Source organism: Amblyomma mixtum, chromosome 9 (assembly GCF_055824585.1).
Source record: "Amblyomma mixtum isolate Tamu chromosome 9, ASM5582458v1, whole genome shotgun sequence".
Lineage (NCBI taxonomy): Eukaryota > Metazoa > Arthropoda > Arachnida > Ixodida > Ixodidae > Amblyomma > Amblyomma mixtum.
The window spans coordinates 92671563-92741167 of record NC_143020.1 but is presented as its reverse complement, the minus strand read 5'-3'; the positions used below and the strand labels follow the sequence as shown (position 1 = coordinate 92741167).

Below are 69605 nucleotides of genomic sequence, written 5' to 3'. Positions count from 1 at the left end.
TACGGTACAGGTGAGTGTACAGATAGGTACTAAGAGGCTTCTAGTTACGGAACCTACTTGAGGGTGAAAATCGGTGATACTTCTGGAGGGCCCAGGTGGGTGGTCTCCCCTTATGGGTTTCTGGTGGGTGTTGGGTGACGCTTCTATAGGCAGAAGTTGAAGGTGAAAGTGGGTGGAGGGTGGTGCTTCTCTCCTTTGCTCTCAAACCCTAGCGTAGGTTCCATCCGTTTGCTCTCACACGTTCATGCCGCCTGTTGTGCGGAATGGCCCTACTTCTGACCTCGGAGTAAAAATACCGCATTGGCTGTAACACGTGTTCTTTATTTGCCTCAAATAAAGAAATCTCATCTTGTTGCAGCATACTTCACAAAAGGAAAAACCACGAATTCGTAATGCACACAAATGGGTACTGAGCGTTTGAAAGCGCTGAGAGATCTATGCATAAATAGGCAAGAAAAAAACTTGCTTGATTGGCGCGTCATCCATCACATATTAGGAACTGCTAAAGGGCATCAGTGGTGTCCTTTCTTATTGCGAACTGCAGGCTTAACTGTGTTTCTGGAGAGACACTTAGCTGTGTAGAGGTACTCATTCAAGTTACAGCTGGTTGTGAATGTAGTGGACTGTATCAGAAAAGGCCCACGACAATTTGCTGTACCAAAATTAGCCGTGCGCTTAGATCACATTCAGTCGTACGCGTACCTATTTAGTCGTAGTGCCATCTGCATTAAGGAGAGAGTATTCAGTATTTTTAATATCATTTGGTTTATTAGCTGTGCGGTTTACATCACGAGACACAGTGTCGTGTGAGTTCACAAGAAGAACATCACTTGTAATGAGGCCACTCGCACAATTAGTATGGACGGCCACAGTCCTTGTTCCAGTGGTGCTGCTCAGCAGACCAGCGTTCGGGCGCGCAAACCCGAACTTCGTGAGCTTCGTCTTTCTTCTTCTTTCTCTCCATCGTCGGCGACAGCTGCTGGGGCATCAAACCCCAACTCTCTTTCATACAGTATCCCTGGGATGAAGAAGGCGCCATTCTGGCGGACTAAGGGCACGAGACGATAGCTGGGTCGTAATAGGGCTTCAGGCGGTCTAAGTGCACAATTTCACGGCCGCGGCGGCGATGATCAGACGAAGGCATGATGAACTCGGCGAGAAAATTAACTGGGGATATCTGCTGAACAACACGATAAGGACCCTGGTATTTGCTCAGCAGTTTTGTAGACTGTCCTGAGCTAGAGGAGGGCACCCTTAGCCAAACCAAGGATTGAGGAAGATAGGACGGCGACAGACCGGGAGAAGCGGCGCGGGCGCTTGTCTGACGATGCTGGTCGTGAGAAGGAAAGGAACGGGCGCGTTGACGGCATTCTTCGGCATGCGCAGCGGCCTGAGAGAAGGCTGTAAATTCGGACGAATAGAGACGGTAAGGGAGTATGGCATCCACGATGGAGGAAGGCTCGCGTCCGTAGAGAAGAAAATACGGGGAAAAACCAGTAGTGGCTTGCGTTGCAGAGTTGTAAGCGTATGTAACGAAAGGTAGAACGCGGTCCCAGTCAGAGTGATCGGCAGAAATGTACTTGGCCATCATGCCGCCGAGGGTCCGGTTAAAGCGCTCGGTCATGCCATTTGTCTGCGGATGGTACGAAGACGTCGTGCGATGAACGATATGAGACTTTCGAAGAAGGGCTTCCACGACGTCAGACAAGAAGACGCGACCCCGATCGCTGAGCAATTCCTGAGGCACACCGTGACGAAGAAAGATGTTCTGAAGTATAAAAACGACTTCGTCAGAGGCCGTCGCTGCTGGTAACGGGGCAGTTTCCCCATAGCGCGTGAGATGATCAATGGCGACGATGATCCAGCGGTGCCCTGCGGCAGTGCTGGGAAGATGGCCATAAAGGTCAATTCCAACACGGTCGAATGGGCGGGTTGGACACGGTAACGATTGCAGAGGAGCAGGTGAGTGCGGTCGTGGGTTCTTGCGATGCTGACATTCCAGGCAAGAGCGTATGTACAATGCAGACGGTAAAAATGCGACTTCGCGAAAAGAACAACTCCCAAGAATACGCAATGGCGAACTGATTTAGAGGGTTAGATTATTTTCCACGTGTACCTGGAGTGCATATCAGTTTATTGTCAATAAAAAGGCAAATAACCGTTCTTAGTATAGCGTGGGATGCACCTTACCTGGTATATATTTCATACTGACGCCATTGGCTAAACGCAGGGACAGAAGTGTTTCATATTAGTGAAAACACACATGCAAATTATAAAGAGTGATTTGATTTACATCGCTGCAAAATTCCTCGTGATCGTCTCATTCGAGGAACCAAAGGCGAGACTTCAAGAGGAGGCCAATGAGGCACTCTACCAGAAAGACCGCGGCTGCTCCAGCCTGCAGAAGCCAGTAATGCTTCGTGAAATCTATCAACTCGATGCTAAGCTCATTCGGCACTACGATTTCATCACTGCAATCTTCAAAAAATAAACTCCTTAAAGACGCTTCTCGCACGGCAAGGAAAACCTTCCTTAGGGCTGGTAGGTAAGGAAAACCATGCCTAGCTGGAATGCCGTCCAGCACCATCGTGAAGGGCTCACGGAACGGACGGATTCCTCGCGTCCTCTCCTGTATGACACATCTCGTTTGGAGCGGGCAGTAACAGACCCTGTCGGGCCTGCCGGCCATCCGCAAGCAGTCTCGTAGCGTCGTCGTGGTCAGCTCGTCCTTGGAGTGACTGCTGTAGACGGAGTTCAGCTTCCTCATTATGACGCTTGAGTGCGTTGAGCCCTCTTCCAGGAGGCTCGATGTTGCAGACCCTTTGGCAACGCAGGGTGCGACCTTCCCGGCGTCCAGAGCTATTTCAAGCTCGTCCAGAGTGTCCAGGTGATCAGCTGGTCGTGTTGCCGTCACCATGGCGGTCATCTCGCTTCGGATGTAGACAGAGAGGGACAAGATGCCAGCTATCCAGCAGGCATAGACAATTCGACGGTGTCCGATGCGCTGGCGGTGCTGCGACTCGGGTGCCGAAGTAGCGAGGATCGATGCCAGCAGGAACACCGCTTCCCGAGCCACGTCGTTGGCAAAGTGTGCCCAAGTATGAACAGAGTTGAGTGATGCGAGCACTACAGCGGTGGTGGCCATGGTGATGAAGGTGATGGCCACTCCCCAAGCAGAGTAGGAAAGCACTGCGAACACAGATACAGAACGGGTATCATTTGCTCGGGCGTAAAAGGTGTCGTAGTGGACGTCAACGTCGGCGAATGAAAAGAAATACGGTGCGTTGCCGTCAAGGCTTGTGTGACTCATCAAGAGGTCGGTTTTCCCGCCAGTTATGTACGACATTGAGTGATGGATGCTGAAATGAACGGTATAGGTCAGTGACACATTCTTGTGGCGCAAGATGTAACGCAGGAACCTGTAGCGCTCTTCAGCGCACAAGGATGGCTGCTCAGGCTGCGGACTACGCGCCTTCTTAACATTCTTGTACCGGGGTAGATACAAACAGCCGACTCTAATCTCAGTGGCGGAGAAACGGTCCTTTTCTGGAATCCAGGTGAAATGAGACAAAGCGCGCAAGCTCAGAAGCTGTCTTGCAGTGTAGAATACTGGCTTTCGCAGCTGGTCTGAGTAAATGAATGCGCTGCCCACACCGCGAGCACAGTGGCCGAGCACGGATAACTTTATTGGAGGCGAAAGTTTTTCGTATCTTGCTTTTTCGGTGAGAAGTACGGAGTTTTCTCGAATGAGGACCCAATGGACAGCGGCGTGAAAAGCGTATCTCGAGTTAACGAGCCGATAGAATAGTCCCAACTTTATCTTGAGGCTTGGTACAATGGCTAATGTCTTTCGTTTCTGTTGTGCATTTTCGTTCAAGAAATTCCTGAATCCGTCGTTGACGAACGTCCAAGCAGTCCTTGTTGGGAGCAGTTGCGACCAGAACACGTCGGCACGGTTCCAAGATGAAAAAATCGACACAACTACAACGTTCATTTCGCCTGGAGCCAATCTCTGAATGATGTCTTTGGACTCGATGTATGTGTCGCAGCATTCAACTTGACGAACTCTGATAGCATAGAGGGACAAAAACCAAAGTGCCCAAAGTGGGAGACGTCCGAGAAATGCATTGCGCTGTGTCATGTCTAACTTACTCTTGAATAGTTCCTCACTTCTGACGAGAACGGGAGTTATTCTCGGTCTTGCTGATCCTAATGCTGATCTACTTCTAAGCCCTAGCAAACGATCGCATCTGGACAGTGAATAAGTGAACAGAAGACATACAAAATTTGTATCTTTCTGAGGAGATGGCGCTATTTACTTACTCGATTGAAACATATTTCATGGAAGGAATGGGGACAATATCTTTAAATTGCGCTTTCCATCGATCTCTCTTGACGCAAAAACAGTAAACAATTCAGCAAATTCAGCAAATTCAATTTGAGTGAGAACGAGAGACAATAACGAAACAATCTCTTTGCCCTTTTCTTCGGATGATTGTCAATTTTCATGGACCTCTTGAACAAGGAGTACTGCTACTCATTTCAATCTCTGGCAAGCAAAAAGATAAGGTGGATAAAGTTTCAAGCTAAAATGTATATCGCATTTGAGTCATCATGACGCAATGAAATAAAAAAGAACAATATGGCTTCTTTCCTATTTATTCAAGACCCTTTCTGCCCTTTTACTTATTGCGGAGGTAGCAGTTATGCCATTTTGTGTCTGTACATATATTTCCACGTATATTGAACTTATATTGCACATATATTGCGTCTGGACTTATATTTCAGATTGAAAAAATAACATATAACGGGTTTATGATTACCCCCCAAACTTCAGCGACGTCGTATTGTTTGAAAGTGTGTATGCGATCTGAGCGCGAAGAATGGCAAAAAACTCTGCTTGTATAGTGAGCTGGCGAGAGGTCACGTTAATAAAGCTTTATTCTCCTATGTATGATTCTGGCAGGCTTTGTCTTCGCATATTGTTGGCCACTGTTTACGGGCGCCTCATGATTACTTAATCGCGTACTGCTGTGCAAATTATGTTTAATAACAACCACTCATAACGCTTTCTCGGGGTACTTCAAAGATTGAAAATAAAATTAGAAGCTGGAGAAAGTATGATAAACTGGACAGTAATAAAAAATAATATTAAGAACGAAATAAGAGTATGAGAAAGAAATACGAAGAAATAAATTCTATCGTCAGACTTAGAAAGCTTACGTGCGGGAATGCTAGATCATTACTGGTTTGTAGTTGCACTGACACGCACCCACCCACCTTGCCACCGACTCACCCACCCACCCACCCACCCACCCACCCAACCACACACACACACACACACACACACACACACACACACACACACACACACACACACACACACACACACACACACACACACACACACACACACACATACACACACACACACACACACACACACACACACACACACACACGCACGCACGCCCGCACACGCGCACACACACACACACACACACACACACAATACGCGCACACACGAACGCACAAACACCATGCACACGCCCCCACACACAATGCGCACACACACGCACGCACAAACACCATGCAAACGCACAAACACCATGCACACGCCCCCATACAATACGCACACACACGCACGCACAAACACCATGCACACGCACACGCCCCCCACACACAATACGCATGCACACACACAGGCACACACACATATATGCGTATGACACCACACGGAAGGATGTACGATGAAGGGTTGCACGAAAATTTCTAAAATTGGTTTTTGAAGAAAGGAAGTGGCGCGGTGAATGCCTCACATCTCGGTGGACACCTCCACATGGCCTTAAGGGAAAGGGCAATGGGTCTGGAAAGGCATACAATGAAGGTGCGTATGTCGCCGGTTCGAATCCCTGTTGCAGTCTAGCCTCTAAGTTGGCTAGAACATGTAAGCTATAAGCAACGAGAAATCGTATGAAACCACCAGGAACGTAGCTGGACAACCGGTCGCGTCACAGTTCTGGTACGAATGTTGTCGGGGAACCTGGCGCCGCATGAATGTTGGTCAGTTGCGACTATATACAGACTTGCGGCTTATATAGGATTGCCTGAGGTAGCGGTGCTCGGCTTGATGGGTGCGTCACACGACCACCTCCTGACGTCACCATGTTTTCTTGCCATCGCTTTTTTCTGTACACTCTGCGAGTACACACACTCACCGCACGCGGCCGGCTTTTCTCGTAATGGGACTAGTAGTGCTTTAGCATTATTACGAAAAAGGAATAAAAACACTGTCCATCATGAAACGCTTTGAGCTCATATTTCGGCTGACTCGCGCGCATATCGACCGAAGCGAGGATATCGTCCAAAGACGAACCAGAATAAGGACACGAACCCTAACCTGGAGGAGAAAAAGAACTCTAAGCTGGAGGAGTACACTGCGCCGAACATATCCGAAACACACCAAACTTTTACGTTGGAACGGAGTGAGGAAAAAAAAGCCCATTTAGAGCCAAAAGCGACATTCTAAACTGGAGAGTTTTCTTGCAAAGTGAGCAGCGATTACCTTTGCGAATGGGACTCGGATGAACACACCAGAGAAGTACCTGTGTGTCCACTTGCACTGTCGCCATAAAATTTATGATTTTTCTGGACATCAGGCGCAAGAAACAAGCAGAAAAGCTGAGAAGTGCAAGGTTGCTTGTCCTTCGCTTTTTTCCACAGGCTTCCATGCTATAATCTTTGATTTTGTTATTAATGCTGAATTCCAATGGCTGATCGAGACCGCTCCGTAGGATCGCGTACGGAGCGCGTCGGAGCGCGTAGCTTCGCCACCTCCCAAGCCCCGAATTCAATGCGAGCCGAGGAAGTAGCGATAGCGCTTGCTGCCGCCCACGCCAATTCGAGAATCATCATTACGGACTCCCGAAAAGCATGTGATCATTACTTGGCAGGGGAGATCTCCCCCTTAGCTGCTTGCATTCTAAGACGGACTGCCACTGATCCAACACCCAAAAGAATCATTTGGGCTCCTGGCCACCAGGGCTTACGAGGTAATGAGGCCGCTGACGCGGCTGCCCGAGCGCTTACTCACCGGGCTCCTCATCCCAGCTCTTCTGGCTCGGAGACTAACCAGCCGCTGCTGCGATTCAAGGAAATTATAACACATTATAGCGACATCCACCGCCTTTTCCCGGCCCCTGCAAAGGGGCTGAGTAAGACGGAGGAGCGAACTTTAAGGCGCCTGCAGACAGGTACTCTACTCTGTCCTGCAATCTTAAAGCATTACGATCCTAACACGGATGGGCGATGCCCACACTGTGGGGAGACCTGTGATATCTTCCACATGGTGTGGGCATGTACTCAAAATCCCCACCTCCCCCCTTCCCCTACCCCTTCCAGAGAGGCATGGGAGACTGCCCTTCTCAACTGCTCCTCGCTTGAGTCCCAAAGGGCTCTGGTGAAACGGGCTAGAGACGGGGCATTGTCATGCGGTGTCCCGGACTAGGGACGCCGACCATGTAGCGTGGCCACTCTGTGGCTCCCAAACTCTATTTCAGAAATTAAAAGTTTTCACCACCACCACCACCACCACCTCCCATTTTGCGATTGGAATGCGAGTGCTCTCTCGGGAGCGCGACGCCAGCGCTGCCAGCGCCGCAGCGGCGAGCCGCGAAACTAGGCGCGCCGCCGGAGCGGACGCCCTGCTAGCTTCGTGTTCGAGCCCGACAGGAGTTGCGCGAGGCGCGATCTCTGCGTTGACAGACGCCGTCTCGGCGAAACAAAAAGGAGGTAGTACGAAGGCCGGAATGTAAAGCCAAAACCAAAGCGTATGTACAGGATGGTCCACCCTCCGTGAACACGCGAGTATGCGGCCGCGGTCTTCGGAGAGCCAGTGAGCCTGTCCCTACCGTTCACGAAAGAAGTGGCGGACGACGCGCAGGCAAGTCGCTCGCTGCTCGATTTTCCAGCCTTGCGACTGCGAGACGCAAGCCGCTGAACCAATCAGCGAGACAGTCGAGCTTTCGGCAACGACGCCGCCCGCGGACACGCCGAGCGACGAACTGCGCTGCCCCCCGGACAACGTTTCTCCCTGGCTGCCGTAGTCGTCGCTAAGCCTAAATGTTTTTCATCGATGCCGCAGCTGAGGGCGCTTCGGAACTGGCCAGCGCTGTAGTAAAGGTGCTACTCGCGTCACCGTTTTACTGTGTTCCTCGTCTCATAATAAAATAAAGACATGATCGATTTCTGCGACGCCTCCAGCAGCGGAGCTAGCTGACAGCAGGCCAGCCGCACTGGGCGTCAGGAAGAAATTTGCTTGTATCGCAGTTATCACTTCTACCAGCAACTCGGTATTGGCCAACGATCCTCAAAAATGATTCATTTGTTACATTCCTCTACTCCAGGGCTTGTTACGAACGCGAACAAAGAATATTAGCGCATTTTTCTGACGCCGGCGGCAGGCATATACAGGCCGGCAGCTTCACACTCGCTGTCCGTTTCAGACGAATCTTCACTGCTGGACTCTGAGCTTTCAGTGCCCAAGTCGGAACTGTCACTTCCATGAAGCAAAATTAGTGCCGCACGGCTCGAAGCAAGATCATTGCCGTCCACTGTTGACTGGAAAGTGCCCCATAGAGTGCCCGGCTCGCCCGGCTCACCACGTAGCGACGACAGGAACGAAGCGTCTGCTGCCGGTCGCGACCGGAAGCAGACGCGGCGGAAAAAAAAACGTCACGCGAGGTTCCGGTCAAATCTGCCGATTTCGGCGGATCAAGTATTGCTGCTCCACGGAGCGATCCGGGATTTACGCCTGATCCCGATCTGCCATTGGAACATACAACTCGCGCTCCCATTTTACCATTGGAATACGACTGATCCAAACCGAGCAGAAAAACTTGATCCCGATCTGCCATTGGAATTCAACATAAGCTGTTGTATCTGATGCAAGTGCTACACTGTTAGCTGCTAATTGTGCGAGGACTGCATAGTGTTTGCCGTTTTGTATGCGCATTGCTGTGGGAAGGGGTTGTCGAACGAACTAGTTCAGGGGAGTGGATTATAGGGCTCTGTGGACTGAGCACCTGGGGATTGAGACCACTCGGATGTCGCCGTACAAAATTGCTGTCGTTTCAGCGACCCTTGAAATTGCAACCTCATCTGGGCTTCCGGCACCAGGGAGTCCATAGCAATGAGTTAGCCGATAACGCGGCCCGCGCGCTCTCTCCCCGGCCACTCAGACTTGCTGTGGAAGCCTACTCCAAGCCCACCCAATCCCTAATTACATTCAAAGAGATCCCTACATATTACAAGGACAGACATCGTGGCTTTCCGGAACCCTGTAAGGGTCTCCGTCGAACAGATCTTGACGAACTGCTCCCTCTCAAAATTTTACTAATACAGTGGTGTGCCCGGCAGTATTGAAACACTTCAACGCAGAATTTGATAGCTGCTGCAGCCTGTGTGAAGAGATCTTCTCGAACGTTTTCCGCATGGTATGGGCTTGCCCTGCCAAACCCCGCACATCCTAATCCGTCATCTCCCACCTCTCTAGGGAGGCCTGAGAGGCTGCACTGCTCCGCTTCCATGATCTTAAGTCCCATGGACTTTGGTCGCTAGGGTTCAAGCGGCGTTATAAGCGACACTGGGGCTCCGGAATACGAGTTCTACCTTGATTTGTGAGGACCTGGGCTAGTATAGGACCTGGGCCGAAACACGTCCTTAGTGTGAATAGACAATGTATGTTTGTTTGTTTTGTGGCGTGAATATTTGCGAAATTCACTGAAAGAAAAAAATGTAACGAGGAAAGGAAAAGACAAGTACCTCGGTCACTTCGCAGTGGACACCTGAGACGCCTAGGTTTTTGAGCGGCACGTACCAACATTAGGATTAAACACGAAGAGACGCGACGACGCACGAGCTCTGAAGTTCTAACTTTATAGAAAAAAAAGTTCGTCGCCAGGAACGTAAACACTCTCTATTAGATACATGATGTCATTTCTAAGTGAGAAGAACTGCAAACCCTAACTAATTTCTCAACATAAACTGTGTGCGAGAGCAACTTATGTTGTAGCTGATGCCGGTCGGTGCCCTGCAAGCCCAAATGTGGCTTTGGCGTGTTGGTGTCGTGTATCGTATCCTTGCTTTGAATCAACTATTAGTATTATTAAATAAATAAATATTATTATTATAGCATAATTGGTTAATTTCCTTACATGCAGGATTAGTCATTATTTAAGTTAACATATCCCTGGGGGTCCTCCTACTACTCCTGGCGCAGTGGTTCAGCGTTTAAGCGATGTGCCATTGCGCTGCGATTTCAGGTGCTCCTAGTGGTGGGTCTTGTGCGACCGATGTTGGTCTTCCTGAGCGGCCAGTAAATAAGTAAATAATTCAACTGCGACCTGCCGCAGTGATCAGTTTGCTCGCAATCCAGTGGGCAGGTTGGGGTGACGCGCAAGGTCACATGACCTAGATTGCCCGCTTGCCTCCTAAGTTGCTTCTTTGGGATTTTTCGTCGATTTTTCGCTCACGGGCAACCATGCCGGATATTCTGCGACACGAGCTCCTTAATGCTATCGTGTTCGATGTCATCACACAGAAGTAGTAATCCTACAAGGATCCTGTAAAGATAGATCCAGCCTGCGATGGCGCCAGCTCCCTTCTCGCTCTCGTCACGAGGAAGGCTCTGCTTACGCGTGTCGCTACAAAACCAATGGCGGCAAAGAAAGCGGAGTGCGTTGTCCACCTTAGCAGTGTGAGGGCATGCTGTCCATCTCAGGCCTACATGACCAAAGACAGCCCGTTCACGGAAAGGAGCTAAAAACTGAGGCCCTAGGAGCCCTTGACTAGGAGCCCCTCCGAGCTCGGGGGCGTGGTCTAAAGTTCTAACGCGACAGCGTCGTTGGTGTCTCTAACCGTGAGCCAAAAATCCGCCAAAAATCCGCACAGATGCAACCTGGGAGGCAGGTGGGCCGCCTAGGTCTCGTGACCTTGCGTGAGCTAGCATGTTTATGCCCTCGCACTTCATGCTAGTTGTCAAAACCTACATTCCTATCAATACGCACCGTTTGACGGGTTAAATGTAGTGATGCAAAACTATCGAAAAATTGGTTGTCGATAGTATCGATAGTTTCTTTGAAACCATTGATAGTGTAAAAAAACTATCGATGCTATCGATATTAATACTATCAGTTCTACTAATTTCCGGAGCCCTTCACTACGGCGTCTCTCGTAGCCTCAGTTGCTTTGGGACGTTAAACCCCAACAAACAAACAAACAAACAAACAAACAAACAAACAAACAAAAAAACAAACAAACAAACAAACAAACAAACAAACAAACAAACAAACAAACAAACAAACAAACAAACAAACAAACAATTCTATTGTCCGCAGTGTTGCTATGGATAGAGTTACTAGCGATAGTACCGCTATCGATAGCAAGACTATCGATAGTGAAGCTGTCAATGGTAAGACTATTGATAGTAACAATATAGATATTGTGCATTTGTTGGCCTGCAATATCCAAAACATTTGCGATAGCTGATTGGTTTCACAAACCCAAAGACACTAAAGCTATGAGGGGTGCTGTAGCGGAGGTTTCCGGTAAATTTCAACCAGCTGTTGTTTTTTAACGTGCACTGGAACAGTTCGGAAAAATACCTGGAACTGCATCCGATGAAAGAACAAACAGCACAAGTTGTGCTGGCTTACTCGTCACTATCGTGCCGGCAGACGTCGTCTTGCGGACGCAACCGCTGCAGAAATGCTTTTCGCACACATGCTTCGCAGCTAGGACATTCGCACGCTAACAATTTATCCAGCATCTTTACGCAGGGAACGTCTGCAGAGCTGGGTGACGCGTAGGCCGCGAAAACGGGCGAGTCCTGTCAGTTACTGATACCGTCACCTCCATACGACACACTCGGGAAACCAAGTTTAGGATGCAATGGGTACACGTGGTTGGTTTTATAGTATCGATAGTACTATATATGACAAGTAATATCGATACGGATATCGATAGCACTATCAAGAGGACTATCGAAAGTACTATCGATAGTACTATTGATACCACTATCGAAAGTACTAACTATCGGTAGTACTATCGATAGTGCCCTATCGATAGTACTATCGATAGTCTTTTTTGCCATCCATAGTGCGATAGTGACTCAACATCATAGTATCGATAGTACTATCGATAGTTTTCCATCACTAGTTAAATGATGAAAATGCTGGTATAAGCTAACTTAAAATATACTTTTTGCATTCTATGATTTCTGTTAATTATTTCAAACAATGATCAATATGACCAACAGTGATCAACGAAATGCAGAGCCCTCTGAAGAACGAAGAACACATCAGAACTTCTCTCCTGTTGCAAGGTGAGTTTAAATTATGCGAGCTCAATTTACATTAAGCGAAACTAAATACTGCGCCTGCTTTCCCGTTGCATTTTATTGCACACCGACAGAGCTCCTGATATCACGCATCAAGACTACTAACTTTTTCACGTTGCACACTTTCTCGTTGCACTTGCAGGTAAATATAAAACGTGTCTGTTGCGACCAACAGAATTTCGCCATGCACTTAGGATAATGTGAAGCCTAATGTGAGAGAAAGCCGGATTTACGGCCCACTGTTGCGGGAGGACGGGGGGCGAGCTCACTGTTTATTGAACAAATGGGACCGAAGGGGTCTGGCCATAAATCTTTCTCGCTTGGCGGGGAGAGCGGAGGGTGATCATCCGCATTCGATCTGAACTTAGTGGAACTTCGAGATATTAATAGAAAGAAAACATATCGTTTTTCCTTTTCACTTTCTTTTTATTTTTTTTTCACTAATCTTACTAAGCCTGACTCAAGTCTCGGGTAAGAAACAGCTCCCCTAAGAACATGAGCAGCACCGCTATGTTGTATAATTTAGAAGTCAAGCCTGCACTTTTCTAGATTAACTTGAAGCAAGCATGTTCAGAAATGCGTGCTGGAAATCCTCGACGCTGTGGAAATTCCCGGCGTAGGAGTCAGGAGGTGATATATTGTACAGTTGAGCCTCTAGAGTTTAGACACAGAGATAAGTTACAATGAAGAAAGTCTAGCCGATTTCCCCATTGAAAAGGGGTATGGGTCAGTAAAAGAGTTTTTAGTGCCTTATAACTTCGAGGTCTAACTTGTTTGCTCCTATTTTCTCAGAAGTGGATTGTTATTGGCGCCGGAGAAGTACATACTACTCACTATCGCACATGTAGTCCCTTGCAAGACTTTATTGCGTCATGCTTCGTATGGCGCGACGGCATTCGCGGCCGACACGAGGTGATAGTTTTCTTGCGCACTGAATCGTCTGGAACAGTGTATATTTATATCCGACCGACTTTAATATCCTGGCTACAAATAGTATAAGGCGGAAGCATCAACAAGTACTACTACACGGTCTCCTCATCCTCACCGCAGAAAAAAAATTGGCAGAGGCTCAGCTTGGTTAAGCCCAGAAATTGCGAAAGAAACTTCATCCGTTTCTTCAGTCCGCAGTCGTTTCCTAGCTTGAGCGAATCGTTGCACGTCTCTGTAGCTCGCTGTCCTTTCCTCCGTTCGTTACGACGAGCTGCCTTAGCGCTAGGCGGCATCGTCGCGAAGCAGATGTTAAGCCGCCGGTGATTGGCACCGCCACTGCACGCAGACGGCGCGAGTTGGGCCCTCAGCTCTTCGACGTGACGTCACAACACCTGTTGCGCTCCTAGCGGAGAGTGCTGGAGTTAGGCGCCGGTGGTGGCCACCGCCGTTTCTTTCGACGGCGCGAGATGGTCGCGCAGCTCTTCGGCGTTTCGTCACGCATGACGTCGCACAGGGTTCAGCTAAAGGTCAATGGTGGTCACCGCCGCGGCACGGCAAAGGCGTGAAAGTGCAAGTAGTATTGCTTTCGCAATAAAAAGGTGTCGCGGACGGCAACGCGATACATACTTGCGGACGCTGAGCCGGCTCGTCGCTCATCCAGGCTTATCCATATAGGGAGCCAGAATGAGAGCTCCAAGTTATTGGGTGGCCACGCTGAGGTCAGGGCCAGGGTGAGGGCGCTGACGTCTCGTCGACGCGACGCCAGCGCCCTCACCCTGAGGCGACACTACACGTGTAGTCGTCTACACGTGGGGTCGTCTGCACAGTGCAGCATCGAGTCCTTGCTACAAACAATATAGGCGCGAAACGCAGCTCGGCGCTGGCAGTAACTATGGGGTGTTGGGGGTCCTAACGGAAGAAAAAAAGCGCGATGCTCACATGAGCTTCGCAGATCGTAGAGCACGTTTTGTGAGCAGTCGCGGGGTAGGAGGTACTTATGGTGAGGAAAGGAATGCCGCACGGAAAGAAAAAAACCCAAAGTGAACACAAAGATAGTAGGGCTGATATATAACAGCAAGAAGTTGAGAACTTGGAACAAGAAATCAGCACTATTTGACGAACAGTTCCATTCATTGCGTCATGGGCTTCCATGTCGTCATTACTTGCAGCCACTCGGGAATATTTCCTAACTTCGCTTTCTGCAATGTTCGTTTCTGCTTTCTTTACACTGAGATTAGGCAGCTGCGGAACTCCTAAAACCCTCTTCAGGGCTACGCAAGTATATAGGTCGCGTTTCCGGTTAAGAAATTTGACCAGTTCTTTCTTGCACACAACTCTTATTTGCCTGGGACGTTACAGCCTAGTTTTAAACATAAATTTATATACAAAGAGAAGGAAAATTGTTTTGGGGGCTACGTATTGAGACGTTGAATATATTTCATTACCAGGGGTCTCCTTCCAGGGGTCTTCTCCTAGAAAAAGTAAAAGTTTATTCGCCCACATGGGGGTGTAAGGTGTCATACTGCGCCGGCATTTCCCTCGGCCAAGCTAAGGTATTGCGCTAAGGTCGAGCTATGTCGGGGACGTTTATTAGAAACAACCTTTATTTCAAAATCATAGATGATGGGGACACAGCCTAAGAACCATTTAGAAACTTGAAGAGGACTGCGGCCCGTGTACAAGCATAACATTCAAGAGGCTTGGAAGCGTGCTATAGATATCGACACCATGGGCTGCGGCATCTGTAAAAGCGAGGTTCTGTGAGAGTCTGTAATAAAAAGGAAGGAATCAGGAACATGGCTACATGGTTTTTATTGCAAGAAGTACTCGAAACAAAAGACGACGGACTTTAATAAGGAAGGGGTGCTAATATCATCATGACACCCTGCGGGCCTTGGCCACTTAAAAGGGCCTGTTTGGTTCCTGAGGAGAGCAGGCGAATCGTGCAAGTGATTCGGAGTTCGATTAGGAGAACGTTTGGTGAGAAGTACAAATATGTATCTGTCGAGGGGAAAATTTCTGTTGTGTAGAAAACACTGCATATTTATATATGTTATAATTGTGGACAAGTACCGTCACTTTGCTTTGTGCATTCATGTAAAGGTGGCCGTACAACCGAATAGGGTCTGTGATAATTTCTCAACTAGCGCACGCTGGAAACACGATTGCACCAATCTGTTCAATAGTGTACTGCTTGGTACATCACATATTGTTAATTGGGTAGTTCTAACGAGAGACTCGGTTCAAAGTAAGTCTTTGTGGTCGTTTTATGAAAATTCGGTTAAATGGTTCGGTTAACTCTGTATTGCACAACATAGACCCTGTTACGATGCCACGAAGAAGAGTGGGCGTCGCAAGTTTGTATTAACGCGTGTTGCAGAAAGTGGATTGCAAATCAGAAATAAAGGCGTTATGCCAGTCTCCAAGTTGCACAAGCGGATGCCGATGTATGCTTCGTACTAACTTGATGCGTAAAATTTGTGAGTAGGGTGAGTTGACGACAGGGTAAAAAGGATACCTTTGACAGTACAACCTCCAAACTAGTAGCACTAGTGGGATCTAGTAGACATGCATAAGCGCCAGTGTAGTGCCCTCTGTATCAAACTGCGCAATGTGCTTTTCTGCTAAAATGAAAGTGTGAAGCAAGAATATACCTGTTGTTTTACAGAACACAAAATGCTACTTCAGGCTAGGTACCTGCATTCTTATATATTGCCCGCTTAAAAGTTGTCTTATTATTTAAGTGAAAAATCTGAGGGCGACGGCCAGAACCACAGTCGTGAGAAATATGAAAGCGATCAAACTTCTTGCACAGTACTGAGATTTTTTTAGTTACTTTTTATTGTTATTATTGCACGAAGCCAGTTCATAGGAACTATCCTCACGACTCTTCGTCTAGGAACGTTTAATTTTCGTGTATTGCTAGCCATGAAAGGTTCATAATTACAGGACTGTCGGTATCTAGTGAAAATTGCCTTCCTCCAGAGAGAGTTTGATTTTTAAAAATTGGACTTCTGTTGGTGTTCTGGTGTAAACCATTACAGAACCACACGGTGTTGAAGATTCCGTTCTTTTGTGCCACACTGACGATATGTCGCTTTCTGTGTCAGCGCACTAAGGGCGATGGATGTCTTTCCTTTCGTGAGACAACGTATATGCCATAGTTCTTATTCATGACGAAATGAAGTAGTCGTCACGCTTTGGTGGTGTTATGCATAACGTTTCTGAACCATATTGCTCTTACTGGCTGTTTTCGGCTGTGCTTAACGCCTATATCTGCCAGAGGGTAAAAACTTAAGAAAAGTTAATGCTCTACTGACGCAAGAATGTGTGCCGCTTGTGATTATGAATTTCGACGGTAATAAAAAATACATTTGGTGTGTAAAAATCAAGCATTCGCACTCAGCAGTGGCTTATCATAGGTTTTTGCGGATGAGGTAAATTTTACGGAACCCTATTTACACAGACCGGCATCGCCTCTAACGCCAGCATGATACAGTATCACTACCTTTGCATTTGTTCTGCGCCCGTAGCACGATAGGTAAAAAGCGAACATGCGTGCTAACTTTTTCATAATCTCTCTTTTGTTGCTGCAGTAAACAAGTGAAATCTTTTTAAAAAGTTTAAAGGCGAGTGGGACTCGCTTTTAAGCCGCGGAGGGGGCGCTCTCGCAGTATTCGTGGAAGTGCTCACCCTCGGAGGTGAGAGTGCTAGAGTTCCTTTCACCTTTAAGAGATTTCGAACGATTGGGGTGAATAAAGAGCAACACGACGTAGCCCAGAAGGAAACAACTACGGTCTTTGAACTTTTGAAAAACGGTGTTACTATGAAGGACGTAAAGAAGGTTAAATGACTAATTGACGACAAAAATTTTAGACGTTCTTGCGTACTTTTTTTCGCTTCAGGCATACTTCGAAGTTTGCAGGCCATGTTTGGGGCCGAAAACCAACTTTTCACCCTTACTGTGCTAGAAGCGAAACATGTTCGGGACTCACTGCGGTTCACCACCACCTTCACTCTCACGTGAAACAAAGCACTGAGACTCTCACCTTTGCGCATATGGAAATCTCGCTCGAAACAAGGTTACCATGGCAACACTTTTATCTCCCACTGGACAGGCGCTACAACGTCGACTGAAAAGTTCAAACCGAGGCAGGACCCCTTTTCAGGAGAACCAATTCTAACGGACATTGTGCGAGACCTCTTCGCCGCCCTCCTGGACTGTTCGACGAGGAGGAAAGAGTTTGAACAGATGTGGTCGGTGCAATTGAAGTGGGAGGACGGACGGGAAATGATGACACCGGTGTGAATGCGGTTCGCTCTAGCCACTTCTCCAAAGTAAAGCGTTGCGCAGTCGGCCGAGACAGGTGGAATGCATAATCATGCGGACAAAATTGCGTGCACTTTTTGCTGACGCGGCAAAGTAATATAAATGCTCTCGCATTGATAAATGCAGGGTTTCATTTATTTGTTACTGTTCCTATGAGTGCGAGTGCGCTATGTCTAGTGCGCTGTGTCGCATAACAAAAGAGAGCAAGCTGGGCCCGTATTATATAAGGTCTATTCATTTCTACTTTAAAATTATATTCTATTCTGATCTTGTTTTATTCCATTTGTATTATATTTTAAATTGGCCATTTCGCATCCGTCTAGTCCTCTGTCATGGGTCACTCAGATATGACCCTGGCTTTCAAGTGTCCGTGGAAAGTGACCCAGCCATTAGGTAGAAGGCTACCGGACCTCACCGTTGGCTGCATATCGCAGTCATTGCGCGTTTCACGGGTCCAGTGAAACGGGGGAGCTAACTCTAACAGGCCACATCGAGCGCTCGTCGCTAGGAGTTGTAGCCAGGGGGAAGGCTACTGCCTGGGATGACATCCCGGAAAGATTGGTTGGGCGCTCGATCCGAAAGTGCGGCATTTGTAACGCATTTGATGGCAGAGAAGATTGTGCACTGTACGAAGACGACATTCAAAATAAGGAGGTCAGCGATGACGAGCACGTGTGAACGGATGCAGGTTCCTGGAAATAAAGTCTGTTTGCGTGCTGTCGTTGGTAAATTGGTAAATTAGTCTTTGAGGCAAGAAAATGGCGCAGTATCTGTCTCACATATCTCGGCGGACACCTGAACCGCGCCTTAAGGGAAAGGAGTAAGGTGGGAGTGAAAGAGGTGTCGTAGTGGAGGTCTCCGGAATAATTTCGACCACCTGGGGACCTTCAACGTGCATTGACATCGGACAGCACACGGGCGCCTCTTGCGTTTCGCCTCCATCGAAACGCGGCCGCCGCGGTCGGGTTCGAAACCCGGGTACTCCGGCTCGGTAGACGAGCGCCTTACCCTGAGCCACCGCGGCGGTTCTCAATTGTTTTTTCGGCCGGCTTACCTACCGAGGAGAGTTTTTCTTTATTTGGCCTTCAATTTCGGGTGTAGGCTTAGAATCGAGGCCGGCCAAGATTCGAGTAACTATGGCAATTTGAAAACGTAGTTTTTCATTCGTTGGACAGTTTGCACCTTGTGACAAACTAGGGGCAGCGTTCATTATGCGAGCGCGTTCAGTGCGCGAGTAAATACGATAACTGCGCACGCAGGCAACTCGGAAAGAGAAGGTTTGAGGTGTGGCTCGGAACTTGCAGTGTTGGGGCAAGGGACGCCAGTGGCACAAATAGCGATCTTCTAAAGTGCAGTGCGACGAGGCGTAGCTAAAATACAAAACCCAGTCTCACCTGCTTACTTAGAGGCTAACTCCAAACGCTCAAACTAGTCTCAAAAAGTGGCCCACTTTGCCTAGCTCGCCCCTAGTAACTACGAAAGCCAGTGAAAAAAAAGTAAGAGTTTGGACTTGTATCGCGAAGAGTGTTTCGTAAGCACCTGACTACCATCTGCTTTTATTAAAGTGTTGCTCTGACCCTCAACAAAAAAAGCAGCATCACATTGCGCATAAGCCCCTCTCACACTAAACTAATGGAGAAAAGCAGCGGCAGTATGTTCGTTGATTAGAGCTTGGCAGGGAGTAACAATTGCGTACGTAATCAATTTCACTCATATGGCGTCCCGGATTGCTGCAGTACATGGTCGTGTAAACAGCGTAGAAAAGCCGCGGACAAGGAAATTACGCACTAGCAGAGTTCGCAAACCCATCTCATTGTGTCGGGGCTACTACACGAAGCAAGAAAAACTGCTTGCTATTTCAGGTCCTGTGATATTCTAAAGGCCCGTCTACTGTGGAATGTCAGTGCATGTTAAAGAACACCAGGTGGTCTAAATTTCCGGAGCCCTTCACTACGGCGTCCCTTATAGCCTGTGTCGCATTGGGACGTTAAACACTCATAAACCCATAAGCCCATATCTATTAAGGCATTTCTACACCATCGTATCGTCAACGTGCATTGGTAACACGAAAAAGACAAGGCCTGTGGCAAGAGCAGCAACCATTTTAAGGTCTCAAAGCATGCTACACCACGGTCAGTACAGGCTTCTGATGAGCTAGAGTTCGCCAGCGCCTTTACGCGGTATACACTCAGGTGGCTTCATTAATAAGAGACGTACTTTCGTAACGGCTTAATACGGCCAGTCTTGATACAGAAGTGTATCTTGCCAACGGTCCCTATTTTTCTCGTGGGAGGATAGTAAATATAGTAAAGAAGATAGCGAAGGACAGTGAAGAGAGTGAAGAAAAAAAAAGAGGATATGAAAAGTTCTTTTAGAAGGGTAAGAAGAAAAGAGGAGAAAGTAAGTTAGACTCACCTTCGACCTCAAGTTTCCTGTTGGCATTGAAAGAGGTCCTGTTTCCCTGAAAGGCTATGTAAATGAAGATAAACGCTAATAGAAGCGACAACAAAAAAGGTCAGAAACGCGATGACCGCTCGCTGGGTCATTTATTATAATCAAGAGAAATTGTTGATCGGCTACTAGAAACACAAGCCGACAAATGGGATGCATACTGAGAACTGGAACCTGAGCGCTTACCTTTATTTGCGCCGCTTTTGCCCGATCTCGTTTGCGAATCTCCAGATGGCGCCAATGATTACACGTGCTTCTCCAACAAGATCATGTCTTTCACAGTGTCCCTGAAACTCAGCTGCTACTATTAGGTGAATTGCGACAAGTTTCAACTCACCTGCTCGCTTCCCTATGAGCTAGTTAATAAACTGCTCACAATTCGAAGGTGATGCGTGTAGAACAACTAGCGCTATAAAAGGACAGGACGAAGGAAGACAGGCATGGAAGACGTAGGCACTTAAAGGAACTTCTAGCAATTGTTTTATTGAGGCCAGCGAGAATGCGTACTTGTATACCAAAAAACCGCGCATGCGGAGAGAAGGTAAACAAAAGTGAAAGAAAATCTGTACACGTAATACGAAGCCGCATTACCAAAAAGAAGCTACAAAGAAGTCAAGCTCTGCAGAATGGAGATGTAAAAAGGGGTGGCTTACAGAGCGAGCATATAGCTTTTTTTATGCGACATGCTACACCAGTGCCATGAAATTATTGCAATAATAATAAATAAAAAGTACATTATCATCGAAAAAAAAAAACCATCATGCCGGGTTTTCTGAGCTGCTGCTCAACTTTCAAATGTCGAACTTCTCCAAATGGTTTAAGTAAGTCGTCAGGCGTGAATTTTCCTATGCCCTTCTTGGCCTTTTCTGAATTGGGAGATACGCTTTATATTCCACTTTACTCCTTTAGTTTCACTCTCAAGCGGTTTGCACAATGCAGGTAAATAACTCGACGAAAAATCATGAAAAGTCATCAAACGTGTCAGCTTTGATTGTTTCTAAGCGCAGATTTCATGCTCAGGAAAGGAGTGGCTCAGCATAGGGGGTATTGAAGTCACATCAACAGGCTTCCTAGTATGCCATATACTGGCGCAGGGAGTGGCTCAGTAGGTACCATGGCGATAGCAACCATTGGGGAATTTGCTTGGCTATGGGCTTACGCTTAGTGCCACGTGGACCGTTTTCATGAAGTGCATCGCTATTTGTAGACCCAAGAGCCTTTTTTTTTCTCGCACAGATAGATCGGCCTTAATCACTATTCATACCGAATAATGCTCGACTAAAGTGTTTTTTGTTTTCTAATAACGTTTTTGGTATCGTCAAAAGCTTTCGCGATTGGTTTTCTATGGCAGCCTTAACTGTTAAATGCGATCGCTGGAAACAACTAAAAAAAATGCTGAATATGAGAATAATGGACCGTTAACTTCAGTATTTACTGAACATTATCCAACATTTTTCCAATTTTTAAAATTTTTGTCTGGTAATGTTGGACATGTAAAAATCTCAGCTCCAATAATAGGAGCATAATTCTTAAAGAAATGGCGAAAAAGTTGCTGAAGGAAAACTCCTGGCATATCCGCTTACCAGGGTTTAATGTAATATAAGGAGATCTTTTACGGCTCTAGTTCAGTGCATTACTTTTTGCATAATCCTACAGAGAACATGGTCGGAGCCGGGCTGTTGTACGTCATCTAAATTTTAGGCTAGGAATTAGTTTTCTGCACATTTACCTGAATTGGAAAGGACAATTTAACGGTAATATGTACAGTCGTGGCCAGATTAATAGGAGAACACTTCGGCGAATGAACTATTATAACGCGTTTCGCCGAATGTTTCGGCAAGTGTATTCAGTTTATTCGCGAACGCACGAGCAGGATTCTCCAATATATGCATTAAGCGCCACCATAAATTCTGCCACAACAGGTGAGAGAGGAGTTTGTTCGCTTAAACATGGTCGTTGTTATTACAACCAGGGCTATATCGTTCTTTTCTTCCCAAGAGTTTACTTAGTTTTTTTCGCTCATCTCAGAAGAGGCCTTGAGCAAATAACTACGCGAGCAGGCTCATAAAATGCAAAAGGCAACGACCTCTTGTTTACTGCTGGGATTAATTAAGAGGGCTTGCTTTGGTTAGGAAAAAGTGTGTACTTGGGAATGTCCTGTAGTAATTGGATTTACCTGCGGAGGAAATGAAAGCGGCAGTAATAAGCTTGGAAATCGCAGGTTATGGAAGAGCACATCGATGTGAGGTTTTATGGTTTCTGGGTCCACAATCTTGAGCTTATAATTGTATATTCCAAAGTTAGCTCAACGTAAGTAAACTTTCGCGGCAAATTTCTATAAACACTTTCTTGGGCTTATGAAATGTGTCCTTGCCTCCTGCGCCTTGGAAAATAAATCAGAAGAAAAAACTATTAAGGGGAGGGGGCACCCAGTTATGCGTTCAAAGATTAAGACATCCCCCAAAAGTTTGACCTCCCCATACTCCAGCGCCGCCTGTGCAATAAAAATCATCCACTCGCACCACTGCCTAAGTTTGGTAAACAATATTCTTTAATTTTCCAAATCATTTGCTGCCTCTTCATGGCACGATGTTACGAAATATAATGTTTGTCGAGATTAGTAATGTTTACCTATAAGGCTGTTACATATAAGATTTGCGGGGTCGCCGCGGAGCACCAGAGCAAGATGACCAGCGTGGCAGGCTTCTAGTTCCGAACAGCCCGTGCCGGGCGTGCGCTCCGAGCACGCGCTGTCCATCTTTATTTTCCTCTATCGCGGGCTGGTAACGCCAATCTCAGCGCCGGCGCTTTATAGCGTCGCCGGGCGCTATAAGGGCTTTGTGTGTACATGGTCGAGAAGGCGAAAGAACTCAAAATTTATCTTCGTACATATAACCTCTGGTCTATTACCTCGTCAGGACTTGATGCATTGATGCAAGTGTTGTTGGAAATGTTTAAAAGCAGAAAAAACATACAACACTTTTGTTTAAACCGTTTGCCCTTCTCCCTCCTCTCTTGAAAGAAAATGCGTGGTCGCGTCAGTGGAAACGATGGGCAACGCGCCGCGTTTGAAACCGAACAATACTCTTGAAATGGTGAGCATCGCGCATGGAGTCTGCCTAATCTCCTAATTTGCCTAATCTCTGCTGTCCCCTACAATGTGCGATGACCTCCAGAGAGTAATTACGAACTTTATTTATGTAAAGAAAAGTGAAAAAGTAAAAAGGCAATATTTTGTGACAAAGTCCATCTTCTTATGCTCCTCTAAATCAGAGAAGCTATCTATACTAGCTACAGTAATTACAGATAGGTTAGCTCTAGTGCTTAAATGAGCAGACCCCTGAAAAGATTGCGGAAAGTACAAATAATCGACACTACTTTCACAGCGGAATACAATTAGAATTCGACAGCCCGTTTCGAACCAGATTAGCGTAGCAAGACCTCATTCGGCACGATTTTCGGTGGGAAGCGAATTAGAACGATACGGTGTTTAGACAAGGAGAGGCGGGAAACTAGCTTCGCGTAGCTAGGCATACTCATTCATGTTCAGCAACCTGAACAATATTTAAAAGAAAACATTCGACAGATGTCTGTCTGGTTTGAAAAAGAATTTAGTTTAAGTCGTGTATTTTTATTCTTCATTTGGTGTTCTTTCTAAATTATAGTAAATTAAACGTGAAAAAGATAAAACCAAAAATTCTTAAGTGTACCTTCAGAATGAGTTTCCGCGTTAATAACGAAAACGTGGGCTGCGCGACACCCCGGTTACACAAACCGAAACCGTACGTCCTATGCTAACGAGTTTGGAAGAAGAACGCTTACGAAAAAGTTCGAGTGTTTAATTGGCGGCTCTTGACTACGAAGCATTGCGAGGTTATTGGGGTAGAGGGGTATCTCACGGGAGGTAAAAGAGCCCGGAGCGGCGGTAGCTCGACTTTAACCCCCATTTGTTGAGAGCGCGACTGATTGTACGCAGTAGCGTACAGGAATATAAGTACGCATTCCAGTTTTTCCTCTTCCAAGCACGGTGATTTGCGGTATTCGCCAATTCCCAATGTTACATCCGCCTAGGCCACCGTTTCAATGCAGTAGACTGGTTTGACAGAACAGATGCTCCGAACAAAACTGCACTTAAAGACCATACCATGAATACCTTGATGCATTCATATTCCCGGCAACTTCCTTCTCCAGAAAAGTTTTACCCCGTCTTCAAGCATAGGTACTGCCACCTGGTCCCGCAAAGGAGATTTGGGGTCGCTATGGTAAGCAACACCAATACAACAAAGAGTTCGGAGAAGATTTCAATGCGTGCTGCGTGAGAATTTTTTTTTTTTTTTTTTGAATTGAATCCAAACTTTATTTCAAAAATATGCACATTCTTTAGAATGAGCCACAGGCCAAAAGCTAAAGAAAATAGCATGAAAATGCCTGTGGCTCATCTAAGAGCCATTACAACATAATAAATAAGATAAACACATTCATACAACGGTGGCAGGTGGCATACGAGCACACTATAGAAAGAATTAATATTTACAATTGAACGGATTGCTACACAGAGATGTAGTTTGAAACTAGAAAAAAACAATTAAAACTGAACAAGATGCATTTGAAAGTTACACACACTGCTGGGTTGATGACAAATGGGAAAAGGACACCGATACATGCACAAACTACAATATATGATAAGAAGTTATGGAATATTATTTACAAAGTACACTTTTAAATCATGTGGCCGGAGGTTATACATGCTAAGCTGGTTAGATTCGTAGCTGTTTAGAACATTAGGTATAAGAAAATTAAGTGCTTGTTTACCATAATTAGTTCTAGTGCGTGGAAGTTTCCATTTTGCAGTTGATCGGGTTTGAACATACTTTTCTATGGGCTTTAACATTGCGATTTTAAGCAAAAAATTACATATTGATGGTGAAGAAAATTTGAGATAGTATAATAGGCGGTACTCAAGAAAAATATTTACACGAATTACTTCATACTTAATAAACAATTCAGCCGTATGGGCAGTAAAACTGGCACCTTCGATAATCCTGATAGCTTTCTTTTGGAGAATTAGAATTTTCTGTAGATTTGTTTTGGATGTGGTAGCCCAAACTATGTGGCAATAGTTAATGTGTGATTGGAATAGGGCATGATAAATCATTCGTTTTATACAGGGAGGAAATTCAGTGCGGTACCGAGCAAGAAAACCAACGGAAGGAGCTAATTTCTTACGAAGATGTGTTGCGTGTGCGGTCCAGCTCATACAGGCGTCAAAAATTACCCCGAGTGATCTGAAGGTGTCTACTATTTCTATTTTATGGTTACCAAGTTGAATATCATCGTTTAAGTTAATTTTGATGTTTTTAGGTCTGAAGAAAACAGCTTTAGATTTATTGGTATTAATAGACAACCCATTTTGAACGGACCACGCATGCAAAGTTTTAAGAACAGCATTACCGCGATTTAATAAATGATCTGTTGAGGAGCCCGTTAAGAAAATACTGGTGTCATCTGCGTACAGAATGAATTTAACGTCACTGTCAATGTTTACGAGGTCATTTATATATACGTTAAAGAGAAAAGGACCTAAAAGGCTGCCCTGAGGCACGCCACAGTTTATAGCCTGGAGAGTGGATCCATGTCCATCACAGAAAACAGCCTGCTTTCGATCAGTGAGGTATGACCGTAGAAGATGGAGACACATTCCTCGAACACCATACATTTCTAGTTTAGCAAGCAAAATAGTGTGGTTAAGAAAGTCAAAAGCCTTACTGAAATCAACAAAGATACCGAGAGTTAGACATTTGCGTTCAAAATTTTGCAAGATAAATTCTTTTTGTGAGAGGAGAGCAGAATCGGTAGAGCGTCCTTTTCGAAACCCAAACTGTGAATCTGTTAGCAAGCTGTGTTTAGTAAAAAAGCTATCCATTCTTTTTAGAATAATCTTTTCATATACCTTCGAAAAAACCGGAAGTACGGAAATCGGGCGGTAGTTGGTTAATACGGCTTTATTACCTCCTTTAAAGATAACTGTTACTTTGGCATTTTTCATTTCATTAGGGAAAATAGAGCATGAAAGGGACTGATTAAAAATGAAAGCTAGATACGGGGCTATTAGGTCTGCAACAAACTTCAGCGGTTTTATTTGCAGCCCATCATAATCCACACAGCGTGTTGATTTCAGATTCATTAATACTGAGAACACTTCTTCCGAATCCGTTTGATAAAAGACCAGTGATTCATTAGGCATATTGCTAATTGTACTAGTGGCAGGTTTTACATCTCCGGTTGGCTTAAAGGCAGTAAAGAAAGAGTTAAATTTCTGTGCAAGGGAGGCCCCGGATAAAAGCTCATTTTCGACAAATAGTTCACCTAGTGTTTTGTTATGTTTTTTGTGGACAAAAGCTTCATTCAAAACTTTCCATAGCTGTCGGGGATTGTGCTTGTTATTACTAACTAAGCGCTGCTGGTAAGCTTGCTTAGCGCGCCTTAGCTCACTTGTTAGATTATTACGATATTTTTTGAATGAAACTAAATCAGCAGGATTCTTAGTGAGCATAAAACGCTTGAAAAGCTTACTTTTGCGGTTCATCATTTTCATGTGAAGGGGGGTTACCCATGGTTTTCGGATCTTAGATTTTTTAGTTTTTGTCTTCCATGGAAAGCAGCGTGTGTAGTGTACACAGCACGCATTGAAATGCTCTCCAAACTCCGTGTTATATTGGCGCTGCTTATCTTAGCGATAAGCAACGCCAATACAATACGAAATTTTGAAAGCATTTCAATGCGTAATGCTTAGCGAAAGATCTCTCTACTTTAGATTCTCAACAATCTTTCTCTAGTAACGTCTTCGAGAGACGTGCCCGACGCATAAACTATCGTTACCCCTTTCATTCTGAACGCGAACATCGGGTTTCACAGAAAGCTATATGATCAAAGATATTCTGCCAAGAATGCAAAGATTGCACGTCATTCGAATGAACAAAAGGTAATAAAATCGTATGGTGTGCCGAGCTATGCTCTTTTAAAAGCACGCAAAAGTACCAAAGCGAAAGAACTCTACAGCGCATTCCTCTGGACGGCCAGCAAATTTTTCTGAAAATCTAAGCGTATTCCCTTATATCTTCACCAGCAGGCGAAATTTAACGGCAAAAAACAGGGAAAATGTTGGCACATATTTTGCATTCTTCTAACATTGCAGCCGTCTGCGCTTCCTCTCTTTGCTCGCTCTCGAATCTCCGAATCCATTTTTTGACAAAGATAAAAGGCAAAAGAAATTCCTCATGCACTGCGGAGAGCAACCAAAGAGAAAGTCTACCTTCGCATGCCGACAGTTCACCTACGTGGTGAAACGGACGGCTGCAGAGCTCAAGTTGAAAAAAACCGAATTTCTTTTACTGCAAGGTTACTCCTCGACAGTTTTATGATGAAAAAAAAAATGATCTGGTGATGGTATTTCCGCCCCTGCCCCCGAAGACGCGTACGACTCGGCATCTGGAACCAAATGACAGGTTTCAAAACACTGTTTTGAGATATCGTGATCTAACCCTAATTTTTGGGAAGCTATTTCGCTCTTCCATTTTCAACCTGGCATTCTAGCCAGGATACGCATGTCACTCACATGGCAGCCCAGATTCAGGAAATATCTGAACCGGATCGACGGCCAATGAAACGGCTGGTTTTTTATAAATCCAGTATTCTCGAGGTTGCTTAGCGTCCTGCTTCTCACTTTACAAATGCTTTGCAATGGTTAAAAGTGCTTTAGTTCCTTTTCATCAAGAAGCTCATGGATTACAGCTTACCGGTTTACGTTTTAGTAAGGCATAATCCAGCAGTTTGCGAGATTTCCTCTATCAAAGTTCAAAATTTGGTGCAACAATCCACTTGTGTGGACCCGCGACGCGTTTTAAAGCGCGCACTACCAGTGATTTATAGAATTAGCACAAAGTTATTGAGTGAAGTTAAAGAGACAGTGTATTGTAGAATTTTCTGAAGCAGGAATTAGAAGCCTCAGCGTGTCTCTTAGTAAGTATGAACCGCTCTGAAAGTACTGACAGCAGTGCTTGCATTGCTCCTGAGTCGCCTGTAGTGGCGTTACTGTACAGGCGCCCACAGACTTAACACGAAAGACGAAGCGCGTGGCTTGGACTGCCGTCAGCGCCGCGAAGCGATAGCCATCGGTTGCGAGTTAATGCTCACGGTGTGTTTACGGCGGCTAACGACAGGCGGTGCGCAGCTTTGCTTTCACTACTTTTTCGCCTGTGGCCGGTCGCGGTGTAGACAGCGCTCTCGAAGGGGGCCTGCCTCCGCATTTTGCTATCGGATGCGGCCTCGCACGCCCGTGAAACGCGTGACAGTTTTCTTATCGCGGGATACCGAAATTGCGCGCTTAGCTGCCGCTGCTCGCGCGCCTTGCGAGTTTGGCCCACAGGCTGCCGATCTAACTAAATAAATGTTGTGAGCACTGTGGTGCGCCTCCAAGTTCATTCCACAGGAGGTCACAGGTATTCTGTCGTACTAAGGCAGGAACATGCAGCAGGTCATAAAAGGGCTAGTGCAGCCGGTAAGGTTTCATGGAAAATAAACCTGCTGCATAAAATTGTCACGGTCTTCCTCATTTTCTTACTCTTCAACACAGCGCGTCGGTTTTCTTTGCCAGAGCAATAGCAGTAGTAGTAATAGTAGTTTCAGCATGTATTGGTTAACTACGCACGGTGCGAGGCCCAAAATTTATCCTGTTACATCGGCAGCCTGTGGGCCAAACTCGCAAGGCGCGCGAGCAGCGGCAGCTAAGCGCGCAATTTCGGTATCCCGCTATAAGAAAACTGTCACGCGTTTCAGGGCGTGCGAGGCCGCATCCGGTAGCAAAATGCGGAGGCACGCCCCCATCGAGAGCGCTGTCTACACGGCGACCGGCCACAGGCGAAAAAGCAGTGAAAGCGAGCTGCGCACCGCCTGTCGTTAGCCGCCGTAAACACACCGTGAGCATTATCTCGCACCCGATGGCTATCGCTTCTCGGCGCTGACGGCAGTCCAAGCCACGCGCTCCGTCTTTCGTGCTAAGTCTGTGGGCGCCTGTACGTATTAGGCCATTTTACGCTGAGAAAACACCGAGCAGTTTAGTTGGCATCTACAAAGTTGTCCCGCGGTTACCTCTCGCTTGCCTTACGATTCAGTGCTGGCGCCAGTACTTTTGCCTTGAATATTTTACGGTATGTTAGGCAACGAATCATCCTCTTTGGCCGTGACACGTTTCGATATCTGGCGTCTGATACTGCGGATTCCTCTCTCCCTCTCCGAACATGTGCAGAGGGCATTTTTACTCTCTCCACTTTTCCACTCGTTTCCTCTCACCCTTGTCCGACGGTGTGCTTAGAACCAACCACGCCCTGCAGCCCAGGTGGAGGGCCTAGTCACTGGGCCACCTGTCGCCTCCTGTCCTGTCTCTCTCTCTCTTCTCTCTCCGGCTTTTCCTCTCTACTTTGACACCTGCCAACCGAGGCAGGTGGCTGTGTGCACGGCGATGGCGCGAAACCGAAGAAGGAGCTAATGAAATCTAACGCTCTAAGAAGATTTAGTTGGCTGTCAGGCGCATGAAGCTTTCTAGAAAGTGGCGTTTAACTATTGATGGCTATTTTTAAGAACGAGTTGCGCATAGATAAAGACGAACACAGGAAAGACGATGAATACCAAGAGCACAAACTATCATTCTAGTTTTATTTGGATCAATTCTCCTTAACTACAGAGCGTTCACGTGTGCCTAAAAAAGAAGGGGATGGAAGCGATAGAGAGGGCAAATCAAGCCTGGGCATAAACAAAATGCGCGCAGAAAGCTTTTTCCGCATTATACAAGGTAGCTGATGTGTCCCCAACACAGTCCTCGCCCTTTTAACTTGATGTAGATCAAGTTAAAGGTAGATCTTGACCTAGAAGCTCAACGCCTACTTTGTCTGCACTCCTGCATATAATCTTAATTCCCTTGAGCCGTGGCTCACACCTTTTGTTCCATATAAGCGCAAAGTCGTCCAAAACTTCAAAGTAAAACAGAAATAACGTCCGTGTGGTATTTTCAGCACCACGAAAGCTCGCTGGCTTACGCCCGAGGATCTGCAACGAAGGATCCCGACGAAGCGGGCGCAGAATAAAACATGCCCAAACATGCGCAAACTCGAGGGCTTTTTTTGACACAGCCTGCGTATTCGTAGTGGCCCTATATTACTCCAGCGTGAAACCGAGAACCATAAGTTTGCAACCAAAGACGGAAGAACAGAAAAAAAAAACTGGGTGGAACGACGGAAACTGAAGTGGTCCGAAGAAGCCGGTCGATATCGGTATCTTGCGTCGCATGCAAAAGGATTTGCGTCCATGAAGCCGCATTTTGGCTTTCACTGCTGAATGCAGGCAGTGTTACTAAAAGTCGTCAATTAAATAAAACATACCGTATTTGAAGTCGGTATGTCGAATTTAACGTCACGAAACGAAACATTGGTTATGAGCGACGCTGTAGTGGACGGCTCGATAATAGTTAAGACGACCAGGTGGTTTTTAACGCGTGCGCTACAATCGCACTGTACACATATGTTTATGCATTACTCTTCCTTCGAAGTGCAGTACTCGCTAGTGAGATGAACATGAGCAGCTGTCTTCAGATAAGCAATAATATGTGACTGCGTCTCGAATTCGAAGAACTTCGCGAAGGAGTCGTATGTGATGCCTAAACACCTTACTTACACATCAAGCTGCCCTTCCCTTGAGTGCGGCGCCGGCGCTTGCAGAAAGATGTGTCAACTTGCCGATACTCTCGTGGCGTCAAATTAACTAATTTATGCTCGTCAACAGAAAAGCGACCAGGCACTCTCCATATCTGGAAAAAGCACTAGCAGACTATAAAAGCTCTCAGTTTCCTGTGAGGCGTGAACATCCTCCTGCTACAGCCAATGCTTATTGTTAATCTTAACTGGTGAGTTTTGTGCGCCCTTCACAGGTGATCCAAGCGCGTGACTTCCATCGGAAATTTTCTTGCCGCAGGGAGTCTCATTATAGCATCTTTCCAGTTTCGTTCACATTACAAAAATTAGTATGTACAACGAGCTGCAGCGCCGTCATTAGCTTTGCGATCTACGAGGATGATTTTTTTTCTACATTTTATAAAGAGAAACAAAGCTCTTTGAGAAGTAAGCGGCGAATATTGGGCGTGCTTTTGCTGTCTTTTCCACCGGCGCCTTGGCTGCCCTATATTTGCTGTCTGTTTCCTACTTGTTCGTTTTTCTCCTGAGTTCCTTTTTTTAGTGTCGAGGAAAAAGTTGTATACGGATTTGATACGTATGCTCTTCCCTCCGCCCATGTACCGCTCTCTGTATTTTGGTTTACCTGGGCATGACGTACTCAAAACAGTACGTAAGATGCCAGTCTCGCCGTGTACAAAGACCTTTTTCTTTAAGTTACACACCGGTACGTTGCCCGTTAGAACATGGTTAGAGAAAAAGGGCATTTTTGTGTCTACCGTTAATTGCCGCCTTTGTGATGAACCAGAAACAATTGAGCATTGTTTCATCAGTTGCAAAGATGCAGTACTCTTCTGGGATATCCTGCAACGCACATTAAAAAAAAAGAATTCATCTGACTCCACATTCTGTTCGCTATGTCACTGCGCTGCCATTTGTTGATGAACCCCTGGACATGTTCTTTCTGATTGGACTGCACAGCCTTTGGAAAACCCGCATGATGGACAAACACTGTGAACCTGTTGTGTCTACAAAGGATCACTTCAGTCGAATGGTTGTTCATCTAAGAGACGTGTATGCCCAGACTGAGTACGAACCGGAGTGGCACTCACTATTAGTGATGTGCTCTGCATTGCCCCTTTTCTAGTGCATGGTCTTTTCAATATGTATTGTTTAACACTGTTTTCATAATGGCTTGTATATAGTTCATGTACATAGAACATTACATCACTGTAATAAATACCATGTTGAAGAAAAAAGCGCCTTGGCTTAGTGATTCCACTTCCGGCCGTCGTGGCGAACGGACGTGCGATCATGTGCTCCGCCGGAGCGGTATCAGCGGCCCAGCTTGGCCGTGGAAACAGGTCTGATGTATCAAGTCAACAGGATTACGAAGTTATTTTGCCCCGCCTGCCAACAGGTCGTATCGTCATGAATACGCTTTTTATGCATGCCGACGTTAGAGCCAGGCCCTACAAGGTAGAGGATTTTCGCGACGCACTTGTTCGTTTGGCACTGCTCCCCGAGGTCGTTGCCTTGGGGGCGTATCAAATGAACCACGTGTGGGCGGTTACGTTCAAGAGTGCAGAAGGAATGAAAAGCCTGCTTGCCGCCCGTGATGTGACAGTGAAAGATCGGCAGTGCATAATTGTCGACCCCGGGAACCAGGCAGTGAGAATGAAAATTCACTGGTTGCTTTACAACGTTCAGGATGAAGATGTGCGGGAAGCCTTAGCGCCGTACGGCACAGTGACCGACGTCAGCCGGGAATTATGGCGTGTGCAAGGCGTCACGGACAAAGGTTCGTCAACGAGATCAGTGTCTTTGAAGTTGAAGCCTGGAATCACAATTGATGACCTACCACACCAACTGCGAATCGCCGGGGAGCAGGCACTGGTCGTGGTCTCTGGCAGAGCCCCGCTCTGTCTAAAGTTCCGTACTGTGGGTCATGTGCGACGTGACTGTCGAGTCCCGCGGTGCACGCACTGTCGTCGCTTTGGGCATGACGAGTCCCAATGTGTCAGGACTTACGCAAATGTCACAGGGCCCATGAGAAGAGAGGACGAGTCCGAACTACTCATGGACGAGGCTGAAGCTGAAGAAGCAGCTGGAGGAGCAAGTGCGAAAGCGGACCATCTAGCCACTGCAACTAACAGTGTAGAGGAGAAGCGCAGCGAGGATGCAACGAAGGAACTGGAAGCAGTGGTCGCCGCAGAAACTACCGTTGATGACAGCGGCAAAGCAGACAAGGTCAATGCAGCGAAGGCGCCAACAGCAGGCGGAGACGTCGAAAAAATGGAGCTTACTCAGACAGACACAAGCAGCGCAGCGGGAAAGAGGACGCATGAAGAGAGCGTTAGCGATGGAACGCCAGCCCCTTCAAGTGCGGGAGAGCCGCCAGCTAAAACGACGGGACAACGTCGGGCGTCCTTTCGCCCGAAGCCCAACCTCCCGCCGGATAAAAGGCCGGCACCGGTTACACCAACGCAGTGACGATGGCTACAGCTCGGCTGTGGCAAGGGGGGAGAAAGACGACCGAGGAAGCCAGCGAGCATCGCGACAACGTGCAACGTCGTCGCCATGCCCATGGATTTTACGCAGTAAGACTGAAGGTCACTGGATTGGTCGTTATTCTGGCTGAGCATCAAGGTGAGCACCATGCGGTTTGTCTGGGTTTATCGCGTACATGATGGCCAGCTCAGCTACGGCACTTCGTTTTGCAACTATTAACGTAAGGGGTCTAGCTGCGAGGCGACGGCAGTACCAACTGTGTCGCCTCCTTCTGGAAAATGACCTTGATGTTGTGGCAATTCAAGAAACTAAGGTGGAAAGCGAAGATCAAACGAACCGCATGGTCGAACCCTTCAGGAGCCGATACAACGTGTGTGTTTGCCACTCTGTTGGCACTTCGGGTGGATGTGTGCTTTTAATTAGAAACTCGATAGGTGCTACAGAAGAATCGGTAATTGTTTGTAATACCGGTCGTTTTGTTCTGTGCGACTTTTCTTTCTGTAATTTACAGTGGCGTGTAATCTGTGTGTACGCACCAAACAAGGACAATGAACGCAGTGCCTTTTTTAACATGGTGGAACCGTATCTCAGCACTCAGCGATGCACAGTCCTGATGGGAGACTTTAACTGTGTGTGTTCCCCAGAAGATCGAGTATCTAATACGCCCATCCGTGATCAAAGCGCAGGGCGCCTGACGGCTATTGCCCAAGAAAACAATCTTGAGGATATAGGCAGCATTTTGTCCGATGGTAGGAGACCACAATATACGCATTTTCAAGGAGCAAGTCACGCTAGACTTGATAGAGCATACGTTTCCACAAGCCTTGTGTCATTGAGCAATAATTATCAAGTTAAGAGTGTCAGTCTCAGTGACCATAGGTTAGTGATGTTTACCGTTGGAACGAAACGAAAGCAATCTCGGTTTAATTGGGACCTGTGGAAATTCAACATAAAGCTTCTAGAGGATGAAACTTTTCAGAAGGTAATTACGAACAAAATGGATAGTTTACTTTCAGTGGCGAAAGGCAACGTCATAAGAGAATGGGAACTGTTTAAAGTAGACATCAAAATGAGCGCCATAGGACGAGCTAGCGAGCTTCACCATGAACAAAATGAAGAGGAAAAAGTGTTGCAACATCGTCTTGATGTGGTCATGGCACTGGAAAGTGCAGAGCCAGGGAAGTTCACGAAAGATGCTCGGGAAATCAAAAGCAAGCTAGAGGTAATCGATAAAGAAAGATACAAGGGGGCGGCCATACGGGCACGCGCAGAAAGACTGTGGTTGGGGGAAGCGCCGACAAAGCGAGCAATCAGTGATGAAAAGAGGCACGCTACAAAAAACGAGATAAAAGAAATTGAGTACGGGAAGGAAATCGTGCGCGATAGTAAGGCTATTCAACGCGCTTTCGAAGAATATTATCACGAATTACTGGGACACGAGACAAGCGTGGAAGACGGCTTTGCAAGCGAGTTCCTGCCACTGATGCCGGTATTAGACGATGATGAAAAACAGAGACTCGAGGCACCGATAAGCGTAGCTGAAGTAGAGCGAGCTATTGACGAGTTAAGCCCTGGAAAATCGCCTGGACCGGATGGTCTTGGTGCAGGGTTTTATAAAGCGTACAAGAACATCTTAGCTCATATTTTACGCCAGGTAATGGCTGAAGCTTACGAAAGCGGTATGCTGCCTCCATCTTTTCGTAAAACTCACATTGTTTTGATACCGAAAAGTGACGACCCAATGAAGCGTGTGTCAGTGAAAAGTTACCGTCCTATAAGTCTCACAAATGTGGACTATAAGATTTTTATGAAGGTCCTGGCGAGTAGGATGCAGAATGTGATAAAATTGATTGTAGGTCCGCATCAAACATGTGGAATTAAGGGCCGCACCATACAGACTAACATACACGTAGCAAGAAGCGTTCTAGAGTGTTGTGATGCATATGATGGGCGGGTGGCCATGCTACAACTTGACCTCGAAAAGGCATTTGACCGTGTGGCGCACACTGTTCTCTTTTCGATACTAAAGCATGTGAAAGTGGGCCGGGTGCTCCTTCGAGGTGTGGAAATGGCGTATGCGGGCTGCAACGCGGCCATCATTGTCAATAAGGAACTGACTGAGAGTTTCACTGTTCGATCGTCAGTAAGACAAGGTTGTCCTTTGTCCCCCTTATTATTTGCTCTGTACCTAGAACCCTTTTGTCTCAAGCTAATGTGCAATGAAAGGGTAAAGGGATTTCAGTTCTTATCAAATGAAGTCAAGGTGCTGGCTTACGCTGATGATATCGCTGTTTTTTGCAGCGATAAGGAAAGTGTGTCAGAGGCGGTGAAAGATGCGAAACGGTTTTGTAAGTTGTCAGGAAGCCTGATTAACTGGAACAAGTGTTTCGGTTACTGGCATGGTAACTGGGACAGAGCGCCTGCGAGCTTTGAAAATTTTGAGTGGACAACATCACCATCAAAGTATTTAGGGGTGCCGCTAGAGCACTATCGCAAACCTGAAGACTACTGGCGGGAAGAAACCCAGCGTTCTCGTACAAATACGGACAAGTGGGGCGGCCGAGACTTTTATATTTTCGGCCGTGCCACTGTATGCAACCTGTTTGTTGTGGCGAAAGTATGGTACGTCCTTCAAGTACTATGCATGGCACGGACGAGCGTCCAGAGAATGCATAGAGTCTTTGCGGTGTTTATTTGGGGGTCGGGATGGGAGCGAACAAGTCGCACAAACCTGTTTCGTCCTGTGGGAAGTGGCGGGCTGGGACTGGCACATTTGTTCTTAAGGCAAGTAATTTCGAGGTTTGTCTTTCTTAGGGACCAAACGGATGGGTTTTTGCGATCTGTTATGCAAGTGAGGCTGAAGGATGCTTTGCCAGAATTTATTATGTCTTCCAGCAATGTTAAAAGTGCTAGAGTGCGAGGTTTTCTCTGGGAAGTCGTCCGTGCTTTTCAAATGCTTAAAGTTCGGTTTTCAATGGAATATCTCGCCGCGGTTCCACGGAAAAAATTATATAAAGATCTTGTCGATGTTTGGTTACCTGTACCTATCTACCGCTCCATATACTGTGTAGGCTCAGAAGGAAATGTCCTTAAAAGGGTAAAGAAGATGCCGGTTAGGCCAGCACTGAAAACCTTTTTCTTCCAATTACACACAGGGACACTGCCAGTGAAGCCATGGCTCCAGGAGAAAGGGATATTTGTCCCGTGGTCAGTAAATTGCATAATATGTAGGAAACCGGAGACAATCGAGCATATGTTACTTGACTGTACTGATGCAGTTTTCCACTGGGACATTCTTCAGCGGACGCTCAGCAAGCGGCTACCTGTTACCCCCTATGGCATTCGTTTCCTTCCCGTAGAAAATGAGGTCCCATACGACATGTTCATGGCTCTGAGCCTGCACAGTATATGGAAAAACCGCATGGCTTTCAGACATGCTGATGAAATTGTGAAATCTGTCAGAGAGTACTTCATAGAGAGTATATTGCATTTAAGAGAAGTATTGAAGACCCAGAAGGAGCAGCCAGAGTGGATGCCAGTGCTGGATCATCTTGCAGCACTTAAGCGCTTTTAATTGAATACCGTCAGCTGAATAGAGCATCACTGGCGGATTTTATCTGTTTTGGAATGTGAATGCTGTGTTGAAATTTTGTTATGTGCTAAGCAGGCAATAAAGAAAAAAAAAAGCGCCTTGGCTTGGTTGGTTAAAGCGCCTGCCTAGTAAACAGGAGATCGTGAGCTCGAATCACGCCGGTGCCTCATTCAATTTTTGCAGTGTACACCTAACGGTACTCTTTTACAAACCGGAGTTGCACTGGGGCGTCCTTTCAATGAGTGGGTTTCCGCGGAGGAAACGTCGGCGCCGTGGCTTAGTTGGAAGAGCAGTACATTGAGCTTCTTGGACATACGCGCGACATGAATGAGGCCTTCCTGGTTGACTTTTTGCCTCTCCTGCCGAGACTTCAGGACGAAGTGAAGGAGCGTCTTGAGCAGCCCACAACTGCAAAAGAAATAGAGACTGCAATCGAAGACCTGCAAGCCGGAAAAGCTCCAGGACCTGATGGAATAGGGGCCGAATTTTACAAAGCATTTAAGCCCACAGTCGCTCAGTTACTGCTACGAGTTCTAGATGAAGCTTACGAAAGAAAACAAGTGCCACTCTCATTCACCACGTCGTACATAGTGCTGATTCCGAAATCAGATGTCCCAGAAAAGAGGTTGTTGGTGGGAAATTATCGCCCGATAAGCCTCACCAACGTGGACTATAAATTGTACATGAAGGTTTTAGCAAAGAGATTGCAGAGCATAATTACGAAATTGGTTGGGCCGCACCAGACTTGCGGAATCAAAGGTAGGAGTATCGCCACAAATGTGCACGTCGCACGGACCGTGCTGGAATGTTGCGATGTGCTCGGGGACCGCATCGCTATGATGCAGCTAGATCTGGCAAAAGCCTTCGATCGCGTTTCCCATGATGTCATTTTCAGCATTTTGGAGCACGCTAATGTAGGCCGTATTATTGCAGAAGGTGTTAAGATGGCATATGCAAACTGCACCACGCGCATTATTGTTAATGGTGACCTCACAGACAGGATAGCAGTTCATTCGTCAGTAAGGCAGGGATGCCCGCTATCGCCTCTGCTGTTTGCGGCCTACTTGGAGCCACTGTGCTTAGCTATCATCAAAAGTGAGAGCATCACGGGCTTTCGATTGCAGTCGACTCACGTCAAAATCCTTGCTTATGCGGACGATATTGCGGTATTCTGTTCAGACAGAGGCAGCATTACTGAGGTGATCAGCACGCTGGATAAATTCTGCAAACAAACGGGGTGTCTCATAAACTGGGACAAAAGCTCTGGCTTTTGGCATGGCGACTGGGAAGCGATGCCTGAACACTTTTCCAGGATGCGATGGTCGTCTTTGCCGACGCAATATCTCGGCGTCCCCTTAGTGCATTATCGCGATGCAAGTGAACACTGGAATGAAGATACGTCAAGGGCGAGGGAGAAAGCAGATGCCTGGAAAGGGAGGCAGTTATCAATGTTTGCGCGAGCCTCCGTCTGCAATCTTTTCCTTGTATCCAAAATATGGTATTTGATGAATGTGCTGTGCGCATCTCGGGCCAGTATTCAAAAGATGCATCGAGTGTTTGCTGTTTTTATTTGGTCGTCAAACTGGGAGAGAACCAGCCGTACCAATTTGTTTCTTTCAGTGAAAAAAGGAGGCCTCGGCCTTGTGCATTTATTTCTGCGTCAAGTTGTTTCGCGTTTTTTCTTTCTCCGAAATCAAAGGGATAATTTTCTTATGACTGTTATCCAAGTGCGGTTGCAGAGACTTCTTCCTGAATTTGTCGTCTCATCTTGTGCGAATATGTGTGGCACTGTCAATGGGTACATGCGAGAAGTTGTACTCTCTTTTAGGCTGCTCCATGTGCGATTTTCCCTTGAGTACTTATCTAAAGTGTCAAAGCAAAAGCTGTATAAGGATCTGGTGGACACCATGTTACCGACCCCAATCTACCGGTTACCTTATCGTGGAGGCCCAGGGCACGATGTATTAAAGAGAGTTAAAAATATGCCTGTGAACCCATCTACGAAATCTTTTTTCTTTAAATTGCACTCGAATACACTTCCTGTTAAAACGTGGCTGCACGAAAAGGGGATTTTTGTCCCATGGACCACAAACTGTCTCTTATGCAAAAAACCTGAGACAGTAGAACATGTATTTCTGGACTGTTGGGACCCCGTTTTCTATTGGGATGTGCTACAACGAACAGTCAAAAAAGATTTTCCCCTGGACCCCTACGGCATCAGATTCCTGCCAATTCAGAATGAAGCAGGAGTACCGTATGATTTAATCATGCTTCTGGGCCTCCACAGCCTCTGGAGGACACGGATGCAAGTGCGACACGCGGATGTTAACGTTCGCTCGGTGCGCGAAAACTTTATTGAAAGTGTTGCGAGCTTGAGAGAAATGTACCGAGCACAAGCTGACCCACCTGAATGGATTACTGTATTTGATGAGCTGGTCGCATTGAGAAGATTTTAAGCCCTGATACGTCAGCCGAATTAGGCTGATGTTTTTATCATTTGTACATTTTTGTTATCATGTCACAGACGGCAATAAAGAAAAAAAAAAAGCCGTGGCTTAGTTGGTTAAAGCGCCTGTCTAGTAAACAGGAGATCGTGAGTTCGAATCTCGCCGGTGCCTCATTCAATTTTTGCAGTGTACACCTAACGGTACTCTTTTAAAGGCCGGAGTTGCACTGGAGCGTCCTTTCAATGAGCGGATTTCCGCGGAGGAAACGTCGGCGCCGTGGCTTAGTTGGTTAAAGCGCCTGTCTAGTAAACAGGAGATCGTGAGTTCGAATCTCGCCGGTGCCTCATTCAATTTTTGCAGTGTACACCTAACGGTACTCTTTTAAAGGCCGGAGTTGCACTGGGGCGTCCTTTCAATGAGCGGATTTCCGCGGAGGAAACGTCGGCGCCGTGGCTTAGTTGGTTAAAGCGCCTGTCTAGTAAACAGGAGATCGTGAGTTCGAATCTCGCCGGCGCCTCATTCAATTTTTGCAGTGTACACCTAACGGTACTCATTTAAAGGCCGGAGTTGCACTGGGGCGTCCTTTCAATGAGCGGATTTCCGCGGAGGAAACGTCGGCGCCGTGGCTTAGTTGGTTAAAGCGCCTGTCTAGTAAACAGGAGATCGTGAGTTCGAATCTCGCCGGCGCCTCATTCAATTTTTGCAGTGTACACCTAACGGTACTCTTTTAAAGGCCGGAGTTGCACTGGGGCGTCCTTTCAATGAGCGGATTTCCGCGGAGGAAACGTCGGCGCCGTGGCTTAGTTGGTTAAAGCGCCTGTCTAGTAAACAGGAGATCGTGAGTTCGAATCTCGCCGGCGCCTCATTCAATTTTTGCAGTGTACACCTAACGGTACTCTTTTAAAGGCCGGAGTTGCACTGGGGCGTCCTTTCAATGAGCGGATTTCCGCGGAGGAAACGTCGGCGCCGTGGCTTAGTTGGTTAAAGCGCCTGTCTAGTAAACAGGAGATCGTGAGTTCGAATCTCGCCGGTGCCTCATTCAATTTTTGCAGTGTACACCTAACGGTACTCTTTTAAAGGCCGGAGTTGCACTGGGGCGTCCTTTCAATGAGCGGATTTCCGCGGAGGAAACGTCGGCGCCGTGGCTTAGTTGGTTAAAGCGCCTGTCTAGTAAACAGGAGATCGTGAGTTCGAATCTCGCCGGTGCCTCATTCAATTTTTGCAGTGTACACCTAACGGTACTCTTTTAAAGGCCGGAGTTGCACTGGGGCGTCCTTTCAATGAGCGGATTTCCGCGGAGGAAACGTCGGCGCCGTGGCTTAGTTGATAGTCGGCTTCCGGCCACCGAGCGTGACGGACGTGCGATGACGGGCTCCGTTGGAGCGGCTACAGCGGCCATGTCTGGCCGCGGAAACAGGATTTTTGCCTCGGAAGATGAATATCAGGTGATTCTGCCTACCCTTCCTACAGGAAATGTTGTGTTAAACAGAGTGTTTTTGCACGCTGACGTGCGGGCCCGCCCCTATCGGGTCGAAGATTTCAGGGATGCGCTGGCTCAGCTGATGCTGCTCCCCGAGGTTATCGCCTTGGGGGCGTATCGCATGAGCCATGTGTGGGCTATTACTTTCACCAGTGCTGATGCGGTGAAGAAAATTCTTGCTGCCCGGGAAGTAAAAGTGAAGGACCGCCGCTGTCTAGTTATTGACCCGGCAAACCAAGACGTCCGCGTCAAGCTACACTGGCTGCTGCACAACGTGCCCGACGAAGACGTGAGGGTAGCCTTCGCCCCGTACGGCAAGGTGAGCGAAGTCACCAAGGAACGGTGGCGCGTCCAGGGTGTCGCCAGCAAGGGGTCGACGACGCGCTTGGTTTCATTGAAAATGAATCCTGGCGTGAAACTGGAAGACCTCCCTCACGAAGTCAGGGTTGGCGGTGAGCTGGCTCTCGTGGTTGTACCGGGCAGAGCTCCGCTCTGTCTGCGCTGCCACGGTACTGGGCACATTCGCCGTGAGTGCAAAGTTCCAAGGTGCGGCGCCTGTCGCCGTTACGGACATGAGGATAGCAGCTGTGTACGCACGTACGCGAGCGCTGCCGTCCCAGTCAACAATGACATCTCGTCCGAGCTTGTCATGGACGAGGCTGACGCGGAAGACGCTGCAGCAGAGGCAGGCGACGGAGCGGAGAAGGAAAAATCCCCGGCTGTGTCGACTCCTGGAACATCCGCAACCGCGGAGACGCTCAGCAGTAAGCTGCAGCAACAGGAAGCGCCGCCTGCAGATGTTAAGACGTCAAAGAGCGAAGTCCTCTCGGGGAGTGGGGCGTCAGTTCCCGTCGTTCCCCAACATGCTGAAAGCATGGAAGTGACGGATGCGTCCACCAGCAACCAGGGAGGAAAGCGACCGCACGAGCACAGTGCGAACGGAGAGCCTAAGGCGAGTGAGGGCGACGAGCCACCCCCGAAGACTGTTGGTGTGAGGCGAGCGACGCTGAAACCGCGGCCGAATATACCGGCCGATCAACGAGCGGCGGCTAAGCCGCCGCCTTAGTTGAGTGAGTGCGTTGTGTGTGGCTTCTGTGGACGCGAGATGGCCTTTTTTGGTGACGGACTGCATGGGCTGGGTCTCCAGTCCGTACGCATGAGGCAGAGGTGCAAGAGACGTTGGAATACCGGCACTGTACCCATCGAGCACCATGGACTAGGCAAGTCGCCCTCCGCCGTCGCTTTGTGTCCTCAGGTACGCACCATACGGCTCCTGTACTTAAACTAGATGGCTTCGACACCTGTTGGAGCGTTGCGCATTGCAACAATTAATGTCAGGGGACTGGCTTCTAAAAAACGTCAGTACCAACTAAGCCGGTTGTTCCTCGATAATGACCTCGACATAATAGCCGTCCAGGAGACCAAAGTCGAAGGACAGGAACAGACGGACCGTATGGTGCAGCCTTTTACGACACGTTACAATATTTGTGTGTGCCATTCGTCTGGCACATCGGGGGGGTGTGCTGTCTTTATTAGGAATTCCATGGGGATTGTCGAACAGAATTTAACTGTGTGTCAAACTGGCCGTTTGCTTGTAGTTGATTTTCTTTATTGCAATTTACTGTGGAGGATCATATGTGTGTATGCCCCTAACAAAGAGAACGAGCGCGAGGGATTTTTTGAGCGTCTTGAACAATACGTATGCTGTGAGCGGTTAATTGTGCTGTTGGGTGACTTTAACTGCGTATGTAAAGCAGAGGACAGAACTACAAAAAGACTTGTCCGCGACAAAAGTGCGGAATTGTTGAATTCGCTTGTACACGAAAATGGTTTAGATGATGTTGCTGAAGTTCTGTCGGTAGCATCGCATTTTACTCACTTTCAGGGTGAAAGTCACGCGAGATTGGACAGAGCGTATGTGTCCCTTGATCTTGTTCCTTTGTGCAACAGCTACGAGGTGAAAAACATGTCTTTTACCGACCACAGCTTAGTTGCGTTTACCCTGGGAAAAAAAGAAAAGAAATCTCGTTTCTCGTGGGATCTTTGGAAGTTTAATGCACAGTTACTCGAGGATGAACGTTTTGGTAGTAAAGTTAATGAATGTATTAAAGCATTGCTATCAGCAGAGCCTGGGAACTGGGTAATTAGATGGGAAGATTTCAAACAGCAAGTGAAAATGAACGCGATTGAAAGAGCAAGCGTTATTTGCCATGATAAACGTGTTAAAGAAAAAGAACTACATTGCCAACTTGACTTGCTCGTAAGCCTGGAAAGTTCCCAGCCGGGAAGATATAAGAAAGAGATAAGAGAAACAAAAAGTAAACTTGAGATTATCGAAAAAAACAAGTATGCAGCTGCCGTGATAAGGGCGCGTGCTGAACGTCTCTGGCTTGACCAAGTGCCTACTAAACGCTCGCTTAGTGACGAAAAGAAGTATGCGACTCAAAATGAAATAAAACAAATTAGGTACAGAAACGAGGTAACGAATGATAGCAAGATGATTCAGTTAGCTTTTGTTGAACAGTATAGGGAATTGTTTGGGCGCCGTCAGCTTGAAGAAGAGGGCTTTACAGAAACGTTCTTGTCTCGTATGCCAAAGCTTGGAGATGAAATAAAACAAGGGCTGGAGGTACCATTCAGCGTAAGCGAAGTGGGAAGAGCGATCGAAGAACTGAGTACCGGAAAATCTCCTGGTCCTGACGGCCTAGGCAGTGATTTTTATAAGAGTTTCAAAGCCGAACTCACTTATGCTCTGCACTGCGTCTTCACTGAAATGTATGAAACAAAGAAAATGCCGCCGTCATTTAAAACAGCACACGTGGTTTTAGTGCCCAAGAGTGAAGACCAGGCTAAACTGCTGTCCGTTGGGGCTTATCGGCCGATAAGCCTGACCAACGTCGACTATAAAGTGTTTATGAAGATTCTTGCCAATAGACTGCAAAAGGTTATAAAGGACCTTGTAGGGCCGCACCAAACGTGCGGTATTAAAGGTCGCACCATTGGAACGAATGTGCACATTGCTAGAACTGTTCTTGAATGTTGCGATGCGTTCGTGGGACGAGTTGCCATGATGCAGCTTGACTTGGCGAAGGCCTTCGATCGCGTGTCACACGAAATTCTTTTCGCCGTTCTAGAATATGCCAACGTCGGCTCTGTAATATTACAAGGTGTACAGATGGCGTACGAAAACTGTGTTACGCGTATTATAGTGAACAAACAGCTTACTGAACCTGTGCCTATCTGTTTCTCGGTCAGGCAGGGCTGCCCGCTCTCGCCTCTGCTCTTTGCGATCTATCTTGAGCCTTTTCTGTTATCGCTGTTACACAATGATGGGATCTGTGGTTTCACTCTTCAGTCAGTGCAAGTAAAAGTGCTTGCTTACGCTGATGATATTGCTGTTTTTTGCGCGGACCAAGAAAGCGTTAAAGAAGTTGTCAAAGTTGCGCGGGCCTATTGCAAAAAGACCGGGTGCGAAGTTAACTGGGATAAGTGCATTGGATTTTGGCACGGTGATTGGGAGAGCACACCCGCAGTGTTTGCTAACATGCAATGGACGACCTCCCCTGCGAAGTATTTGGGGGTGCCCTTAGAGCACTATAAGAACAGTACAGAGTTGTGGGGTGAGGTAACGCAGAGTGCAAGGAAAAAAGCGGATGGATGGAAAGGACGTGACCTTTCTGTTTTCGCGCGTGCAAGTGTGTGCAATGTATTTTTGATAGCCAGAATTTGGTATTTTTTGCAGTTTTTGCTCATCACCAGAGCAAACGTGCAGAAGCTGCATAGAGTGTTTGCTGTTTTTATTTGGAGCTCGAATTGGGAGCGAACTAGTCGAGCTAATTTGTTCCTACCGGTCAAAAGAGGTGGCCTTGGACTTTCCAACTTGTTTCTGAAACAAGTTGTCGCAAGATTTTTGTTTCTACGTGATCAAACCGATCCTTTGTTGCGCACAATGTTGCAGGTGCGCTTAGGAAATGTGTTACCGGAATTTGTTGTGTCCAGTTTCCCAGCCACGAATCGTGCTGTAACTGGGTTTTTACGTGAGGTTGTGGCTGCCTTTCACATTTTGAGCTCTCATTTTTCGACTGAATATCTGGCTGCTGTACCCAGGAAAAAATTGTACAAGGATTTGTTAGATATCTTTATACCTGTACCCTTATACCGATCTTTTTACTGCGGAGGCCCAGGCAAAGATGTGCTAAATCGAGTTAAGAAGATGCCGGTAAGACCGAACGTCAAATCCTTTTTCTTTAAATTACACTCGGGTACCCTCCCGGTGAAAACATGGCTAAACGATAAAGGCATTTTCGTACCATGGAACGTCGACTGCACACTGTGCAAAAAACCCGAGACCATCGAACATGTCTTTATCGACTGCTGGGACCCGGTTTTCCACTGGGATATCTTGCAAAGAACTTTAAAAAAAGAGCTACCTGTTACTCCATATGGCATCCGGTTCCTGCCTATAGAAAGTGGCGAAGTGCCATACGATATGTTTATGCTACTGGGCCTCCACAGCATCTGGAAAACTAGGATGGCGGCTAGGCACGCAGACGCAAATGTGAAACCAGTCAGGGAAAACTTTATAGAAAGTGTAGTTTCTCTGAGAGATGTTCTTCGCAGTCAACCTCAGCCACCGGACTGGTGGCAGTTATGGACAAATTGATCGAAATGAAAATGTTTTAATCCGTCGCCTTAGCCAAAGTCTGGCTAGCGACTTTTTATGCCTGCGCATGTATTGTTTTCCGGCAATAAAGAAAAAAAAAAGCGCCGTGGCTTAGTTGGTTAAAGCGCCTGTCTAGTAAACAGGAGATCGTGAGTTCGAATCTCGCCGGTGCCTCATTCAATTTTTGCAGTGTACACCTAACGGTACTCTTTTAAAGGCCGGAGTTGCACTTGGGCGTTCTTTCAATGAGCGGATTTCCGCGGAGGAAACGTCGGCGCCGTGTCTTAGTTGGTTAAAGCGCCTGTCTAGTAAACAGGAGATCGTGAGTTCGAATCTCGCCGGTGCCTCATTCAATTTTTGCAGTGTACACCTAACGGTACTCTTTTAAAGGCCGGAGTTGCACTGGGGCGTCCTTTCAATGAGCGGATTTCCGCGGAGGAAACGTCGGCGCCGTGGCTTAGTTGGTCATTCCACTTCCGGCTTCCGTGGGAGACGGTCGTGTGATGGGAAGCTCTGAGCGCGCTTCGTTATCGGTCATGTCTGGCCGAGGTTTCGGTGAGCGACGCCCACCAGTGGGCTATCGCTTAGTTTTGCCTACGCTGCCTTCGGGAGACGCAATGAAGACAGCGGTTGTCCTTCACTGCGATATTGCCGGGCGGCCTTATCGCATACAGGATTTTCGTGAGCCTTTGGAAACTGCCGGTGTTCTACCTTTCGTGGCTGGCATTGGGGCCTTTCAAATGTCGCATGTGTGGATGTTGAAGCTGAAAACTGCGGAAGCGAAGGAACGACTGCTGAAAGAAGGAGCACTTGAAGTGAAAAAACGCTATTGTGCGGTAATAGACCCCAACAAACGTGAGTTGGCCTTCAGGGTGCACTGGGTGCCCTTCTACGTGTCGAATGAATCTGTGCAGAAGGCTTTTGAAGAATTTGGAGAGGTGACAGACGTCAACCGCGAGCAGTGGAACAGTCCCGGTTTCGAAGACGTCGAATCGACCACCAGTCTGGTGCGTATGGTTCTGAAGGAGGGGCTCTCTATCGATGATTTGCCCCACATGCTCAAGTTCTACGGAGGACAAGTGTTGGTGGTGGTGCCTGGACGGCCACCAATATGCCTACGGTGCAAAAGGACGGGACATATTCGACGCGACTGCCGCACGCCAAGATGCAGTTTGTGTCACGCCTTCGGACACGAACGGGAAGGGTGCGTTCGCACGTATGCGCGTGTGGCCACGGGTACTGCTCCGCCGCAAGACGACGGCAGCGAGCTGCTCATGGACCAGGAGGAACTGGAGAACGCCGGAGCCCCGCCCCCTTCAGGACTCAGCGTCGGCCCTGCTTCCCAGCAGCCGGAGCTGCCCGCTGGCGACGAGAAGTCTCAAGGTGACCCCGCTGCAGAAACGACTGGCAAGAAGGCGGATGCTGCTGCGGCGCCAGAAGAGCCAACGAGGGAGAGCACTTCAGGCGACCACGACTCCGAGGCGCCGATGGATGCGACAGTCGCTTCCATTAAGCGACCTCGTGACTACGAAAAGGCACCGGCTACGGAACGAGAACTGCGTCGGCTAGAAAGGCATTGGAGAGGGGAGGGAGCCAAGAAAGGCAAGTTAGCCTTGTCGCGGTCCTCGTCGCTAACTCGCGACGAGCGGCCGAAGCAGTGAGCCTTAGTCACTGTTGTTTGTTTGCTGTGTGCCCGCTATGGCTTATTTGAAGAAACCGCTAAAAGTTGGCACTCTGAACGTACGAGGGCTTGCCTCGAAGCGTAAGCAAGTGCAGTTGAACCGACTGCTCGGGGAGTTAGATCTAGATTGTGGGGACGCTTTCGTCCCCTGCGTTCGCTTTCCCTCAACGCGCTAGTTCCCTGTGGTTAGCTCCTCCGCAAAGCACTCCTCTCGGTTCGGTGACTTTCCACTAACAGGGGAGGGCGCTCGCGTCGCAGCGACACCAGCGCCACGGATGGCGTTTTGCTGCGCGCTCGCGGGGAGCTACGGGGCCTCTTCTCCCTCGGCAACGGGAAGCGAACGGACGTTTCGCTCGCAGCTTCGCTCTTCGTCGACGGGCGCCTCTTGGCCGGAACTTACTCCCGCCGAGCCCGACCCGCTCGACCTCGGAGTTTATCCCTTTGCCCTACCGTGGGCGGACGTTCGCTCGTAGCCGTGCTGGTGAGTCGGACATCCTAGATTCCTCAGTGTATTTTGTTGCTAGCTGGCGTTATTGTTGCTATAGCAATAAATGCCTTGTTTGTGTCAGCCAGTGTGTCGTTCCTTTGTTCCCGTAGAGCACGGCCCGCCGTGGTCGGCGTGCGCTCAGTAGCGTACGCGACCACGGGGTGGGGTCCGCGCGGTTTTGAACCATGTCAGCCGCGCTTAAGCGGGGAATACGTGTTTATCTCCCCCGATTTCAACCCCACATCTGGCGCCCAACGTGGGGCCTGCTCTTGGAACATTGGACGACAGTCTGTTCGGTTCGAGGAACGCTCTTTGTCCGGACTTGACAAGTGCTAGGCCTAGAGTGAATTTTGATCGCTAGGACCTGCGGCATGCTTTCTTGAGTGCGAGGTGTATTGCGCTGCAGCATGTTTGAACTTTTCGACATGCTCAGCATGTTTTTTTTCTGTGAAGTTTTCTTCCTGGATTTGCTTCAAGAACCACTTGGTCCGCATCGAGGGAGCGCGAGGCCTAGCGCCCGCGGAGTTGCCGAGCCCGAAGCGAGTGAGTACGGAAGCCGCGTGGGTGGTCCGAGTTTTCTGTATATATTTTCTCGCTGTCTTTTTCGACTCTGGGAGTCGCGGCTCTGGGAGCCGGGTGGCCTGGGGCCACGGGTGCCTTAACGAGCTCGCTGGTATTGCAGCTCGGCACCGGGCGTTCCGACACCGTCCGATACGGTGGGCGCCGATCGCTCAAGCTGCTTTGTGCAGTGAGCGGGGAGGACCACCCCACAACGCTGATGTCTCCTCGCGGCTGCGCGCACGAAACCCGTTTCGGGTCTTTCTTTTGTTGGGGGTCGTCGACCTTCACAGTGGCATTGAGGCCTAAGGCTATTCATAGCCGCCTGCACCTTGTCAAAAGTGACACGACCACCGGACCGTGGTATTGAGAGGGGGCGCACTTTGCTGGCCCACCCGTTTTTTTTAACCTCGCATGAACCGAGCATTCTCGTTCAACTCAAGAAAGGGCTTTGTTCACTCGAACTTTGCGTTGCACAGCCGCCCGACACATTTTGCTAGCGAGTTGAGCATTGAGCCACCAGGCCCTTGTGTACACCGTTTCCCCTCCCGTGACCTACGTTAAAGGCATGCGGAGTGTGTTTCGTAAATTTTACAGATCTGGAGCCACTGCGGCTTGCTGTCCTGTGCACATCGTCTCGCTGCCGCCTGCTGCGACGGAGCGGCCTGTATCCTGTTCGCCGCATCCATCCGGGGCAGCCGTGGCGAGACCAGACAGCAGCCACGTCTGGCTGCTGTTGCCCTGGCGACTACTGCGGAATCTTGGCCTGCAGTGGTCAACCGGCCCTCCTCTTCGCGGGCCTGCGGGCACTTAGCCCGCGGGCCATGCGAGTCGTCCCAGCGGAGACCTTCACGCCGCCTTCGGAATACCGCGGAAGACTGCGTGCACCCTGTCGGCGTGACCTCCGCTGCACGACCTGCCTCAAGTGCATGAAGACCAGGAGACTCCTCCATAGCATGTAACTTGCAGGCGCGTGGGTCTATTTAAGGTTGGGGGGATGTGGGGACGCTTTCGTCCCCTGCGTTCGCTTTCCCTCAACGCGCTAGTTCCCTGTGGTTAGCTCCTCCGCAAAGCACTCCTCTCGGTTCGGTGACTTTCCACTAACAGGGGAGGGCGCTCGCGTCGCAGCGACACCAGCGCCACGGATGGCGTTTTGCTGCGCGCTCGCGGGGAGCTACGGGGCCTCTTCTCCCTCGGCAACGGGAAGCGAACGGACGTTTCGCTCGCAGCTTCGCTCTTCGTCGACGGGCGCCTCTTGGCCGGAACTTACTCCCGCCGAGCCCGACCCGCTCGACCTCGGAGTTTATCCCTTTGCCCTACCGTGGGCGGACGTTCGCTCGTAGCCGTGCTGGTGAGTCGGACATCCTAGATTCCTCAGTGTATTTTGTTGCTAGCTGGCGTTATTGTTGCTATAGCAATAAATGCCTTGTTTGTGTCAGCCAGTGTGTCGTTCCTTTGTTCCCGTAGAGCACGGCCCGCCGTGGTCGGCGTGCGCTCAGTAGCGTACGCGACCACGGGGTGGGGTCCGCGCGGCTTTGAACTGGCTCAGCCGCGGTTAAACGGGGAATACGTGTTTATCTCCCCCCAATTTAAACCCCACAAGATATCGCGGCTATTCAAGAAACAAAAGTTGAGGATGAGCAGCAAACAGATAACATGGTGCTTGGTTTTCGTTCGCATTTCAATGTTTGTGTAAGCCATGCGGCTGGTTTGTCGGCGGGATGCTGTCTTTTCCTGAGGAAAAACATAGGCATAGTGGAGGAACAAATAATAACTTGTGCAAGGGGGCGGTTTATTGTGTGTGACTTCACATATGAAACATTCGCGTTGAGGGTTGTTGTCCTGTATGCTCCCACGATACAAAAGGAACGGCGCGGTTTTTTTGAACAGTTAGCCTCGTTCCTTGATTGCAGTCGAGTGCTCATACTATTGGGAGACTTCAATTGCGTTTTGGACCCTAAAGATCGTTCAAATGTAAAGGACGTAAAAGACACGAGTGTTGATTTCTTGAAGAGTGTCCTCAACGAGTGCAGCTTGGAGGATGTAATAGGCCTGGCGAAGAGTCAGAATCACGTGCATTTTACGCATTTTCAAGGTAGTAGCCACGCACGACTAGACAGAATATATGTGTCGCCGGAGTTGTCACCTTCCTGTGAGCAGTATGAAGTGAAGCAAGTGTCATTTAGTGACCACTGCCTAGTTACGGTAACTTTGGGAGGAAGGAAGCAGCGTAAAGCAAAAATGAACTGGGATATGTGGAAACTAAACTCAAGGCTTATAGAAGACGACATATTTTTAAGAAAAGTTAAGGAAAGCATGGATATGTTTAATAATAGTAAAACAGGACGAATTGAATCTTGGGAATGCTTTAAGCAGGAGTTGAAAATGCATGCCATTGAGCGTTCAACCATAAGAAAATATGAGGAAAAAAAAGAAGAAAAGCATTTGCGTGAGCTTTTGGCGAATTTAGGGCACGAAGAGGAAAAAACGCCGGGCATGTTCATGCATGATATAAAAGGCGTCAAAGTTAGGCTAGAAGCTTTAGATGCTCAGAAGTACAGAGGAGCAGCGATAAGAGCACGCACGGAAAAATGGCTTACTGGTGAAATGCCTACAAAACGCGCGCTCACAGATGAAAAGCGATACGCGCGGTCAAACGAGATATCAGTTATCGAATACAAAGGACGAATCCTCAGTGAACAAAGTGAAATTTCGAGTGCATTCGTGGAACAGTACCGTGAGCTGTTTTCACGCAAAGCACCAAGTGAAGAAGGGTTTCGGGAAAACTTTTTGCCACTTATGCCAATATTAGGAAATGAGATAACTGAAGAACTAGAGAGCGAAATAAGTATTAAGGAAATAGAGACAGCAATTGAGGAATTGAATGCCGGAAAGTCGCCGGGACCTGACGGTTTGACTGCTGCCTTTTATAAGAGCTTTAAATATGACATTGCTGCTATGCTACATAAGCTTTTCAAAGAGTGTTTTGAGGTCGGTAGGCTGCCTCCTTCGTTTAGCAATGCTCATACGGTCTTAATTCCTAAGACAGATGACCCTGCCAAGCTGGTAAAAGTAACAAGCTATAGACCGATCACGTTAACAAACGTTGATTATAAAATCCTGATGAAAGTGTTAGCTAAGCGATTGCAATACGTCATAAAGGATATTGTAGGGCCTCACCAAACGTGTGGCATAAAAACAAGAAGCATATTTAAAAATATTCATGTAGCACGCAGCGTGCTCGAGTGCTGCGATGCTTTAAATAAGAAAGTGGCTATGGTTCAAATTGACTTTGAAAAAGCATTTGATCGGGTGTCTCATGAAATACTCTATTGTTTGTTGGAACATATTGGTATTGGTTCGGTTGTTCTCAATGGGGTAAAAATGGCTTATGCATGTTGCTCGACACGACTTATGGTAAACAAAATATTATCTGAAAGAATTGATGTGAGGGCTTCTGTTCGACAAGGATGTCCACTGTCCCCTCTACTTTTTGCAATTTATTTGGAGCCTTTTTGTAGGATGATAACTGCGAGCGAGCACATCCGTGGTTTTAGGTTGGGAGCGTGTGAGGTGCGAATACTGGCATATGCAGATGATGTTGCCCTCTTTTGTGAAGATCGCAAAAGTATTGTAGAAGCGTTACAAGTAACCGAAAGGTTTTGCAGGCAAACTGGTAGCGCTGTTAATCTCGATAAATGTCTCGGAGTCTGGCATGGGCAATGGGACTTGGAACCAGAATTGTTCTGCGGGGTCCGATGGGCTACAACTCCCGGAGTTTATTTGGGAGTCCCGCTGGACAGATATGGGGAAAATACCAATTACTGGAACGAAAAAGCGGAAGAAATGCGGGACCGGACCAAGGGATGGATGGGCCGTAATCTTTCTATTTTCGCGCGCGCAACTGTATGTAACACCTTTCTTGTGGCAAGGATCATGTATTTACTTCAAGTATTATATTGTGCACGAACCAATATCCAAAGGTTTCATCGGGTTTTTGCGGTCTTCATTTGGGCGTCCAATTGGGAACGAATTCGCAGAGATAATCTCTTCCGGAGAGTTAAGGTCGGGGGACTGTCTCTAATGCATCTCTATGTGCGGCAGGTTGTTTTAAGGTTTTGTTTCCTGCGTGACCAAAATGACCCCTTCCTGCGAACATTCATACAAACCATGTTATCCAGTGCACTTCCAGAATTCATTGTCTCTTCGTGCAATGCTCGGCGGTACACAGTGTCTCGCTTCCTGCGAGAGGTTGTCTGGTCATTCAGGTTTTTGCAAGTGCGGTTCTCGCTAGAGTATTTAGCGAATGTAACGCCGAAGCGCTTATACAAGGATCTTATTGAACAGTTGTTTCCAGCGCCACTGTACAGAACCTTATACTGTGAAGGCCCTGGGAAAGACGTTCTCAGGCGAGTTAAAAAGATGACTGTTGCACCTGGCGTCAAAACATTCTTTTTTAAATTACACACAGGAACGCTACCAGTAAAAACATGGCTAGAGGAAAAGGGCCTTTTTGTTCCTTGGGGCTCGAACTGTCTCCTGTGTAGAAAACCGGAGACGGTAGAACACGTGTTCCTCGATTGTTGGGATGCGGTGTTCTACTGGGATGTTTTGCAAAGAACCCTAAAAAAGGACTTGCCATTGACACCGCGCGGAATTCGGTACTTGACCACTGAAAGTGATGTTGCACAGTATGACCAGATTATGTTATTGGGCCTTCACAGCATTTGGAGGAGTAGAATGGCTGTAAGACATTGTGACGTGGATGCACGATCGGTATGTGGTTATTTTGTGGAACATGTGTATAAGTTAAGAGAAGTCTTGAAGCAACAAGATTGCGCGGATGATGTATTGAGTCTGATGGACCAACTTGTGTTAATGAAAGTCCATTAGACACGGTTGTCTGCCAAGGGGCACGACAACTACGATATTTTATTGATGTATTCATTCATGCAATAAAGAAAAAAAAAAAAAAGCCGTGGCTTAGTTGGTTAAAGCGCCTGTCTAGTAAACAGGAGATCGTGAGTTCGAATGTCGCCGGTGCCTCATTCAATTTTTGCAGTGTACACCTAACAGTACTCTTTTAAAGGCCGGAGTTGCACTTGGGCGTCCTTTCAATGAGCGGATTTCAGCGGAGGGTCCGTCGGCGCCGTGGCTTAGTTGGTTAAAGCGCCTGTCTAGTAAACAGGAGATCGTGAGTTCGAATCTCGCCGGTGCCTCATTCAATTTTTGCAGTGTACACCTAACGGTACTCTTTTAAAGGCCGGAGTTGCACTTGGGCGTCCTTTCAATGAGCGGATTTCCGTGGAGGAAACGTCGGCGCCGTGGCTTAGTTGGTTAAAGCGCCTGTCTAGTAAACAGGAGATCGTGAGTTCGAATCTCGCCGGTGCCTCATTCAATTTTTGCAGTGTACACCTAACAGTACTCTTTTAAAGGCCGGAGTTGCACTTGGGCGTCCTTTCAATGAGCGGATTTCAGCGGAGGGTCCGTCGGCGCCGTGGCTTAGTTGGTTAAAGCGCCTGTCTAGTAAACAGGAGATCGTGAGTCCAAATCTCGCCGGTTCCTTTGTTTTTTAGTTTTTTGTTTGTACCTTATGGCTCCTTATTTGTGCCTATTGGTCGCGCTGCTCGCACTAAGAGATAAGATGAACGGCCGTTGTGTTATGCGTCCACATGGGTACATTCAATCTTGTGGACAACACTCGCCATGCCATTCGATAAGGTTGGCTTATTGGTGTATTGGGTTTAACGTCCCAAAGCGACTGAGGCTATGAGAGACGCCGTAGTGGAGGGCTCCGGAAATTTCGACCACCTGGGGTTCTTTAACGTGCACTGACATCGCACAGTACACGGGCCTCTAGAATTTCTCCTCCAAAGAAATTCCAGCCGCCGCGGCCGAGATCGAACCCGCGTCTTTTGGGTCAGCAGCCGAATTCGGTAAGGTAATAGATCCTTATCCTTAATAGACACAGTCCTTGTCTTCGTATTTCTGCTTGGAAACTGTGAGCTCTTCCCGACTGCCCCCATCCGCATATGTCTTAAGGGTAGGCTCTAACTGAACAGCGTTTTCTTCAGAAAAATGTGAACGACCAAAGGAGAGCTTTGGAGCAAGCAAGAACCAGTTTCTAAAGGCATACCGGTGCGTTTTAATGCGTCTCCAAAAGAAGCGAGTGAGCGCGAGCTCTGTCTTTCCCTTAAATTCACGAGCATTCTGGTCAGTGTATGAGGATAGGCTCTTACAAATTTTTGTCGTGCAGACGCTTCTACTAACGAAACTTCCAGAGCGAGCAATCAATTTTTGTGCCGATACTTTGGCTGTTAGCGCACGGCGACGCAGAAATCACTGATTAATCTCTACATAAAATATTCGCATCGCGGTAGCGACTAACAAGAAATTTCGGACATACAGCTGTATTATTCGCTCTCAAATAAAAAGCTGCGAATACCTAAAAAAATTGTGTTAAACTGCTTTTCATTCTTATGCCTTGCATGAGATAGCAAACATCAGCAAACAGCCAACTGTTACTCGTCGTAGCCACAGTCGTTCGCATTGCCGGAGCAGATCAGCGTTACGTTGGGATGTTTTACGCCATACTAACTGGGTCAAATTGTTACATAGGTCTAAAACCAAGTCTTGATGTACTACAACCAGACCAGGGGTAGGCGAATTCATTTAATTTTGGTTTCAACCATTTCAGCTCACCTGACGAGTGGAATACAAGTGATGTTTAAAAATGGATCATTGGTGCAGATATATGCAGCACGATAGGCTGCAGCGGGAGCCGAATTAGATGATAAAGAAAAAAACAAGCGCTGGTTGAAATGTCTCAGGCACCAGGGAAACCAAGGTGCTCCGTTTTCGCCGGCGGTGGCTCAAATGGCACTCGAGGATAATGTTTTTTTTAAGGTTTATTGTTGCCATGACTACGATACGACGCTCTAGTTGGCTGCAGACGGGCTGCTGTGGGAGGAAGTAGCCTTGACATCGGGATTGGTTAGGAAATGAGTCTTTGTTTCACTTTCTATATACATTCTAAATCTATGTCAACCTATGAATGACAACCCGTCAACCTATGAACCTATGAATGTCAACCTATGAATGACGGCATCGTAGTTCGTTCATTGGGGTTTAACGTCCCAAAGCAACTAAGGCTATGAGGGATGCCGTAGTGAAGGGCTCCATAAATTTCGTCCACCTGGGGTTCTTTAACGTTCACTGACATCGCACAGTACACAGGCCTGTAGAATTTCGCCTTCATCGAAATTCAGCCGCCGCGGCCGGGCCTGCAGCCGAACGCTGTAACCACTGAGTCACCTCGGCGGCTACACTCGATGGAGATTGAGTTGGGAACAAGTAAGAACTCCGACCGTTAAGCAATATTTTGGTGAAATGGTACATATGTTGGCCATTTCTTCACAAGTGGCTCGCTAATAATAAATGTTTCTTCGACAGGAAGTGTTTCGAACAGGACGAAACAACCTTCACAGAACTATTGAATCTATACTAGACGAAATCGCCAGTCTCTGCAAGCAATACATGACTGTGGTTGAAACTTTGAGGAAACGGCGGCCGCATGCCGTGTACTGAAGGTAAAGCGGCTACGTGACTGGGATCAGAAACAGATTTCGCCCTCAAACCGGCTGCGGAAAAAATGCGACAGCCAAAGACAGAGCGGGAGGGAGCGGAGATATCCTCTCCCGTGCGGCTGCTCCCGGGTGCGGCCTAGATTCTTCGTGCAGCTCTTGCCGCATTTTATTGTACTTAGTTACTGCGCGCTTTCGTCGGGGGTGTAGCTCAGATGGTAGAGCGCTCGCTTAGCATGCGAGAGGTACTGGGATCGATACCCAGCACCTCCACTTATTTTATTCATTGAACTATATTTCATGCAAATTATGGCTTCATAAGTCTTTTATTGCAAGATTTTTTTCCAATTCAAATCGTGCTAGGGTGGTGCATTTGCAGTTTAACGTTCGCGTACTTATGGGAAGCTACACATTAAAAAGACCCTTCGCGTGACACTTCTTCTCTTCTCTTGGAACATACTCTGCTACCCTTAACGACCATTGATTAACAGCCTTCGCATTACAGGCCATGCCCATGACCATTTACTCTTCTTTATTTCGCCTAAGGTGTCATCTAACCAGCATTTATTTCATTAACCACGCAGTTACGCTTATCATTGTCATTTCTAAAACTCGCTGCATTGTCTTCAGTTTCAGAGCAACCCTTTATGTTAGTCTGTACGTTTCAGCCTCATAGCTGAGTATTCACAAGATGCAAGTGTTGTGTATACTTGCACCTGAAGGACGGCGGTAAACTGCCGTTCATAATGTGAGAGTACAGTCTTTGTAAACAAATATGCCGCCCAACACGTGTGCTTCCCAACCATACATTGGTGCTCGTTTCACATCGTCCGCCTTCCAAAGCTCTTTGGGATGAGAGATAGCCTCGTCCTCATTGCTCTGAAGATTTCGGTTTTTAGAGATGACACCTCGACGAAGTTTGTTAGAAGCAAATCTGTTGGAAAGCCAGGTGCATTTCATTGCATTCTCCTTAGATGCCATTTCCAACGCTCCGCTTCCTATTGTAAACTGTCCTTCCATTTCGAGACCGTTGAAGTGTACTTCGCGTTTCTTGATATCATTAATTAGACGAACTATTCTGTTCTGCCCATCTAGGTGCTCGATCATGCTTTTAAATTCGTTCCCTGAGTTACTTAGTGAAGCAGTCATCAGTGAAACCCGGATTGCTAAGGTATTCTCCAGTAACTTTTATTCCAAACACTTCTTAATCCAGATGTCTGAATACCTCCAGTAAATATGCGGTGTGTAGTACTGGAGAGATCGTGTCTCTTTGTCTGACACAGTTCTTGATCGGAATGTTATTACTGTCTCTATAGAGGACTTTGCTGGCTATTCAGCTGTTATATACTTTATCGGGTGCTTTCGGATATGCGAGAACCAGGACAGAATATGCCAGCACAGGCGATGATGCGCCATTGAGTCCCTTCTCTTTACGCCATGTCCCGATTTTGGGCTCTTTTAGTTGTCGACGATTAAAAAAAGGGACTGCCCTTAAGCGTGTCCTAATGCATGACTACCAAACTAACACCTAACTAACGGTTTAGGCATGTTTAACTGTTTACTCCAGCGAAATATTGGCGCATCTCAAGTGACCATTTATGTGGGAAAAAGGTGTTTAGAAACGAAAACTAAAGCGAACCTCCTGGACAGAACACTGATTTTAATTCTGTCGGCAAGACTGGTCGAACAGGCCTATGACATACGGTAACTGTTCAGTTCACAGGGCGTAGTTGAACCCGGCGGATGCGAAATCGAGGTTGTTATGTGGCAGTACACAAGACTTGCATGTTACAGATATTCCAACGTGCGCTTCGTGTTCGTTCGGTAAGTATGAAGAGGCACCAATCACAGCCACTACTACTGCTACTCTATCCTTTGCCCTTGTTAAGTGGTTCCTAGTTTAGTTTTATTGGTTATGACAAGGAAAGCACCGAATAGTCATGAAGTGGTGAATATACGATTGCTGCAAGTGCTGGTAGATGAAGACGCTTTGTCAGGCTAGCTGTCGGTCACTTGGTAATCAGAGCAGAAACTAAGTATAATTGATTTAAAGTTTTTCTCATAAAGGGATGCTGAGAAGTGTTTGAGTTTGGTCTGTATAGAAAAAGAAAACGGCATTCTAAAGACAAAGAGACTACGCTCACCAAAAGCGGAGCTGTCAGTGTTAGAAAGCAAGAAGTAACAGCAAAATATAGGTGTGGCAATCGCCTGCCAATTTCGCAACAAAAAAAGGCGTGTTTAGACGCGAAATGTTTTGCGTGGATCCCAAACGTTGCGCCACACGCCCATTTGCTTCAAGAAGGCAGCGTCCAGCTATTACTGTTCCGGATGTAACGAGGTTAAATCGAGTAACGGGAAACTTTTAAGCTTTTAAGCTTTAAATGAGAATTTTACTGCTAGAAAAAAACGATAACATAGCCAGACAAGCAAGAAATCAGTCTTTACGAAGAGCAACCGTTGGAAAGTGCCGACCTCAGTTTCATTTGACTTCTCCATGTGGAGTTTGTCTTCACGTGGAAAAGAGGAAGGCTGCCTCGATTGAAGAAGAAAGCTATAAGTCAGGAAGACGATAAATTAAATTTATTATCATAAAAAGGTTCCAGCAAATAAATCGTTTTTATTCAGGTACAGGCGCGGCCATAAGTAAACGGAGCACGCTATTGAGTTCGAAGTGCAATCACGCTTTCTCCATTGGTAATGAAGAAGCGTTGTTTGTCTACAAGAAAGCCCACCAATTTCCTCTGCCAGCATGCGCTCACTACTGCTGGAAATTTGAATTAGTTGACGCGTGAAAAATATTCGAAGGCAGTTGCGTGCTCCGATTACTTTTTTCCGCGCCTGTACAAAACAGGATGATAGTCTCGTTTGAAGAAGAATGCCGTCAGTCAGGCAGAACATAAATGTATTATAATGAAAAAGCTTCCAGTAAATAAATCGTTTCATCCAAGTTATTCACTGAGTTCTCAGCATTCTCAAACCAAGCCCTAATGTTGAAGGGGTAGAACATGTAAGAAAGATGGTATCATTACAGGGGATTGCCAAGAGGGAATTATTGTAGATGCGGAGCGCCACAGTTGTATAATGGCCGTGTTTGCCTAATGCAAAGCGCGGACTGAATTTACTCAGCAGGGAAGAGAGGCCTGGAGCCTTAATTACGAAGCGTTCCGGTATCTCAGGACACCCTCTTTGGACATTGTACTGTTCCTGCTCGTTAAGTGCTCACTAAGAGTTCGACTTAGTATGTCTCAGAATTCGGGGATTGACAACTAAATTCCCGGCTTCTCTATATACGTGTTCTGTCCTCGAAAGTGTACGTGCCTTCCGTGAATCTGGGAGCTCACCCTTAACGTTCCCTGCTACGTTGTCTGGTGTGCGACTGCATGTCTTCCGCAGGCGGCCGCATTTAACGATGCACGCAAGCCGATGTTGAAATGCCTGCCTGTGCCAACTGCAGTCTACTCGACTGCAGGCAAAATATCTTTTGTCTTGTTTTTGCCAGCATATTAGTGCATGCGCTTTCGCATAATAACCATCGTTGCGAGACGCCGTTACGCAAGACACCTCTTATGCATCCAGCGTCGCAAACTTTTGATGGGGACTTATTTTAACCTCAGCAAGCTCAGCAAGTAAGAACATCGCAGATATTGACATCAGCCGCTCAAGGGGCGTTTAAGTGGAAAGCGTATGACCCGGGTTGCTCAATCATCTTGTGTTTTGCCAGCTTATAAAGAGCATACTGTATTCTGGCCATCGGAATACGTTAGACTGTAGATATGAGAATCACATTGTGTGCATTCGGTGAGTTACGCCCAGTTATGTTTCTATTTCCTTATGAAGACTGAGTATGAAAACCGGTCTGCAGTTTTCAGCGTCTCCGATAGACTGAGTCCCTTGGGGACGTTGGTCCCCATAAACCAAAGCAGCTCTCCAGTTTTCAACCGTGAGTTTGCCATTACGATTATTTCTTTTCAGAACGCACAGCCTAGCGAGGAATAGTAAACGTAGACTGGATGCGGTATTTGTTTGCTTTTCTTTTTGCAAGGGCATGCTTACTGCTTGCGCAAAAACTGCTGACGAACAGATGAACATCGCCGCCGTGGCGATCGCCATTGATCTGGGCAGGATTTTTACTGTGGAGTATTGGCGCAAATCTTCGTAATGTGGTACATAGAACATGTGTGCCGTGTTAGAAAGACGAATTATTTTGATGAATTATCATTAACGATGTATTATTTCTCTCATCACGGGAAAAGCATCTGCGGCATTAATAGAATTTATATTGCGAAGAGAGTGCCCGCGAATCATATTTCATCTTCCAAGTTCATCTTCCGCAAAGTAGGGTATGGAGCGAACAGCCAGCTTCTGCAGGCGGAGCAAAATTACGCATTAATTTGCGCATTTTCTTCCGCCCATCATGTATCGAGAAAAATTGAGCCCCTTCTGACACCAATTACAGGACGCCTCGGGAAAAGCTTTTTATTGAGGCACGAATCGATTTATTCTGTTCTTATTTTGTAGCTGTTTGTCATTGATAATTAAATCAGTTGTGTTATCTATTGAAAAGGCTCTCGTGTAATTCTAGAACACAACAGTGCGCTGTATAAAATATATGAAGGAGGACGGTTATGAACGTTTCGATGAATGAACTTAAAAACATAGATAAACATCTGAAATTTGATTAAGGCATCATTGTGTGCACATAATTTCGGCATACGTTCTTAGTAGCACGCGCTCAAAATTATATATTAAAGAACTACCCTGGTCGAAACTATGGGAGTAAACTGGTTTTCGCTTGGGCCCTCTGTCATTTACAGAAGCCTACAATCACGCTCTGCCCACGCGCGCGCACGCACACACGCACGCACGCATGCTGGACGCACGCACGCACGCACGCACGCACGCACGCACGCACGCACGCACGCACGCAAGCACGCACAACTGCTGTGGACAGTGGAGCGTGCCCGCTCGCTGAGTTCGAAGAGCTCGGCGGGTGGTGTCACAGAAATCGGGAAGTGAGAGCGAAGTTTCGAGCTCGCCATTTTAAGTGATCTGGACTTCACATTATGCGTGTCCTAGCTACATATGGGACCTGAATTTTAAGGACCTTGGTTACACTTGCTATTTTACGACTTCGTATGCGCGGCAGACAGTCTGAGTTAATGATCGACGCCGCCGGGTGGAAATACCTGTCTACGCTGACCGCTATCGCCGAGGCGGCATCTAGGAGGAGCGTCTATGTTTTTTTTTTATTTCGCCGGCATGTCAATTGATTCGCTTTCTTCTGCCCCTACCCATTCTGGAAGTCGTTCCGCAGAACACCTGCTCGATAGCGAGCGTCGCGCGCTTCTGGAGGCTGCTTTATTGAGTTTAACCTTCAGAGGCTGGGGGAGCGTCCACGCACGGCGTATCCTCGGCTAGGAGATACAAAGCGCTGTGACGATGGCGACGGGGAATGTGATAGGCTGCTCGGCGATGAGCATTCTTCCCGACGCAAGAACTCCTCGATTTCGGTTGGTCGCTGGCCGGGTCGGGGTAGTGGGACATCGTAAGATAACCCTCGGATGCCAATTCTTCTGTATGGGCAGTGCCGAAGGATGCGATTAGCTTCGCCGCAGTGGAAGCATAGTGGGCGGCGCTGGTCGGGAGTTTTCCCCTGTTCGCATTTCCTCGGCCGTGTGCGACTCGGGTCGAGGGGGAGCGGTCCAGCGCAGCTGACTCAGGGCGATAGGGGCTTGGGTCCCATCGTCGAGGTGCAGGACGGCGCACTACTGCGGCGTAAATCATGTCTGGGGGCTCCAGAGGCTGCGTGGTTGTCGGCGACACACCCAAGGCCTGTGGAACTTCGTCCCGGATGATGTCAGTGAGCGATGTAAGCTGCGGCGGCGTTCCCGTTGGCAGCAATCGTCGGAGCTCTTCTCGCACAACTTGACGTATAACCTCCAGCAGGTCATCATTGTTAGCGGTGTCCGGGCAGCTTGCTGAGAAAATGCGCTGCTAGCGGTCATACTGACGGGCTCTGGCATCAAGTTTTTTCCATGGTGGATGCCTTTTATAAGAATTCCGCGACGGTGTTCGGTTTGTAAAGAGGCCGGCAAAGAGTTGCTCTTTAACTCCTCGCATAAGCAGCTTTACCTTTTCGGCACGCCGGAAGATAAGCTTCATTTCCTCAGTGTACACTGGAATGGTCTCGTTTGGGTGTTGTATGCGAGACTGTAGCAGCTGCTGGGCTCCCTCCTTTCGCTCAACGTTTGTGAAGGTATTCAGAAGCTGCTTCTTGAAGGTTTCCCAAATCGTAAGGATATAGCTTCCTCCTTCTCAAACCAGATTCTTGCTGGTCCCTCCAAGGCGAAGAAGACGTACCTCAATTTCGTGTAATCGTCCCAGTGGTTAAAGATAGCCACACGGTCGAACTGTTCCAGCCATTCTTCGGGGTCAGCCGTAGCCGAAGCGTCGAAGGTTGGTGGCACCCGGGGCTGCTGCAGAATGATTAGAGTCGACGTCTGGGGCAGGCTCATGGTGGACGTTGCTGTTTGCTTTCGCTTCCGGGTAAGCTCCAGCAGAGTCCCGAACTCAGATGCGTCCCCTTGCAGGCGTCGGCTTGCGCGATGTCCTGGAGTCAGGTCCCCCGGTGAATGACTCAAAGGGCTGGCGTCACGACTTGCTGGGGTGTCCGGTACATGGAACCTTACCCAGCACCTCCGCCAGATGTCACGGTGTAGTGACGCCAGTCCAGCGGTCAATAGGACACCAACAAGAGTAGCAAACGAAGCTCTTTATTTCGGTTGACTTGCGCCCGCAAAGGAACTAACCAGCACGGCAGGGGCATAAGCAACAAACGTGCACCTCCGCCAGATGTCACGTTGTAGTGACGGCAGTCCAGCGGTCAATAGGACACCAACAAGAGTTGCAAACGAAGCTCTTTATTTGGGTTGACTTGCGCCCGCAAAAGAACTAACCAGCACGGCAGTGGCATAAGCAACAAACGTGCTTGTCAGTCGTCGAATTACGAGTGCCCGGCGCTCGCTGCATCGCTCAAATTAAAGCCGGCAAGGAAACTTCGAGATAACCGGTCAAAATCAACTACAGTAACCTGGAAAAACGGAGATGCAGTTCTTCATGGCTGTGATCAATCGAGATTAGTCCGGTCGCTTCTCGCGTCACGAACAAAAATGATAACGCCCCGTTACTGTGGCCTTGATCGCGAACGAACTAACTCCACACTGACACGTGGCAATATTCTGATCTCTTCACTTTAAACTGTCAAATCGGAGCGTTTCAGTTCTAAACACCGGGCACACATACGATGACTTTTTTCAAAAGTCTGTAAAACAGGCTCTTCAAGAGCCATGTGCTGCCTTACAAAAAGCTTCCTGCGTTAAGGTGTTTGAATTAGTTTTGGTTGAGAGAAAAACTCATGCTGTTAGAGGTTTGTTTGGATTTGTTTTAGGGGAGAAAAGAAATAACATTGTTTGCGGTCTGTTTGAATTTGTTTTAGTTCTGGAAAAGTATCACGTTGTTTGCGGTCTGGTTCAATTTGTTTTACTTCAGAAAAGATATCCTGTTGTTCGCGGTCTGTTTGAATTTGTTTTAGTTGAGGAAAGAAATGGAGTTGTTTTCGGTCTGTTTGAACTTGTTTTAGTTGAGAAAAGAAATCGCATTGTTTGCGGGATGTTTGAATTTGTTTCAGTTAAGAAAAGAAATCACGTTGTTCGCGGTCTGCGTGTTGAGGCGAGATGCTTTTATGGTTTTTAATGAAATCTGCAAATACAATATGCGTCGTCGTTTCTTTTTCGCGAGAATAAAAATGCACCGTTTGAAATTGTTATTCGCCGTCATCAATAATCATATTAAAATACTATTTTCCTCTTACTCGCAGTACAATATATCTAGGCACAAACATGAAGAAACAATATTATTACCACGGTGCAGAACCAATGTATATAAGCTGTTGTTCTTTCCAAGAATTATACCCGACTGGAACAAGTTACCTTACAATTTGTTGACCTCATCGTCACCATAAATATTTTTATCGGCAATAAGTTCCATCTTGTAAGTTTACTGTGTTATATGATTCTTCAAGCGCAAGCTTTTATTGCGGTCTTTACTTGCATGTAAATGCAACGTGTTTGTTTATGGTTTATAAGCCCGTTTGTTCCGCAGAAACTTTAAAGGGACAGTGAGGAGAGCTCTATTAATATTTTTTAAAAAGCAAAATACGATAGTTCGGCATTTCATGGCTTTGTTGCCACTTGGCCGGCAGCGAAAGATGCATTTATTTCTAGGAAATTTGGATTTCAAGTTGAAAAAGTTTTTCCCGCCGCTCTGATGAAATCTTGGGATTCTCTTATGACGACACAGGACTAAGTGACGTGCAACATGACGTGCACGTGACGTAATGCAGACTCCGTGATTTCTGACGGCCAGCAGTGCGGCCTAGCAGCAGCCGATAAGAAAGCTACCGCCGGCCGCACGTTGAAGGCATCTATCGGCTATTGCGGCCGTCGCTACCGTCGCTTCGTTTACGTTTGCACCGGCGTTTTGCCAGCGTTACGATGGATCCCGTTCTCGAAGTAGTCAACGAAGTTCTCGCAAATAGACACCTTTTCATACCGTGTAACTTGTTACCGTTAGCGGAATACCGGGAGCCCGCCTACTGCCGGTGAGCAGGCGCTGATTGGTCCCAATGCTGCAGGCGCGCGCGTAGCTGTCGGGTACGTGGCGCCATCTGGCGACGTCAACGAGATTTGCGCATGCATTGGCTGCGCCTCAGTGATTCGTGGCATTTTCGAGTCCTAGTGTTCCTAGAACCATTGGTTCTAGCAACACTAGGACTCTGGAAAGGTATCACGTTGGTTCTAGCAACACTGTTTTGTCCTATGACGTCATCACGCTTGTACTTGCGAGTTCGGCCTGTGGCGGCGATATCTGTATTTTGGTTCATGCGCTTTTCTACGTTACAAGAGCTTTGTTGTCGGTATGAGTGGCGTTTTAGTAATCAGGAGCTGCTAATCTGTCGATGCAAGCAAACTTCAATTTCTCCTCAATGTCCCTATGTGCGCATGTATGTGCTTTAGTTTTTGTTGTTGTTTATATTGCTATGTGTTGTGGACCAAGCATTGTACACGTTATCAGCCCACTCCTGCCTTGGCTACCAAACGGCGGCCGGCAGTATTGAATGAATGAATGAACGAATAAATAAATAAATAAATGGTTTGGTTTGGTTTATTGTTGTTTAACGTCTCGAAGCAACTCAGGCTATGAGGGACGCCGTAGTGAAGGGCTCCGGAAATTTCGACCACCTGGGGTTCTTAACGTGCACTGACATCGCACAGCACACGGGCCTCTAGAATTTCACCTTCATCGAAATTCAGCCGCCGCGGCCGGGATCGAACCCGCGTCTTTCGGGTCAGCAGCCTAGCGCCGTAACCACTGAGCCACAGCGGCGGGGCTAAACAAACAAACAAACAAACAAGCAAGCAAGCAAGCAAGCAAGCAAGCAAGCAAGCAAGCAAGCAAGCAAACAAACAAACAAACAAACAAACAAGCGAAGAAACGAAGAAACGAAGAAACGAAGAAACGAAGAAACGAAGAAACGAAGAAACGAAGAAACGAAGAAACAAAGAAACAAAGAAACAAAGAAACAAAGAAACAAAGAAACAAAGAAACAAAGAAACAAAGAAACAAAGAAACAAAGAAACGATACGATACGATACGATACGATACGATACGATACGATACGAAACGAAACGAAACGATACGAAACGAAACGAAACGAGAGCAGAGCAGAGCAGAGCAGAGCAGAGCAGAGCAGAGAAGAGAAGAGAAGAGAAGAGAAGAGAAGAGAAGAGAAGAGAAGAGAAAACAAAACAAACACACCAACACACCAACAAACAAGTAAATAAATAATGGGCTTTAACTTTTCTCTTCAAAATGCATGCCGCAACCAGCAAGTGCAAGCGCTTCGAGGTTGCGATGCTTTTTTTCTTCTTTTTAACGATGTAAATTAATTAGTTAATTAATTAATTATATCTGGGTTTGAACTTTCCCCTTCAAAATGCATGCCGCAACCAGCCAGTGTAAAAGCTCCCAGGTTGGTATGCTTTTTCTCTTCTTTTTAACGGCGTTAATTAATTAAATTATTAATAAATAAATAAATGAAAAAATTCTGGGTTTGAACTTTTCAAAGTGCATGCCGCGACCAGCAAGTGTAAACGCTTCTATGTTGCGATGCTTTCTCTGTTCTTTTTAACGACGTGATTTTCTCTGCTTCGAAAAACTAAGCTAGTAGCAGCAAACAGGCAACTCCGCAATGTTGAAAGTCGAAATATATGTCACGCTTATCTGACAGAGGTTTCAGTGTGAGTTTTTGCCGAAAGCCTTTATTATCTTGCTGGAACATGCGCGACTCGTATATAATGAACGGACTCAGGTATTTCAGCATTTCGAGAGGAAAAAAGAAAATACCCTAGGTATTTTAGCCATCCTTTAAATAGATTGTACCCTGTTTATATAATTTGTGATGCGAAGATAGTGCCCGCTCCCCAAATTTCATTTGGTGTTCTGATCATTTTCTTCAAAATGAAGCGTGTAATGAACAGCGGGCCTGCCTTGGGTCTAATAAAATAGAAACTATGCAATTCTGCTTGGCCATCTCGCTAGGCGGAAAATGAAGCCCCGCCATGCTGTAATAGCCTTCCACTTCAGCGGAGGATTTCCATCCTTATCGCAGATACATTTACCCGAAACTGGTTCAGTCAGTTCGTTTTTGTCTCTAGTATATATGAATAAAACAGGAGGAACATTCTCTTTTCACCTTTCGGAACATAACTTCATCGTTTCTCGCATATATAAAGAAGGCGTATTCTTGGATACTTTTATGAACGAGCTTGAAACTTTACGAAAGCATATCCTCTCCGCAGTTTTTAGATTGCACTCGCAAAAATCCTCGGCCGGGCTGATGAGGAGCTTAGCTTGCTTCTTCCTTTAAGAGCGTCTCGTCCTCCTGCCTTAATTGACAGACTGTGATTATTTCCCTTTACTTCTCTCTTTCCTCTTTAATTCCCCTCATTCCCTTCCCCTGTGCAGGGTAGCCAACCGGAATCCTTTCTGGTTAACATCCCTGCCTTTCCCTCTCTCTCTCTCTCTCTCTCGTCCTCCAGTGAACCCTCGGAGGCGGCATCTTTATTTTTGAGTTAGGTGGACTTAAATTTAAGTCCGTTTCTGGCGCTTCTAATGCTTACTGTATATCGTTATAGTTTCGAAAGTTTTAGCCGAAATATACAGAATTCATAGGCACTTTTTAGTCTAGGATTGCATTTAGATAATCTTTAGATGCACCGAAGCACTAAAATAAATGTTTTTACTGAGTCCAGAGCAGTGAGAAGTCCTCTTAACCAGCTCGAATCTGGAACCCCAGCTTTGTTTGGTGGACCGGATAAGCCCTGCAGCGGAAGCCAGCGGACTCCTCGGCGAAAGAACGTCGCCAACCTGCTCAAGATCACCATCCCACTAACTCCTCCTTTGGAGATCAATAGGGTCATTCATTCATTCATTCATTCATTCATTCATTCATTCATTCATTCATTCATTCATTCATTCATTCATTCATTCATTCATTCATTCATTCATTCAATGAGCTCTGTAATGGAACGCCTCTTCCCTTCTTCTCTTTATGATGATATTAAGTCTCTTTATGTGCTACACTAAACAAATATTTTCTTCTTCCCTTTATGATGGTATTAAATCTCTTTATATACCATGCTAAACAAATCTCTCCTTCTTTGCTTTATGATGGTATTAAATCTCTTTAAATGGCACTCTAAACAAATCTTTCCTTCTCTTTATGATGGTATTAAGTCTCTATATACCACGCTAGACAAACTACGGACATACAAAAGGACATCACTCGGACATCACTCCTTCTCTTTATGATGGTATTAAATCTCTTTATATACCACGCTAAACAAATCTCTCCTTCTTTGCTTTATGATGGTATTAAATCTCTTTAAATGGCACTCTAAACAAATCTTTCCTTCTTCTCTTTATGATGGTATTAAGTCTCTTTATATACCACGCTAGACAAACTACGGACATACACAAGGGAGTACCCGCTATTGCTTGCTCTCTTTCGCATTCAGAAGTTTGCGTCATTGAATGCTTCATGGCGGGCGCACGACAGCTACTGACGTCTCCCGGAAGGAGGTTGGTAGCGCTGCAGGTCGCATTCAGGACATGGCGCCGCGAATCGTGTGTATGTAACTGGCGAGCGGTACAACGTCAACTTCAACATCGCGGTAATGTGCCTTCTCCGTATGACATGGAGCTAAACAAGATATCTCTATGCATTTCCAGCACTGTGCACGAAAGTCGCATTTGGCCATGAATATATTCTTCACTTACGGCACCGATCTTTATACAAGGCTGTTATTGCTACGTTGGGAGAAGTGCGTCTGCGCAGGTGACTACTGTCTGTCTCACAAATGGTGTCTCACAACATTCGAATGAAGCATTCTTCACTCCAAACCTATTTGAGGTTATCACATTGTACACATTTTTTTTTCAGTAGAGCTGTATCGATAGAAGACGGTCTTCAACCGACAAAGAGAGGACTCTAACCGAAAATGAACTAATTACAAACTAGTAGACTAACGAACCGAAATGTAGGATTCGCCGTCTCTTGCCGATGTTGGAGCAGACCAGTGTTCGTAAACGCAGAATTTTCTGATCTGATTCTCAACATTATGCCAAGCAGCCACCCAAGCAACAGAGGTAATTGGCCAAATATTGCAAATAGATGGCTTCACTCTGCTCCTTTGCCGAATCGGTCTCTGCCAATGCGGTTCCAGTATTGGGTAGATTAACTGTGCTGTGATTACCTGTGATTTACTTCAAAATGGTGGCCACGAGCCCTTGTTGCGGACGTCCCGAGTTTGGATCTAAAGAAGGAAAGATTTGTTATGAAATATTATCAGCCGTAAATCAGTTTCCCGCTGGCACCCGAACGCTAACGTAGCCTGAAAGAGCCATATAATCAATCTTTACTAAGAATAGATTGATGTAGTGGTTGTGTCGAACGCCCCATAAATCCTGCGTTTGGAATATGCATTGACGCAGAAAACAGCAAGGACGTCTCGTCTGCTGCAGAATGAGTCAAGTAAGAAAGGAAGAGCTTTATTGCCACAAAAAATGGTTACATTAAAAGGAATTCTATGATTTATGTTGCTCACACAGTTCTCGCGAGTCTCAAGCGAAACCCTAATGTGAGGTGAACAAACACGTGTGATGTATGACGCCTTAGAGCAGATGAATGCGAGGAAATTAATTAATGGGGATGGAGAAGGCCACAGTTTAATAATGATTGCTTTTCCGTAGTGCAAAGCGCGACGAGATTTTTTCAGCAAGGAAGACCGGGCTGAAGCCTTTTCATCCGCATCGACCTGTGTGATAGGGTGCTATCTTTCGGAAATCTCGCTCAAAGGGGTAAGCTGATTTATGTATCCGGAATCAGTAATTGAGAACGATTTCCCAGGCTGCTTTGTAAGCGTGTTCTATCTTCGACAGCGTACGTGCCTTAATTGCATCTGGGAGCTCTCTTTGATCGCCCTCTGCTGCCCTCTGTTGAGCGCGACTGCCCGCATTCTGCAGGCTGCCGCATTTAACGATCCACGCCAACTGGTGTTGCAATGCTTGTCAGCCCCATCTAGCATCTCTTCGACGGCTCGCAAATGGAAAACTCGTTGTGTACTCCTTGCAGGCATATTAGTGCATTCGCTTTCGC

At 47.1% G+C, this 69605-nt stretch overlaps 4 protein-coding genes and 12 non-coding genes across 16 annotated transcripts; all 16 read left to right on the top strand.

Annotated features, from left to right (window-relative positions):
- The first annotated feature begins 32140 nt into the window (after window positions 1-32140).
- On the top strand, window positions 32141-33319 carry LOC149330126 (uncharacterized). The gene has a single exon (XM_089559369.1). The coding sequence runs from the start codon at window positions 32141-32143 to the stop codon at window positions 33317-33319; it is 1179 nt and encodes a 392-aa protein (XP_089415495.1).
- Window positions 33320-35297: 1978 nt separating this feature from the next.
- On the top strand, window positions 35298-37398 carry LOC149330125 (uncharacterized). The gene is made up of 3 exons (XM_089559368.1): window positions 35298-35476; window positions 35753-36907; window positions 37350-37398. Exons 1-3 carry the CDS (start codon window positions 35298-35300, stop codon window positions 37396-37398), a joined length of 1383 nt encoding a protein of 460 aa, XP_089415494.1.
- Window positions 37399-38184: 786 nt separating this feature from the next.
- LOC149330124 (uncharacterized) lies at window positions 38185-39385 on the top strand. The gene has a single exon (XM_089559740.1). The coding sequence runs from the start codon at window positions 38222-38224 to the stop codon at window positions 39383-39385; it is 1164 nt and encodes a 387-aa protein (XP_089415866.1). The 5' UTR covers window positions 38185-38221.
- Window positions 39386-39646: 261 nt separating this feature from the next.
- On the top strand, window positions 39647-39720 carry TRNAT-AGU (transfer RNA threonine (anticodon AGU)). Its single transcript has one exon. It is a non-coding gene; the product is annotated as a tRNA-Thr (tRNA).
- Window positions 39721-39819: 99 nt separating this feature from the next.
- TRNAT-AGU (transfer RNA threonine (anticodon AGU)) lies at window positions 39820-39893 on the top strand. The gene has a single exon. It is a non-coding gene; the product is annotated as a tRNA-Thr (tRNA).
- A 99-nt stretch (window positions 39894-39992) lies between these two features.
- On the top strand, window positions 39993-40066 carry TRNAT-AGU (transfer RNA threonine (anticodon AGU)). The gene has a single exon. It is a non-coding gene; the product is annotated as a tRNA-Thr (tRNA).
- A 99-nt stretch (window positions 40067-40165) lies between these two features.
- TRNAT-AGU (transfer RNA threonine (anticodon AGU)) lies at window positions 40166-40239 on the top strand. Its single transcript has one exon. It is a non-coding gene; the product is annotated as a tRNA-Thr (tRNA).
- A 99-nt stretch (window positions 40240-40338) lies between these two features.
- On the top strand, window positions 40339-40412 carry TRNAT-AGU (transfer RNA threonine (anticodon AGU)). The gene has a single exon. It is a non-coding gene; the product is annotated as a tRNA-Thr (tRNA).
- A 99-nt stretch (window positions 40413-40511) lies between these two features.
- Window positions 40512-40585, top strand: TRNAT-AGU (transfer RNA threonine (anticodon AGU)). Its single transcript has one exon. It is a non-coding gene; the product is annotated as a tRNA-Thr (tRNA).
- Window positions 40586-40731: 146 nt separating this feature from the next.
- LOC149330117 (uncharacterized) lies at window positions 40732-41922 on the top strand. Its single transcript, XM_089559367.1, has one exon. The coding sequence runs from the start codon at window positions 40741-40743 to the stop codon at window positions 41920-41922; it is 1182 nt and encodes a 393-aa protein (XP_089415493.1). The 5' UTR covers window positions 40732-40740.
- Window positions 41923-45619: 3697 nt separating this feature from the next.
- Window positions 45620-45693, top strand: TRNAT-AGU (transfer RNA threonine (anticodon AGU)). The gene has a single exon. It is a non-coding gene; the product is annotated as a tRNA-Thr (tRNA).
- A 99-nt stretch (window positions 45694-45792) lies between these two features.
- Window positions 45793-45866, top strand: TRNAT-AGU (transfer RNA threonine (anticodon AGU)). Its single transcript has one exon. It is a non-coding gene; the product is annotated as a tRNA-Thr (tRNA).
- Window positions 45867-53390: 7524 nt separating this feature from the next.
- Window positions 53391-53464, top strand: TRNAT-AGU (transfer RNA threonine (anticodon AGU)). Its single transcript has one exon. It is a non-coding gene; the product is annotated as a tRNA-Thr (tRNA).
- Window positions 53465-53563: 99 nt separating this feature from the next.
- Window positions 53564-53637, top strand: TRNAT-AGU (transfer RNA threonine (anticodon AGU)). Its single transcript has one exon. It is a non-coding gene; the product is annotated as a tRNA-Thr (tRNA).
- Window positions 53638-53736: 99 nt separating this feature from the next.
- Window positions 53737-53810, top strand: TRNAT-AGU (transfer RNA threonine (anticodon AGU)). The gene has a single exon. It is a non-coding gene; the product is annotated as a tRNA-Thr (tRNA).
- Window positions 53811-56028: 2218 nt separating this feature from the next.
- On the top strand, window positions 56029-56101 carry TRNAA-AGC (transfer RNA alanine (anticodon AGC)). The gene has a single exon. It is a non-coding gene; the product is annotated as a tRNA-Ala (tRNA).
- The last annotated feature ends 13504 nt before the right edge of the window (window positions 56102-69605 follow it).

Bases quoted from the DNA above. Each gene is read 5' to 3' on its own strand.
- LOC149330126 (XM_089559369.1), top strand. From the start codon at position 32,141: ATGTGCTCCGCCGGAGCGGTATCAGCGGCCCAGCTTGGCCGTGGAAAC.
- LOC149330125 (XM_089559368.1), top strand. From the start codon at position 35,298: ATGCTACAACTTGACCTCGAAAAGGCATTTGACCGTGTGGCGCACACT. The intron at 35,477-35,752 runs GTCAGTAAGACA...TAACTGGGACAG, and splicing joins GAGAGTTTCACTGTTCGATC to AGCGCCTGCGAGCTTTGAAA. The intron at 36,908-37,349 runs TTAATTGAATAC...CTGCAAAAGAAA, and splicing joins CTTGCAGCACTTAAGCGCTT to TAGAGACTGCAATCGAAGAC.
- LOC149330124 (XM_089559740.1), top strand. From the start codon at position 38,222: ATGCCTGAACACTTTTCCAGGATGCGATGGTCGTCTTTGCCGACGCAA.
- LOC149330117 (XM_089559367.1), top strand. From the start codon at position 40,741: ATGACGGGCTCCGTTGGAGCGGCTACAGCGGCCATGTCTGGCCGCGGA.